The sequence below is a fragment of the Varanus komodoensis genome, unplaced genomic scaffold (assembly GCF_004798865.1).
Source record: "Varanus komodoensis strain SLA01 unplaced genomic scaffold, ASM479886v1 scaffold20_1, whole genome shotgun sequence".
In the NCBI taxonomy this organism is placed as follows: domain Eukaryota; kingdom Metazoa; phylum Chordata; class Lepidosauria; order Squamata; family Varanidae; genus Varanus; species Varanus komodoensis.
This window is the reverse complement of record NW_025335587.1, coordinates 6,411,910-6,483,998: the sequence shown is the minus strand read 5'-3', so window position 1 is coordinate 6,483,998 and position 72,089 is coordinate 6,411,910. Positions and strand designations below refer to the sequence as shown.

Genomic DNA, 72,089 nt, shown 5'->3' with positions numbered 1-72,089 from the left:
TCTCCCCAGACGCTGCTTGGTGCCTGCTTGGTGTGAACACGGTTAACTTCTCATTGGCAGGTTAAGACCTTCTTATATTCTCAGGCATTTGGCAGCGTATGATAAGGTTTTGAATTGGGTCTTGTGATCTCTTACTGTTGATTGCTAAAGTTGTGTGTGTATGTAATGAGAGAGAAAGCGAGTCTATATGTTTGTCTGTAAAAGCAATATTGTATTTTTTAAATTGTAATATTTGTAGACTACACAGAGAACTTTGACTACTGGAAATAATATAGAAATGGAATAGAATTAAATGAGTATTACAGCAGAAGAATGCTATAAAATCAAGAAAGCACATTTGGGAGAAATCCTATGCATCCTTGTGGGACGGGGAGGAATCATCCAACTCCCAACAACCTTCTTTTCCCTACGGCATGTAGGACCTCTGCTGTCTAAACATGCCTAGGATTGTACCTTAATAGACTGCAAGCTTTGTGGAACACTATTGCCTGTCCAGTTGATTAGCAAAAGGGGCAACACAGCCCCCCTGGGAAAGATGTTCTACAGCACAGAAGGGTCTCCACCAACTTCACCTTTGCAGGTGGTAGGACCCATAACAGGGCCCTAGAGGGTAAATTTAGGCTCTTGGTAGATTTATGTGCAAGGAGACAATATTTAAGATGCCCTACTCCCAAGCCATTTTCCTTATATTTCCCACTAGGTAGAAATGGGAGGCAGATGTGCCATTTTCAGTCCAAGGCCCAAGTTAACTCCTGGCTGAGATTCTCATGAGCTGCAACATCTAAAGTAAAGTAAATAAATGCCTACAAATATCTATTATAAAGTATGGGTACTACTTCAGCAGCCTGGCATGGGTTTGAGGAGTAGATTCTGCTGCTTGTAAAATGAGAGATTTTCCCATCTTAAGTATACTGAATTAACAAAAAGAAACCTCAGCTGAAGCATAGAAGACTAAAAATGATACCTTTAAAATATTGAAAACAGGGTTTCATACAAAATGTTTTTGCAAGCTAATGGATCTTTTGGCTATTTAAAAAAAATCTCAAGAAGGATATGAGATATTCCCTTCCTAATACAACCTTCACCACAGACATTCAAATATTTTCTCTTCACCAAGCCTAAGGCTAAACTGGAAGAAAACCTCACATGACTGCTATTTCTATTCAAGTTAATTAATGAAGCAAATTATACCTATTGTGTTTCACTGAGAATGGAAATAGATGATAGTTGTTGGGAGTTCTTCAGTGATATGGAAGAGCTGTGATTGCATCTGGACCCCGCAATAATGACATACCAGCCTGGGTTGTAAATGGGCCATTCTTTGTTGAATTAAAGGTTTAAAGGTTCTATAGAAAGTTAGAATGCCATCTCATAAATTCCATTCCTAATGGAGTAAATTATATGTTTAGAGGTTGTCTGTTCAGTGGACACATAGCCTTGTTGCTTTGAATTGGTGTGAGTCAGAAGAACTTCAAGCATGGTTCAAACCATCTCTTAGACTCTCAGCCTCAAATGATTGGTTTAGAAGCTGTAGCTGAAGAGAGGAGGCAGAGCCCAGCCTTATAGGCTTTTCTACCCCTGTGATTAGTGTCATGGGGTTTGCTTCCAACATCTGATCTCACTTATAGCGAGAGGCCATGTGCAAACTCTGCTCTCATGCCCAACCATTCTTCAAGGCTGAGGTAAGGCACACAATTCCGCATGGTGTGAATTCAAACACACTTTACAGGTTATTTCTAGCAATTCACAAACCTGCAAAAAGTGCTTGACCAGGACAAAAAGAACTGTGTGTTTGTGTTTATGTGTGCATGTGCCTACACCTCAGAAAGTGATGATACATCAGCTCTGTGAAAAATGTTGTCTGTCTACTGCTTGTGTGAATTTTCACAGCTTCCTAACATTGCTCAAAGTCCTGGATATGTACTTGGCATTCTCCTATACAGGGAGACCTTTGCTGTTTTGTGTGATAACTGCAGCTGCTGAAATCAAGGCGTTAATGAGAGACTCTCTGGTTTCAATAAAAAAAGAATAGCAGAGGTCTACATGGATGGTCATTTCAGTAACAAATGTACTGCAGGGCTCATGGAATAATGTTCTTCTTTTAAATGCCTTTGCTTGCTAGGTTTGCCAGGAACAAATGGTTAAGGGAAACTTGGAAAATAAAAGATCTTAGATGTGTTGAATTGTGGTGTATGTAGAGAGGTAAAGACTTTGTTAACCAACTTGCTGAAAAGACAAAAATAAAGCAAGCTTCTGAGCTGCTCACAGCTGCTCATGAAGCTAAAAATATTGGAAGGAAAGTACAAGTAAGTGCTGGTCTGTGCCCGGCTGGCTGGCTGAATGAGCATTCCAAATACTCTGAAACAAAGGAGCCCATTTCAGGGGGCGGGGACAGAGGAACAGCCTTTTCTTGCTATTATTTAGTCGGGAGTGTAGTGCCGTTGAACTAGGTTCCGCTTTGCACACAATCCAGTAACTGTCTCATCCCAAGCCATCTCCCTTGTCTTCGCAACCTTCGCCATACATTTAATGGAGCTCTTAGGGCAGATAGCAAAGCGAATTATTCCACCACGAAGGCCTGTGATTCCTCCATTGTGTATCTGTAGCAACGTTTCTTCCTTGGCTGCCCTGTTTTTGCTGTTCCGGTTCTGAACTTGTGCCCCCTCTCTTTCCCCTGAAGGTTATGTTGCAATGGGAGCTGTCCTGCCCTCCTTCTGGGGACAACAACCACTTGTTCCACAACAACTGGCCATGGGTGCTCAGCCTCCAATTGCTCAGGTGATGCAGGGAGGACAGTCAATTGCATGGGGGCAGCCTGGGATATTTTCTCCCACCCAGCAACCATGGCCATCTGCAGCTGGTCAGTTTCAGCCTGCTGCCTTCATGCCAACACAAACTGTTTTGCCTTTACAAGCAGCTGTGTTTCAAGGTACCGTGGCTCCCATTGCTCCTGTTGCACCTGCAAGCGATTCCGCCAGACCAAGTCCACAGGCAGATAGGCCTAGACAGCAAGCAGGAAAAGACATGTTCAAAGATTTCCAGATGGCTCAGCCTCCGCCAGTGCCATCACGAAAACCAGATCAGCCTTCCCTCAGTTGTACCTCAGAGGCCTTCTCCAGTTACTTTAACAAAGTTGGGATGGCACAGGAAGCAGATGATTGTGATGAATTTGACATCTCTCAGTTAAATTTGACTCCTGTGACTTCTACAACGCCATCGACGAACTCACGTGAGTATCCCCACACACGCTTTTTCTCCTGCAAGTTTCCACACGATGTTTCCCTGCTTGACTGCAGTGAAGCTATGAAAAATGTCCATGTGTTTAAGTTAAAAGTAAATAAGTTCATTGTCTTTGAGGCTGGGAAACATGACCATAAGGATAAGCACATCAAATCCTTGGACATGTATAATTAATTAACAGTATTACTTTATTTTTTATTTTCAAAAGACAGTATAGTCCCATGTCAAATAGGCATAGAAACTGGCTTGAATGATTGACTTCTGGGATTCTGATCACTGTTGTCAGTGAATCATTTTTCAGTGGTAACTGCGCTTAATGATTTTGCTTGCTGATTTTGGATATATAACTCTGAACCCTACCTGATAACCTCAATTACATGATTGCAAAAACATTTTGTGTGAATCAACCCTAAATTAAAAAAAAAATGTTGATGAGAGAATTTTCATTCAGGGGAGCAACCTTTTCCAGATATGAACTCATCGTGGATTTGGTTGGCACTTGTGGTGATTTGTGCTGGGTCACTGCTACACTGATACAATCACTGTATATTTCTGATGATTCCACATAATTTACTTTACATTTCAGTATACTATTACTATTTTTTGAGTTGATTTAATATCATAGCTTGTACAGAACAATATCTTAGTGGTTATCAGTAGATTATAAAGAACAATGTAGAATTCTATGTAGAATCCTATCAAGATTATATATTTATATAATTTATTTTAAAGGTTTTCAGATAAATGCATTGTTACTTCTGCAAAGATAAAAACCAAAATAGAACAAGGGCACGTTCTGCTGATATAGTTGTCATATGACTAATAAGTGGATAACTAAATTTTGCAAAAGACAAATAAAATTGAAAGTCCACATTTAAATCTTACTGTGTTGAGACTCATGAAACTCTTAAACTCAATGTCTCCAAAGCACTTTGGGAAATCCAAAAGGAATTTTGTCTTGCCAGAGTTTTGTCAAGTGCTGAACAATTTCCCTTCACCACACAGTCGCACCAGCTTTGCAGCTTGGGATGTCGGAAATCTCAAAGTCAGATGACTTGGACTTCTGTGAATCCCACCTGATTCAGCAGTAGACTAGCATCATCCCAGGTCACACGGTTTTGTGGGCTTGGGCCATAAAAAAAATACTTCCCAGGATTGTACACAAATTAGTTGTATGAGAGTTAGTAAAAAGTATGCTGATATACATGCCTTTTTAACTTGCCCCCCACCCCCCTTGAAGGTTTTATGCATCTTTGGTTACCTTACAGTCTCTGCTGTGCCGGTTTTATGAGATCTATGTGCAGCTACTAACAAAAATATGTCAAACAAAAGTTATGTAAATTGTTAGAGACTTTTAAAATGCTGTACTTTTCCTAAGAATAAAAGGAATCAATGAGTAGATGAACAGATGATCAAAGAAAGGAAATCCATCCCTATTTGCAGCCTTCCCAGACTGCTCATCAAAACATCCTCAGATGATGTTTAGGATTCAGTAGTGCATTCAATGCAAATCTTTCCTGTTGTCTTTCTTTAGCTCCAACTCCTGCTCCAAGGCAAAGTTCTCCATCCAAATCCTCAGCGTCTCATACCAGTGACCCTGCTACAGATGACCTCTTTGAAGAGGGCTTTGAAAGTCCAAGCAAAAGTGAAGAACAAGAAGCGGTAAGGCACAGCTCCAAATCATGCATTTGTAATTCTAATTTGTTTTGGCATTACTCTTCACACAGTTCACAGGTTCCAAAGTTAACATGCCCAGCTGATAAAATATTTTCTATAGCTCCCTTGAAATATAATATTAAATAGACTGTGAGATGTGTAGAAGAAGTAGAATTTCTTAGTCCTATTCTATACATCTTTGCCATTATTTACAGGGGTTAAGCAACTTGCTTGTACTATTAGTTGCCCTGATGTTGCCTACGTCTTACCAGACCTGCCTGCTCCCACCATACCTGCCACAAGGGCGGGCAGAGAGGATGAAGTTACAGGCAATGGCTAGAGTTCCAACCCAAATTGTAATTTGTCGAATTTACTGATACCTGCCTACTCCTTCTGCTTTCTCCAAATAAGCGTCTGGGCAAAGCAGGGAGAGGGACTGACTAGAAAGAGGGATCCAAGTACAGGACAATGACAAAATAATTAACAACAACAATGAAACAGGTTACTAGATTGTGGCCTGGGCAGACAGGGATATAGAGAAATGTAGCTGCACAGTTGAACCATATAGTTTAGTTTAGGACAACAGCACAAATAATGAACTCCACAGCTGAAGCATGACTCTGTGCCTGTCCCATTTGCAAGGAAACAGCAGAAGCATGACCTCACAAATGCTGGGGCAGCCCGATGCTGAATTTGTTATGGCCGTGTTAACATTTGCTTGTACTCGCAACAAGCTATGCACAGATCCAGATTGCTTCGCACATTGCTGCAAAATCATGTGTATGTGACTAGTCAGATGTGGTCGTAACAAGTGCTTCTCATGAACCGGAACTCCTAGTTCATCGGGCTTAAAGCAGAAACCAGCTGAAGGCATTCATCTGATCACGTCCAAGTCTAAAGCTATTGCTACCTTTGCAATGCACAGGAATATATTCCTGTGAATATATAGGAAGAGCCAGTGTGGTGCAGTGGTTAAGAGCATGGGACTCAGACAGTCTGGGTTCTAGTCCCCGCTCAGCCATGGAGCCAACTGGGTGACTTTAGGTCAGTCACAGACTCTCAGCCCAACCTACCTCACAGGGGATAAGATGGAGGAGGAGATGTAAGCTGCCGTGAGCCCTTTGTAGGAAAAAGGCAGGATATAAATTGAAAAATAAATAAAATAAATAAATATTTCTTTGGCCTCAAATCGGTCTGCTGTCTTACCCAGGACCTCTAAAATTTGCTGGCATTCTGACAGCAGATGGCCCTAGATGCCTTCTGTGGCCTTTTAATGATTTCCATAATGCTGAAACAAAAACACCAGCTAGAGTTTGGATTAATTTTTGGGAAGAGTTTGGGAATATTTCTAATATTTTTGGAGGGTGGTCTCACATTTAAATACAAGGTGGACACGTGGTTTGCGTTCTTTCTCTTTTACAATACACAGCAGCTTGGCACTGGTCCCCCATGGGAACAATATTGCATTGTGGTTCCCTTCTGCATTCTTGGAAAGAAAAGACGTGTGCCCCGGAATTCATCTACCCAGCCCAAAGCTCAATAAATATCCCACACACGCATGTGTGCACATGCTTTCATGGGGACAAATGGCTCCATAAAGGCAGGGATACATGGGCCAGTTGTGAGTTTTAATTCACAACAGGCACACATGGTGAAATGAATTCATAACATAAAAGTAACCTCTGGTTTTGTTTCCCTTTCTGTTCTTGAGAAAAAAAAGTGTTATGTTCTTGTGTTCTAGCCTGATGGATCTCAGGCCTCATCCAACAGTGATCCATTTGGTGAGCCCATTGGTGATACTGTAAGTCCACAGGGCGATAGCTAGATAGCGCAGGTTGGGGTAGGTATCTGTCCTTTTCTCTCTCACACTTTTCACTCAAGCTCCTCACTTTCACCATTGCCTGCCTCCATTTACATCAATGCTATATACACATCTTATTTTGTTACTTCTCGCACCATGTTTCACTGGTTGTTCCATTTTCTGGAAATGCACTTTTGTGTTGTCAAACTACAGGCTTGCTTTGAGATAACAATGCAATCCTAAGGGAAATATATATTGTAATGAACATATTATATATGAAGCAGGATGTTGTCAAAATTATTCAACCACCCTCCCCCCGAAAATCTGTTGTTGACCATTTCCGTTTCCACTATGCCTGGCTAACATTTCAAATATAAATATTTCCTCAATTTCTGATATAATCAATGGCATTGAAAGCAATTGTTTGGACTGAAATGGTATTGGTAGTGCACCATCTTTTCTAAGGGAATTAAATAATTATCAGGAAATTAAGATGTGGTTTCCCACTCTATGCCCACCTCACAGAGTGGTCATCAAAAAGCCTATTACGTACAAGTCTAATAAAAACTTAAAACTGACAGTGTTGATGTATGGGTTGTTAATTCAGACAGAAAACCTGTATCATTTTTAATATATATATTTTCCATTAAACTTGAGGCGACACAATTGCTTTAATCATTAGCTGTGCATGCAGCATGTGTGGGTGTTGATAGATGTTTTATGAAGGTGACTGTGGCTATTTTTATTCTGGCATATGTGTTTTGTCAGAAAGATTGTGATGCTACAGTGCTTGTGAGTGTTGAACATTCCCATCACATCTCAATATATTCCAATGCTGCCATATGAAAAATGTTTCTTTTGTTACACTCTGCTGTGATTTGAAATAGTTCAAGCACTATGTGATTTATTGCTCCTCTGTATATGGAACATCTGAAGCAAATTAATAAAAATGGTGGATTTATTTTTTAGTATATAATGCACAGTGATTTCCAGACTTTTAAGATTATACACTCTTTTGCTAACATGCTCCACCAATCACAGCTATGTGAATGCACCTGGCACCCACCTCATAATCCCTTTCACTTGAGACTCAAAACAGCTCTTGCCCTCCAGAAATGGCTGCAATCTTTGAAGCCTCCTTTCTGTAGCCCAGCTAGCAAAAAACACCTCTCACCTCCCACACTTCACATGGTCATGAACAGTCAAATAGCTCAACTCCACTATTTCAGACAGTAACATTTCTCTTTCCTCTGTGACCAGAATGCAACTGATTTTAAGTTGCCCATTTGAAATGGCCAAATTCATGAAGCTCCAGGTGGCCCTTTCTCCTACCCAGTTGTCATGACAACATCCACAGCAATCCTAGAAAAAGCATTATGTGACAGGGACCACTTCATCTTATTTAATTTTGCCCTAATCATGAGTTCCTCAAATTCTTAAGGAGTTGCAAGTCTTTCCCTTTCAAAAGATGTTGCACAGTTTCTGAAAAAAGTTATTTTGAAAGTGTGGGGGCTTGTCCTTGTTTTAATATTATTAGTGACTGAGTTTCTGATACGAGGTGCTTGAAAGAGAAGGTGGCAAAGTCTTAAATAGCTGTTTTAAAAGATAAGTGTTCTAGACCAGTGGTTTTCAACCTTTCCTCAGCTGGGGACCGGCAAAACCAGGAAAACCACCTGGGGGACCACTGAGGCAGAAACAAAAAGCACCATACATGTTTTACAGTATTCTGTGTATTAGTTTCCAAACACAATACCAAAAAATGCCAACAAAAGAACAAAATGCCCAAATCGGCACAGCATGGCTCCCAGCCAGCTCCCACCGAGGTGTCTCTCCTTTTCCTGGCAACTTCTTCCGACAAATGCAGTGTCAACCAAGGAAGAGTTGGGGGAGCACAGCCAGCCCCCACGCCTGTCCGTGACAAGTGGGATGCAAATCCTTCCCACTCCCCCAAAGTACTGACAAGAAATCTTCCGTGGACCAGTGCCTGAAAACCACTGCTCTAGACTACCCTCTCGGCATTATTTTGAATAGAACTAATGTTGTGTCTTATTTTTTAAATCTATAATCAGGAAGCAATCTTTAGAGATCCCTCCTTCCCCTTCTACCCTCTGGAAAACGAATTGGTGGGTTAAGTATTGTACTATATAGTGAGGTAGCATGGAAGGAATCTGCAAAGGGGGGAGATCTGAAAAAATCAAATCATCCAAGCTCCCCATCCTTCCACCAACAAAGGCCTTTGCTGGATCTCTGCCCTCGTGCAAAAAGAAACATGTAAGGAGGAACTCTGAATGCAGCCATCTGTTCTGTGTCATATCAGCCCTGTGCCACTTGAAAGGTAGAATGAGCAGCTCTGCTTTATTATGACTATACTTTTAGCTCTGCAGATGAGAAAACTTCATAAGCATACCTGGTTAAAGAACAGCTTGTCTGAACAAAGCAAACATTGCTGCAGCTTTTGGGTGGTATAGAAATGTAGTAAGTGACATAGAAGCAGAATGTGTTAGAAGGGGGTCTCCTGGGCCATCTAGTCTGACCCCTGGCTCTAACCATGACGTGTAACTAATTGCAAAGCATCTATACTCATTCCTTGATACTACCACTTATTTCTGGGGAAATAACCCAAGTTTAGTCTCTGTAGACAATCTCAGACAGCAGTTAAATACTGCCTCAGAACTGAATTCCTTTGGCCTTACTTTATTGATGATAACATCGTCTTTCAATTAAGAGAAAAAGACCAGTTTTCATAGTTATATAGGCCTTTTGAATTGTGATGGTAGAGAGATAAGTAGGAACACAGACAGCATTCTGTGGTACACAGTGATGGGTCTGAAAGCTGTCTATTTGTTTTGTTATCTTTACCATGGCTGGTTACAGTGATACTATTTCAGCTGTCTCTGTAGACTCAAGTTTACACTCCCACCTGATATCCTTTAATGTCTTTTTAACTTCAGTGTTGGTAGCACTTCTTTGCTGTACCTTACATTTCTTGTACTTGAAAAGCCAGAGCCTTATCAGTTGATATCTCCTGAACTGTATCGCTCTTTTCATCTTCCTGCAATCTGAAAAATAAAGTTTCAAACTGGGATTTCGCAACTAACCTTTAAAGAAATGACAACTGTGCTTTTGGTAGTCAAATCTGTAATCCAGTGATAACAGAAATCTTTACTTTGCTCTGATTTTCAAACCAAACACTGGATGAGCTCTCTTAACATATGCAACGAAATTGTGAAAATGCGTAGGGCTACACTTAGCATTGTAGATTTTCAATTCTGATTAGAGGAGAGAATGCAGATTTGTGGTACAGAACACAAAACAAAATAGTAATGCTTTTGTTGTTTTCTAGTTTGTCTTTTCTTTCTTCTAAAGCATAGCTAGCATTTCTAGTAGTAGTGAAGGAAAAATTGCACTTGATCAAAAGTTTCATTTCCTTATTTATTAAGTTACATCAGGACTTTTGACCACAACAGAGATCTTTATATAGCATTCATCAGAGCCCATAAAGAGGGTCAACATAAGGGGTTGATCCACAGTAGCAAAGGGCATCAACAAGCAACTTGCATCCTTTGATACCTTGTTGCCAAAAGGCTGTCACCTGGAAGGCAGACTCTTCAATCCAGGAAGAAGTGAGCTCAGCTAGCAGATTAAAAGATCTTATACTTAAGGCTTGTCACCTGTAGCTAGACTGCTCCCATTTAATCTACTTGGACCTGCTACTTTGTTAACTATAGATCATCTTACAAGCACACTCTCTGTCCTCAAACAATATGGAACCGCTAATCAAACATAGTTATGGTATAAACCTAACTGCCTTTTCCATCCTATTGAGGATGGTATTTTAAAATTGTATTTATTTGATTCACACCAAGACAACGATGTTCAAGGCCACATTTCCTTTCAGGCCCATTCTAATTTGTTTTGCTGATGCCTAAAAACTCTTTCGTTCTTTATGAAATGCCATTACAAGTCCTAAGCTGTTAGGCCAAATTGGCTCCTATTTGGTTGTCTGTTTTGTAAGATGCATCCCAAACTAATGGTGCACAGATAAAAATGTTTGCCGTCCACTTAACTGTACTTCAAAATATGTACACTAAACCTTAGCTTTATTGCTATTTTATCAGGAGTTTATAGAATACTGTAATCTAGATAGATAGCCAAAACTACTAATATTCAAGGTAAAGATTTGTGTTAGAAGTAGCATGTCCTGCAGTGTAAAGTGGATATATTTGACCTCAATATGGGCAATGGCTGCCTAAGCTAAGCACGATTGTAATTGCCACTCAGCATTAACTCCAGTGTGGTGGAGATATTCAGAAATATATCAGTAGGTATCTATAAAACTACTTTAACCAGTATGTAAAAACAGTCCGCCAACCCTCCCAGCTCCTACACTGGCAAATCAGGCACTTCACAGAAGTATGCCATGCAGTATAAAAGATACATTGCAATCTAGGCTGAGGTGCTATTCCCGCAGGTTTCCTTGACCTTCTTTCTCTACAGTGAAGTCTCAATGCCAGGCTTTCCTTCTGGCTGGATGATCAGGAAGCAGAAGACTTATTTTTTGAAATGCATCAGCTGAGATGCTACTTTCTGTGTTCAGCCAGCCAGAAGGAGGACCACAGACACACAGGCATACATAAGAACAAAGAGGTCAAAGAAGCCTTAGGAGAATTGCAACTTTAAGCTCATAATGCATCTTTTATGCCAGCCTTGCATACATCAGTAAGGAAAAAAGTCTGTTCTTCACGTTATCCAGCTTTTGTTCACCGCTTGAAATGTGCCTCCTTAAGTTAATAGGAAATGTAACTATGAGAAAAATGGATGTAAGCTGTCTAGTAGTAAATTTAAGTGAGACACTAGGGCCAAAATAGTAGATTTTCTGTAGACTTACTTATTTTTGCATTAATATGTCACCTCCTACTCCTGTGGAGTGTCTGGATGGCTTACAGTGCATATACATATACATTCACTAATAATAATGGAAGCAGTCAATCTCTTTTGTTTGAAAACCAAGCTGGATAAAGAGTATTATATATTTATTTTAAAATTTTCTATACTGACTATATTTCTATAGAAAATCTCTAGATCACAGTAATAAGAATATCAAAACAATTAACAGTACTTGATTAAAATAGAATTGAACCATATGTAAAAATTATCAAAATACTGGTTAAACAAAAAGGCCTTGGTCTGATGCCAGAAGGAATAAAGCATGGGTCCTCAAACTATGGCCCGTGGGCTGGATACGGCCTGTTATGGTCATTTACCCGGCCTGCCTCAGAGCTTTTGGACTCACTCAGAGAAAATGATCTCCAAACGAGTCTGAAAGCTCTGAGCCGGCACAGGCATTCTCTGAAACTCTTTCAGTTTTGGCAACTAGCAGAGAGCTGGCGCACACACCAAATTGTAACAGCTCCCTTCAACTGCGTGTGCACCGGCTCTTCCCCCTACTGCACGCATGTAGGTGGGCCCCTGAGGTTTGCCAGAACATGCATGTACAACATATAGTAACGAACTATTCATGTTGCAATGCAAAGTATTTTGGGTGGCCTGAACTTCAGTGAGCTATTAATACCCATTAGCTTTACAAAACACTTGCTCCTGTGGAGATGAACAATTCCTGGATGTAGATCCTTGTCGAATTCCTTGTCAACACAGCTGCCTGCATTTATGAATGTTCTTTTGGAGTGTGGGTATGAGGACTGTCATAGGTAACCCTTGGACTTCAACAGTTATCATTACACTACTGGTCAATATCAAAGGGGTTTTTCCTGTTATGGATATAGAAGTTGTTTCTCAAAAGGAGCAGTTCTTTGGACTTTTGTATGCATGTCAAAAGAGTGATGAAGTGAGACATGGGATGGTGAAATTTCCTGCATAATGGTCTCCTTTAATAAATTAATCTAAAGGAGTACCTGGCAGGGTACATGTGCTTCTTTGTCTTAGAGATCATGACAGTTGAAAGGATTGGGTTAGATGCAGTAAACACTTTTAAAATACATTCTTCTATCCTGATCAAAGATTGAAGGCATTTAATCTATTTAGGCTAAAGATGTCTGCCCAAACTGATGTCAATATGGAGGAGACTGGGTTCTTTTTTGAATTTCAGAATACTTACTCTAGGTGATAAAATGAACATGAGTAATCACATTAAGCAATGTTAATGTAATATTTTTCAAATATGAAGTATAACCTTGAATTAACATTAAGAATATCCATGATCCATGTAGAAACAATACCTGTAAGAAAAAATGTACAAAAGTTTAGATTCCTGCTTCCAACCTGTGAGAAATTTGCCTGGGCTTCTTATGTGCTTAGTCCAAGTTAGTTCTGAAGGGACTAACTTGGACTAAGGCATAACTGGCAGAACCTTTAGTTGGATTTTTAATCTACATTATGTTGATAGTCATCTTGAGTTCCACTTCTTGGTGGAAAGGTGTAAAATACGCACACACACTATATATATAATAAATAATCTAAATAAATAAAATCTAATAAATACATCCTGCCACCAAAAAGGCGCACAATGTAAGAAAAAAAAACCTTTCTTGTAAATTCCTCACTATTTCTGTGAATTCAGTCTTTTCTTTTGGCATGGGATTATTTGCTCAACATGTTTAAAATCAATCACTACAAACAAACACTCTTCTGGTTTCTCTTATGCTATCCACTGTAGATGAATTCCTTTTTATTCCATTGTAATTGTTTCAACATAGTGTAGTAATTCAGTTGTTTTTGTATTAACAAACATCTGTAATGCAGAATTACCAGACTGTTTTTCTTGAAAATTGTCCTTTAGATCACCATCTAACAGAAACTCTATTATTTAGCATTTTGGAGGTGCTGTTCCAAGTATGTTTAGAAATACTCGCTGTGGAATGTTGGACGTTATATCTGCTCATACATGCATAGGGTTATATCTTTATTCTATATTAGCTACTTCCCTTGGGTCTGCATTTTATATGCAAATGTCTGTAAATGTGTCTATTAATTTTCTCTCTGTTCTTCCCAGGAAAGAGAACCACTATATGCCCAGATCAACAGACCTAAGAAATAGCGTTGACCCGCACTTCTGGTGCTTCAAGATTCAAAAGGAAAATGACAGCCTTGGCAGGCCTTTGGCTCCCATATTTTCTTTCGGTTGATCCCATATAATCAAGGATAATCACTTTACTGGATTGGTTCAGCAAGCAAGATGATTTGGCAACCAGTAGCAACTCTCTGTGGCAGAACCTTGTGTTTTTTTGTTGTTGTTGTAGCTGTTAAAACAAAAATCGTACTTTTCACCCTCTTCCTGCAAGTTTCTGCAGTCATTTTTCCTCCTCATCAACTTTTGCCATTTCTAGAGCACTACACAATGAGAGTAGCCAATTCAAATCTAGTAAATAACAATTAATTGTTCAATAAGATAGAGAACATAAAGAAAGCAAATGTAGGTCAACAGCTATGTGGGTGCACATTTTGATGATAGTGACTTTTTTAAATCACCATAACAGACTGATTCTGCTGTATTTTCCCTCTTAAATCACTACATAATGGCATATTTGAAGGGGGGATATGAGTATTTCATCTTCTTTTTTTCTTTTTCTTAAAAACTGGTGACAGACTTAGCAGCAAAATGCCTCCTGAAACCCTGGAATGCCATACTGCTGATTATCCATCTTGATTGGAAAATGTTGCCAAATGGACCTTTTAATTTCCAGAACATCAAAGAGATGAAATGCTGTTTTTCTGTTTTGAATGCTCCTGCTGTGGGTAAAAAGGACATCAAATCTTTTGATGACAAAAAAGACAATGTGTTATTTCCTAGGGAACTCTTGAAACAAAGACCAGTAAAGGAATATTTTTTATTTCTTTGATATCTTGCTGCTGTAATGCTATGCAGACAAGTGTTTTCTTCTGTGTGCCATTTTTGAAGAGGAAAAAAGTTTGCCAAATAGTTCCAGTGAGCTTCTGGAATTGATTGAGATGAACTTTATTAACACGATGGAGGTGGCATGAATTTTGAAATAATGAACTGATTCTGTGATCAAATTGTTCATCTTTATCACTTTTTGTACATCAGAAAAATTCAGATGGGATTTTTATTTTATAACTTGAAATTTAAAAAATCTTACTGTTAAACTCTTTAAATGTTTAAGGGGAAATGGCTTTAAGGAGTTTGAATGAAATTTGCCAGGTTTTTTGTAAATATAAGTGTTATGAGGATTCCATTAATAATGCCATGATGCTGTAGAGAAGGTAACAAATGGCAGTACTGTGGAAGTGTGGAAACCCCCAGTTTGTGGTTCTTGCATCATATATTTTCACATGCTTTTTACGAGAATGGACTGAAACTTGAGGCTGCAATCCTGTGTGCATTTAGACAGAAAAAGCCTTACAGTTCCCAGCATTTTCCAGTGAGCCGACTGGGACTTGTAGGCTGTTTCCCATTTAAACATGCATAAGATTGCACCCCAAGTGTGTTTGCCAGCTGTTTTTAAGCTGACAGCAACTAGTACATGTGATGGGGAACACATAATGTTACAATCTTGCTTTGATCATGCAAATATTACAGGCTCTGCATTTTAAAGGAAAAAGAAAAGATTACATTTCATAGCCATTTCATAATTCAAAGCAACAAATACAAACTGTTTATACAGAAAACAGAAACATCTTTTTTTTAAAAAATACCCTTTGCTTTTTATCATTTATGTAAGAAAAGTGCAGTGTTCGGTTCCCATCCTTACCATATTATTTGCATAAAGAATCTATATATTTTTGCCCTACAGAAATTGTTATACAGGTCAAATGTGTTTTCCTGATATTCCTATGCAGATTACAATATACTGAATTTTAGTGGTTTAGCACTGAAACAAATGAGGAATTATTTTAACATTTATGCAGATTTTGATTTTAAATCAAAACACCAAGATTTCTGTATATTTTTCATTGATTTCTGTAGGATTCAAGTTGTATATTTCCATAAGTTTGAATACTTTTGATAGAAGTATTTTAAGATGAAAGCTTAAGTGAAATGGTAATTTGGTGATTTCAACTAAACTTTGTAATTTCAGCCAGTTATTTTAAAGTAGGTAATGAAGAGAACAGTGTGTTTGACAGTGAGTGATAGAAGCACGAGATGTGAATATTCTCTAATATTATTGCAGAATAACTAACTCACTAACTCTTACAATAACTTCTCTCCAGTCATTGTCAGAATCTCAATGGCAAACTCTTGTCAAGAAAGATGGGGAAAAATCCAGAAACAAAAAAAACCACTCCTCTGTCCAATTTAAAAATGGTGGAATTGTATGTTTTTCCTTCAACCAAGATGAAAGCATTCCACATAGTTTTGCTTTTAGATTTTTTCAAATATTGCTTTCAATAAGAAAGGCTATGTTCTTCCTTAACTGAACTCTTTACAGTTTTTGTCTTGGAATATTTTACATAAACAGATGGAATCCCAATTCTCCATAAACATGTGCAGTATAGTAATGTCACTAGCTTTTCAGTTACTGAGCAGAGCATTTATATCACAGTTCAACTGATTTCATTGACGGTATCTGTAATTATAGGGCTTTGGAGGACCTACCTAGGATGGGAAAAAGTTCATGGAACCGTAATTATCAAAATCAGATTTCACATGGAAATTTGCTCCTTTGGCTTTGTTCTTGAAACAAGAAAGTCCATAGCTATCCTGTCTCACTGTTGGGCAATTCCCTCTTTCCATAGTCTAGAAGCCAGAGAATATGGGAGCCTGCACTGTGCCAGTATTGTAGATAAGTAATAGGTCCAGGGGAACCACCAAGCCTTTCCTTCCCTGTTCTTCACTAGCACTAAATTTGTCACTTTAAATTTTAAACCAGGGAACCCCACCCACTGTCCTGTACTGTCTCCAGTAGTTTCTTCATTCCTACCATGTCATAAATATTTTGATAGATTGTAGTCATTCAGTTGTCTGATGAAACCTATGACTGGATAATGTACTGGGCACCTTCTTTGCAAAGATGTTTATCCTCTACTTTGATTCATTTTGATTTCTACATTCTGACACATATTTTTTTAATAAAAAATGAAAGATAAAAGTGACTGTTTTGCAGTACATTTCTAAATCTACTTTAACTTTACCTCAGAGGAAAACCATTTGTTAACATTTGTTCAACACCTTTCTTTTCCCTTAACTTTATGTAAATTGCATTCAACAGAACAACAACAAATTTTTAGAAATTTTCCATTAATTTCTGTAACACACCATGTAATACTGTTACAAATAAAACATTTAAAACATAAGTATTATTTGCTTTCATTCTTTTATAAGTTGCATGTTATAGGTAAAATATGAAGTTGATCATCTAAGTGTTCACAACTATCACCCCATATGCAGTGTGCCTTTTAAAATCCCAGTTTGATCCATGTGGCAAGCTGCCTTAATGCAATATCCCACCCCCTGGATTTTGGCATATTTAAATATTTATATAATTTATTACATTTTAGTCAACCGCATGTTCATCAGAAATCCAAGTTGATCACAGCCTTCTGTGAAAGCAATAAATTGAAACAAAATCAGGTATGCTAAATACCATGCAAAGGATACTTTGGGCACAGCTAACAAGTCCTTTTGATTTTGTATAGAACTAATACTTTTCTTTGCTCATAAGAGTAAGATCGCAAAATTTACAATTCTTAACTTCTATCTTGGGGGCCTCTGGGCTTAGAAAACATGTATGTTCAATAAAATAAAATTTACCCACCTTCATTATGTGTAGAAAGTGTATTATATACTTCCTATGGCTTCCCTATCTTACCCATAAGACAGTGAAAAATAAGGCAACTTACGAGTACTGTGCTGAGATGCTCTAATTAGCAGGAGCATTACCTGCCTCTCTTTAAAATGATCCTGCTGGAGGAAAAGGCTATCGGGCTCATTAATGAAACAATTGTCTAGCAATTCATTTCCCACTCTCCCTCTACTTTTCCCAGTTCAGAATTGTCTTATCTCTGTAGTAAAGTTTCTTTGCACCCCAAAATGAGAAAGTCTTATGAGAAAACCCCTAAAATAAATGATAGACTGACCAGCTCTGTGGATTTGAGGCATCTCGTAGCAATGGAAGCCAGTGCATCCTTTATATTTCTATTTCATAATTCCTTTAAATGTGACAGAATACCATGGTATTTATGTTTCAGAAAGAATGGTTGTAAATTATAAGTTGAAAGGGGATTGCAAGCAGCTGAGAAGAACATCACTCATACTTATTTCCTGATATTGATCATGATTTAGGAAATGTGGCACATGCTGCTTTGAACAACCCCCTTCTCAGAGTTGGATTTGTTACGTAGCTTTGAGTAAGTCCTTTATCTAAGTTTCAGGCTGTCAAGTAGAAATCACAGAAACCTGCTTTGCATGATTCACAGCAAGGCTGTGAGCCAAAGCATTGTGTCCAAGATAGATGGTGGGCTTCTCTCCATGAGGAAATTATTGTGTGCTCATGATCTCTCACAGAAGTTTTCAGAGTTTCTTATGATGCTGCCACCCTCCAGAATCTCTTGTGGGTTTTCCAGGTATTTTCACCACTTTTTAGAGCAAGAATAGTGAGGTATTTTCTAGATGGTGCCATTGTTCACTACAGAACCTGAATGTATTTTCACAGTTCCGCTCTACCACAGCACCAGCTTGTGTTGTGAAATGGTACATATAGAAAGGTAGAGGGACGCTTTCATCTTCCTGCAAAGAAACAGAAGAAGCGGTCTTGGTAAAGGTCAGGATCTATGCCTCATGGAAAGGTGGCCTTAAATTTAAATAGGCTTAATCACTGATGAATCTCTGCTAGATTGCATCTCTAAATGTTTATGATATAACCTGCTCCTTGATTTACTAAACAAAGTAATAAATACTATTTCTCTTTTCCCAACCATTTGCTTAACTCAGAATTTGGCAGTAATGATAAACATGTATTCCAATCAATATTCACGGTGTGGCTACAGCTCGCATATGTACAAAAGTGGATCTGGTTGTCTGGCAACTGTCAGCCACTTCTGCAACCTTCACATTGGAACATGTAACACTATTTGTTACGTTCTGTGTTCTTTTTCCTTAAAACTTACACTTCGGTATGATAAAATTGAATGTTTTGATAAAGCAGCAGATTTTAAACTAAGTTTCTGTCCCTATAATTTTGGCTGTGGTTGCTTCTTTGCAACTAGCAAACCGCACACTTTTCAGTAAATGGCATTTACCTGTGCTCTAATGATTAACAGTGAAATCGATCACATCAAAGGTCAAGCCACAGTTAGAAACATCTTTGTTAGTCCCAGGACCAATGGGACTTGAAACAGACAAAACCTTTGGACAGCCCTGGCCATTTCTCTTAATTATTAGTCTTTCTTGAATAGAGATGAAGGGAAAAGGTTATCGGTGAGGCTGTCTGCTGAGAAACTGCTTGGCAGATCTCAGGCTTGCCCGAACACTTCCCATAATGAGCCAGCTGACGTGGCACATGTTGTCTGCTAAATGATTGGTGCAATTGTTGCAAAGGGCCAAAAAACTGCTTTATTTTGCAGTTTCATGTCCACATGGGACAATTTATACTCACTGCAGTTTAAGAGAGTAACTTGTATAAGGAAAGTGTTGCAGTTCAGCACTTCCAATAGCTTTATTTTAGTTTTCATTACAGCTTAGAAATCTATTCCTTTTACCAAGTTCACTAGCATTCACAATTTATTCCATTTACAGTGGTACCTATTCTTATGCATTGTTCTTACTATTATCATGATTAAAATTAGCAATGCTAAGGAAGGTCACCAGCACAATATCCTTCAGCTACTATGCAAAAGGCCTTTACATCTTTGTAAATGAAGAAGACAATATGGATACAAAAGAGGATTTTGAGAAGCATATTGTTAATAACAGCAGAACAAGCAATTAAAATATCTGAATATCTTAGAAACAAGAAATCAGCTTCTGGAGGACAAGAAAAGTAAAGGAGTACTAAAGGAGGATAAGGACTTACCAGAAAAGTTTAATGTATTTTATGGATGGCTTCTAAAGACCTACTACTACTACTTACACTGCATTGTATTACTTATACATTACACTTATACACCATTGGGCAGGAAACTAGTGCAGAAATATTCTGTCCCACAGAAGTACTCTCTCCCACCTTTAAATGAAGTAAACTATTGGAATTTAAACAAAATTCAAGCCCAGCTTCTTGTGTGGTTTCCAATCAACCAATGACACTTTTCCAGTCCAACCCTCCAAATTCTCTTTGTAGTATTATTTATTTATTTATTTATCGATTTATATCCTGCCTTTTTCCTGCAAAGGGCTCAAGGCAGCTTACATCATTCTCCTCCATCTTATCCCCACAACAACAACCCTGTGAGGTAGGTTGGGCTGAGAGTCTGTGACTGGCCCAAAGTCACATTATTATTTCTAAAGAAAAATAATTTATTTAATGGTGATTAGAAGATTTTCCAAGCACTGCATTAAGGAAGGCATTTACCTGCTTACGTTTTCAAATCTTACCTTCAGCAAATGCTGGAAGGAGGAATTGTAGTATCCCTGTGGAACAGCACCTCTGCTCCGGTTGGCCTTATCTAATGTACATTGTGTATGTCTGAATTCTGATTTTCTTGTGACACGCGATTACAACAATAGAATATTTTACTTACTTTTATACTGCGTCCTTTTTCTTCTTGCAAGGAACTCAAGACAACTTACAGGGTTATCCTCCTCTCCATTATATTGTTCCAACAACAGCCCTGTAAGGAGGGTCAGTGACCAATCTAGTCACCCAGTGAGCTTCATGTCTGAGTGGGGATTGCAACCCTGATCTTCAGTCCCAGTCTAGCCCTCTAACCACTACACCACACCAAGGTAGTCAGATTTGATGTTTTTAAATGTACTGCCTTTTTTAAAACATATTACTATTCCCAATTTTATTATGCTTTTATATTGTACCTTAAAACTCTTTAAAAGTTTTATATTTTCTTTTACCTTGCTGTGTCTTATGGTTGTAATTGTTGTGATCCACCCAGCCAGTAAGTAGAATAAGGATGCAATAAATGTATCTTTGTGTCAGGTAACATACTTCCTTTGTGTGATGCCTAAAAGGGTACTTCCAGGGAGGCAAGCTAAGGTAGGGGTGTGTGAGGAATCTGTTGGGGATGGGAATCCATTGGATGTCCTGGACTTGGCTCCCCCGGTTCTTGTCTCCTGTCTTGTGGCTGTGAGTATGAGCTCCTGGTGGGCGTGCCAAGCACTGGCACAGCGCTTGCCAGGAATTATGCCCTGCATGGCCGCCACACCAGCGGCATCCCTCTTCCACATCATGTGCAGTAGTATTTGCTGGTGGAGCATATGACACGGAAGGAGGAGACCAGCAGCATGACCTTCATTCTGAGAGCAAGCGCTGCCCCCCTTTTGCCATGCCTTGCTTTCTCAGACAGGATCAGGCATGACAGGAAGCCTGCGAACTCCAGAGGGGTGGATTTCATGGAACTTCATCACAACCCTAATCTAAGTTGCTGAGACGTACTGACAAAGGATGAGGTCCTAGACCTTATTGCCAAACTGAAACAAATCACCAAGTCCAGATGGTATGTATCCTAGAGTTGTTAAAGGATTCGGATGGGAAGTTGTTGAATAAGAACATGTAACATATTTTGGCCCATAAATGAAGGCTGTTAGAAAGTCAAATCTCGTAGTGGGGACTGTTTGTAAAGTAATTGAAAGTAAAATTGCTACCTGCATAATGCCTTATTTAAATTGAAGATGCAACCACACCTGGAATGGAGCATCATTCCTCATCACATCACCTGCATGAATGGCTGGTGAAGGTGCAGAAAAGAGCACTCAAAATGATCAAGGGTAGGGGAGAACTCCTCTGTGGGGAAAACTAACAAAGTCTGGGGCTCTTTAGGTCAGAAAAAGGTAAGAGTGACCATTACAGAGGTGTAAAAAATTATGCTTCACATAAAAAATTATGCTTTACGTGAAGAAAGTGGGCAGGGAGAGCTTTCCAATGGGAAATTTAGAACAGATGAAAGGAAGTACCACTTCACATACCACGTAATGCATTGTTAGAGTTACTGAATTTGCTGCTGCATGCTGTATCTATGGGCACTAAACTGGATGGCTTTAAAAGGGAATTAAACAAATGATAAAAGATGGCCACTAGCCATAATGGTTCTGTATTACCTCCAATATCAAAGGCAATATGCCTCTCCATCTGGTTGCTGTGTTGCAACAGAGTCCTAGACTAAATGAGCCAATCATTTGATCCAGCATGACTAACCTTGTCTTCCTAAGAGGAAATAAACAGAATTATCTCTCTCCATTTACATAGCTCAAGCTAAGATGTGGGGGCCACATCTTCCCCCAAAATCAATTGCTACATGAGATGGCTCACATGTGACAAGTCTAGCCACAGAGAGAGGACTGGCATGGAGTTGTGTCAAAAAGAGACAGCTGGAGTTAAAAATGTGCTATTTCAGAATGCAGCTGATGCAAGGTGTTGATCTTAGCTTTTACATTCTTTGGCAGGGGCTGGTTTTTATTTCCTTTTAAATTGTATTCCTATTTTACTGTTCCTAGCCACCTGGAGTGTGCAGTGGGCTTAGGAAAGGGCATACAGTAGAATAATAAAAGTAAATATCTGAAGAACCACATTTTTTCCCATGAACTTGCATGTCATGATCTTCATGGGAAGCCCTCTTCTGGGTGATCTCATTTTCTGAGGTTAGTCGAGGCAAATGACCGGTGGGACTCAAATTAGGCAATTGTGTCCCAAAATATTTCCTTCAGCTGTTATCTTTTAGGCACCAGGAAAACTCTTTCCCATCCTCTTGGGCTTTGTGTTTGGCTTTTTAAAAAAATGGTTATTCATCCTGCTAGTCTGCTGGTTTTTTAAAACTATTTTGTTACATCTAATTTATATCTGTTACCATCAAGGAAAAGAATTCTTTTTCCTCATCCTGCCACTTGCTTCTATGGTCTGTTCCCCACCCCAACAATGGTTTCTTCCCAAAGAGCCACAATTTACCTATACCAGCGCCAGGACTGGTTTAACTTTCCCCTTTCCAGAGGTGTATTGGAGTGAATGGGAAGGTGTTGGCTAGAGCATATCCCAAGATTACCCTGATCTGCTCCTGGCATACCCTTTCCTGTTGCCAGCACCACTACCAAGCACTGGTGATGGAGAGGCAAGGCGGGAGGAGACTTGTGTCCAGATCAGGGAGGCTTGTGAGGGCAGCCTTCTCCTCTGTTTCTGCTTCTTCCTGTCAGTGAGTGGATAGGCAGTTTGCTGTGGCCAGTGGCCCTTGAGACCATAACATGCCACATAAGTTGATTTGTAGTTGATTTGAATGGCTAAATCTACAGATGCTGTGACAGTAAATATAAACAGTAAGTAAATATACATAAAATATGCATATTCTCGAGCATTATTGATCAGTGACCAGGATCTTCTATCCAGTTATGGTACTGCAGTTTTACCACTGAATCAAGGAAGTTTCTTTTTACTACTTCTGATGGATCATTTTGGAATTAAATAACAAAATAAGGCACAGGGAATCAAGTTCTATAGTGATTTTCTATTAGAAAGTTTTCTGAATTAAATCTTCAAGTACTTTGCTAGTGAAAACATTGAACCTGCATTCTGGAGACCCTTGGCTCCTGGAGGTGAGTTGGCCTTAATCCCAAGTGGTTGTACATGGTGCTTAAACCTTCTGTGCATTAGGACTTTACCATTTCACACATCTCTACAGGAACCCTGCAAATTAGCATCTTTTAAAACCCAAGCCAGTAAAGAGCTCATCAGCTGTCATTCATTTTTCGAACTTCATTGAACAGTTTTCCAGTGGCCCAGTAGAAGGCTCTGCGCTATCAGTAAAATGTGTTGCAGTGTGTCAGAAGATGGTTTATCTATTGTTTGCCTGTTGGAAAAGCTAGCTATTAATCTAGCTTGTCTACCCTGCTGCTTTCAAATGCTGTAGCTAAATGAATTAGGAAAGATGCTACTATAGACTACACACAGTGCTTTAAACCATGAGAAGATCTGTGCTGTTTCTTCTTTGCCCAGAAAGAGTTTTTCTCATCTGTGCAATCACAAGCTCCCTTTATTTGCATTGCTCCAGGTAAGTGAATCTTATTTTCCAAACAAATAAAAGTGCAGTGACATTGCTAGATAATACTTAATGATAATGTTCTCTTTGTATGTTTGTATGCTAGACAAAAAGTGTATTTTGAGCTGCTTTTGTATTAGTAGACAAGTTACCAAAACAGCACCATGTTGAAATAAACTTGCTCTAAACTGACTTGCATTTTAATAAGCCTGATAGCTTGGAGATACCGAAGTATGTGAAATGGTGGCTTAATATTCAGTGAAATGTCTTCCTGTCACTGATATATCTAAAGTTTGAGACACAAAAGAGGGAAATGTGAATACAATATGAATTTTTAGCTTGCTAGCAACAAGCAGTCCTGCCAAAGGGATAGGCTATAACATATAATAGGATTAACCTTATTTTCCCCCAGTGGTATCTGGAGTCGGTATTGCTTCCAAGTTACCACAGCTATAGGCACAGGTACAGTTAATTTGGTGGTAGTTTCAGTCCTTTGCATTGTTTGCTCAACATTATAAAAACAACTGGGACCTGCAACAAACCATTTAGTGTGGAGGGCTCCTGTTCGGTATTTCAAGCAGCCAATACTGCTTTGCTTTGCTTTGCTTTGCTTTGCTTTGCTTTGCTTCGGGATACAGTATCCTTAGTTTTACAGCTGCCCATCTCTCTGCCCCATCTTGCTCAGTCCTCCATTTGCAAATTCCCTGTCCATTTTCTGTTTGCATATTGCATAATCTGCTGAATTGCACTAGGCTGGCAATGGACATTCCTCTCTTATGAGCCACATTATGATATCCTTAGAAAAGCAGTTTATATTCCTTTTCAATATAAACATGTTTTTCCACAAGAGGAAAAATCTTTCCACAATCAATTCATATCTTTTCTCAATTCAGCATTTCTCCAAACTTTTATTTGTATATTTGTCATTGTATTTTTAAACCACCCAATAACCCTCCCAATAATGTTTTCTGGCTAGTATGCAGTATGTGAAATGCACAATATAAACATTAAGACAAAAAGTAAACACAACACAGAATAAAATTAGGGTAAAATCAGCAGCAGAGGATAAAATAATTCCAGAGTATAAAACAAGTCAAAAGCAACAACAGAATAAAGTGTTGAATACAGTAATGCTTGGGATACCATGAAGTAGATACCAGGTGAACCCCTCAGGGGAGAGCATTCCACAAGAAGGGCACCGACATCAAAAAGGTTCCCCCCTCTCAGAGCTGCCTACCTTAACTCACTTAAGTGCGAGCATCTGAAGGAGGGGATCACACAATTATCTTAATGGCCAGGTAAGTATAAATGGAGAGTAACCTGCCCCCAAGATATTTAGGGCTTTAATGCTCAAAACCAGTACTCTGAATAGGGCCCAGATCAGAGCCTGGCAGCCAGGCCAGGCATGATATGATAACATCAACCAGTCTCAGCAGTGGAGCTGCCTTGTTTTGGACTCACTGAAGACTGCAAACTATGTCCAATGGCATGCCCACATTGCAAACAAGAAGATATCCAAGTGTGGTTACCAGACAGTACCAAGGCTGTGTCCATCCAGAATTGGCCATATGTGGGATAGCAGGCCAAACTGATAAAGGTGCTCTGAACCACAGAGAACTCATGTACGTCTATGCACTCCCAAACTATGAACCTGCTCCTTTAGAGATTATGCAACCATCTTGAATAGGAACAGGCAAATAAGTATCTTGGTCTCGTCTGGAGTGTTGTCACATGCTCTCAAGTCACCTCCAATTTATGGTGATCCTATGAATGAATGCCCCCTCCCCCCTGCCACAACTGTCCTGTCCTTGACAGCCCTACTTAGCTCTTGCAAACTCATGTCTGTGGCTTCTTTTATGGAATCTGGAGTGACTACATTATATCTGAAGTTATCCTTAGTTTATTGGCCATTACTCTGCCAAAGCACTGATTTTGAACATCATCTGCCTCAACAGTATTAATGGAAAAGGTGAGACAGAGCTGAATGTCACCCACATGCTCATGATGACAACCTACATCCTCAGATAGTCTCTTCCAGTAAAAATAAAATAAGGGAACCCCATAACACAGTGGTGGCGAACCCATGGCACGCGTGCCACAGCGGGTACACAGAGCCCTCTCTGTCGGCACGCGAGCCAAGTCGCCTCAGCATCGCCAGTGCAGCCAAGCATCGGATAACAGCGCACATAGGGGCCCTTGTGCATGCTCAGAAAGGAGTAGCAGTGCTAGGCGATGATGTCACAAGCCGCAACTCATCAGGCACAACTCGTCTAAGCTTTCGCATGGCTGGTCAGTGTGCTGCCAAGGATATACATATATTGCTTGGAGTGGGTGCAAGTTGTTTTTTCTAAACTAAAACCTCGGTATTCAGATTTTATTGCAGTGTTGGCACTTTGCGACAAATAAGTGGGTTTTGGGTTGCAGTTTGGGCACTCAGTTTCTAAAAGGTTTGCCATCACTGCTATAACACATATGTCATAGGGAAGAGTAATAATTCCCCAGCATCACCTTCTGGAATCAGCCATCAAGTAGGAATTGAACCATTCAATACAACACCCTCACATCCCAGACAGCCTGTGTAGAAGGATACCATTACTGATGGTACCGAAAGCCCCTGAGAGGTCCAGGAGAACAATCCAAGTTAGACTCCCCATGTCTCTTCCCAGTCAAACATGTCTGCGTATGTGCATACACACTTCTCTCTCTTTCAGTGTCCACATAGCTCAAGTAATTTTTAGCTGTTGAACAATTTTTCCCTTTGAATAATTATTCTCTTGTCTCTAGTACTGAATAAATTTATCCAATTCATTGAAAGGACCTTTCCGTAGGTTGATTTTCCCATATTTTGTCATAGATATGAGATCTTAAGTATTAATGCTTTATGGCAAATGTTATTCTTCCATTCTCTTAGAGTTAGTACTCCTTGTTTTTCCCTGTGCTTTGATCTTAGAATCTGAGCAGAAATATATCATTTCCTTAAATAAGCAGACAATTGGAATCTTTAGTGGTAATGTAAAAAATATTCTTCTATTCTCCCTAAATAATTACATTGATTTAAATCTAATTGTGGGATGGATTCTTCTTTGAAAGATCTGGAATTGGTACGTGTCATATTTTTCAGATGATAGACTGCAGACAGAGCTGGGGATTCTTGAGCAGCAGCAGAACTAAGGATGAGCTTGGCTTCTGCCTTGGATCCTGCACCACACTAGTGAATCCTGGGGAAGTCTCCTTGCCATCAGACCCCAAGAAATGTCAGACTCCCCCAAGACGCAGGAAGGCCCTGGGGAGCATTTCCCAACTTAGTCAGGGTCTCTGGATCTGCACCTGCACCTCCTATCTGGTCCATGTCCTGACCATGATCCTTTTCTAGGTTGGCTGCAATTGATAGCCTTGCCTACTTTCAACACTCAGGAACTGTCACTTGCCCCTAGCCGTTGAATTCATGATGCTGGAAGAGAGCAACAAAGCTGTGAAGCGGGTGGCATTTCAGTCCGCATGATCTGTGCATTGATTTGTCTGTCCATCTTTCTAAAAAAAATAGCATTTCCCTTATTTTTCTAAGTAGTGTTTTTACAGTCACTTCTCAAAGCTAGTTATATACCCTAGTCTGGCTGTCGAACTCAACCTAATTGAGTGATGTTCCCATAAAGTAAATGTGGACTTTTAATTAACTGCCAGTAAGCAATTTTAATTTGCTTTGCAATTAAAGTTTGTATCTATCCCTAAGACTTTCCAAAAATTGATCATAGAGCTGCTATTATAAGCATGTCTAGTCATCAGGTTAAGCTGTAGGCTAGGAATTTTGTTTAAGGAAGGTATAAGTATTGCATATTCATAAACATATAGAATGATACCTATTGGGAGTAAGAAAGATGCGGGTCTGGGCAGTCATTCTAGATGGTTCGGCATTGGACAGGGAAGCACGTTTGAGTGAAGGCTCGGTCAAGTTCCTGAGATGCAGCAGGAGGTGATTATCTCAAGGTGGGGCAATTCACTGAACCAGGCAGTCCTGGGAAGGGCTGAGCTGTGAAGTCAGTGGGAAGGGTCTCTGAGAAGGAGCAATGTGGGGATGCAGACCAGCCAGCAGAATGCAGAGGGGAGGTGTGCTCTTTCCAGAGAGCCCCTCCAGGCATGTTCATGAGGAGAGTTGCTAGACTGGGTTTAACAATCTGCTCTGTGTGTGCTCAGAGATCCATTCATGTGCACTTAGAAACATAGTGATGTGCACTTAGAAACATAGAAACAGAGCGAGTCAGAAGGGACCTCCCGGGCCATCTAGTCTGACCTCCGGCACCAGCCGGCTCCACTCACGACATGCCCACCATGTGGACGTCCAGCCTATCCTTGAACACCTGCACCGATGGGGCCTCAACGACCTCTCGTGGAAGCCCATTCCACACCCTCGGGGTCCTGACTGTCAGGAAGTGCTGCCTGGCATCCAAATGGAACCTTGGCTCCCTGAGCTTTGCTCCATTGGAGCGTGTCCTGCCTTCCTCTGCAGGGGAGAACAGGTCTCTACCCATCTCCATGTGACATCCCCTCACATACCTGTATGTCGCCAACAGATCCCCTCTGAGTCTCCTCCAGGCTGAAGAGACCCAGTTCCCTCAGTCTTGCCTCATACGGCATCCCCTGCAAACCGGCCACCAACCTTGTGGCCCTACGCTGCACTGACTCCAACCTGGCTATACCCTTTCTGTAATGAGGGACCCAAAACTGAACACAATACTCCAGTTGCGGGCACACCAGAGTTGTGTAGAGTGGTAGTAATACCTCTCTTGATCTAGAAGCCACACTTCTGGCTATGCAACCAAGGGTGGCGTTCGCCCTCTTGACCACCACATCACACTGCTGACTCATGTTTAGCCTGCAATCAACCAGCACCCCGAGGTCCCTTTCACAAGTGCTGCTCTCCAGCCACTTGTCACCTAACCTGTACCTATGACAGCTATTCCTATGCCCCAAGTGCAAGACTTTGCACTTATCCACATTGAACGCCATCCTGTTGTCCCCTGCCCACTTCCATAGTCTGTCCAGATCCTTTTGGATCTGGAGTACCTGCTCCTCAGTTGTGGCCACTGCTCCAGTTTTAGTGTTGTCTGCGAATTTGATCAGCAGACTGTTCACCCCTTCTTCCATGTCATTGATGAAAAGATTAAACAGGATCGGCCCCAGGACAGAGCCCTGGGGGACCCCGCTTGTCACTGGCCGCCATCCCGATGGTTCCCCGCTAATGGTTACCTTCTGCTTTCAGTCGGTCAACCATGCCCTAATCCACTGGACAGTGCTTTGGTGTATCCCAAAACTCCTCAATTTCTCCTCAGGATATCATGGGGCACTTTGTCAAAGGCCTTGCTGAAATCCAGGTATACCACATCCCCTCCATCCCCTCCATCTAGCCATCTCGAAACCTTGTCATAGAATTCCACAAGGTTTGTCTGGCAGGACCTGTTTTTGCGGAAGCCGTGTTGTGTGGCTGTCAGCCTCCCTTCCCTATCTAGCATCACTAGATCTCTCTCTATTATGAGCCTTTCCATTGTTTTTCCTACAATGGACATAAGGCTAACTGGTCTATAATTCCCCATGTCCTTTCTACTACCCTTTTTGAAAATTGGGACCACTGATGCCACCCTCTAGTCCTCTGGAACTTCACCTGTTCTCCACGAGGTCTCAAAAATGGAGGCCAGCGGGCATGAGAGAACTCCTGCCAACTCTCTAAGTACTCTCAGGTGTAACCCGTCAGGGTCTGGCACCTTTGTAATGTCCAATGCCCTGAGGAGCCCCTCGAGTTCAAGGGGGGTGACTCTAATCTGTGCCCCTAAGTCCCCAGCCTCATCTAATCTCCTATGCAGATATCCCCCGTCCTGCTTTGGGGAGAACACAGAGGCAAAATAGTCATTTAGCATCTGTGCCTGTTCCCTCATATCATTCACTGGATCTCCTTCCTCCTTATTTAGTGGTCCCACCACTTGTCTCCCCTTCCTCTTCCTATTTACATGCTGAAAGAAGCCCTTTTTGTTGCTCTTGATATTCTTGGCAAGTCTCAGCTCGTAATCAGCCTTAGCCTTGCGAAGAATCCTTCCGCAACGGGCCTCCTCCTCCCGGTATACCCTTTTGTCTATTTCCCCCAGTACCCATTTCCTACGGAGGTTCCTCTTTCGTCTAATCCCTCTAACCACCTCCTTTCGCATCCATGGCGGCACTCTCCTCTTCCTCCCCACCTTACTGACTAGAGGTATCGTCAAGGCTTGCACCTCCAAAACCTCCCTTTTGAGTGCTATCCACCCCTATCCACCCCTCCTCCTCACCCCTTCCAGTAACCTATCCCAGGAGACTTTCCCCAGTCTGGCCTTCAGTTGGCCAAAGTTGGCCCTCTTGAAGTCCCAGCTTCTAGTGCTCGACCTGCTGCACGTCCCCAGTCCCCTGATCTCAAGGCAAAGGATGGAGTGATCACTTGCATCCAGAGCTCCCCTAATCTGTACTTCATCTATCAGCTCCTCCCTATTGGTCAAGCCCAAGTCAAGGATGTTCCCCTCCCTCGTTGCCTCTCGGACCCTCTGTGTGAAAAACCCTCCCTCTATAGCTTCTAGGAAGCAACATGACCTGGCTGTCACCGCCGAGTGAGTCTCCCAAGTAATATCCGGTGATTGAAATCTCCCATAATTACTGTGTCTCTCCCCCGAGATATCCTTAGAATCTGGCCTGTCAGGACATCATCCAGGGTCTCAAGTTGACCTGGAGGGTGATAACATACCCCCACTGTCAGGTCTCTTTCCCTGTCAAAACCCCTAAGTTGTTCACCCAGACTGCCTCTACCGAATCCCCATCTGTGCTGCATTCTATCTCACTGCATCCTATCCCTTCCCTGACATATAAAGCCATGCCCCCACCTCTCTTTCCCTTCCTGTCCTTTCTAAAAAGGTGATACCCTTCTATGTTCACATTCCAGTCTTGCCTTTCATCCCACCATGTTTCTGTGATTCCCACCAGATCATACCCTCCTATTCCCAGGAGAGCGTCAAGCTCTTCCTGCTTACTACCCATGCTCCTAGCACTGGTGTACATGCACCTCAACTCCTTCCCACCGCTTCCTTTCCTTGGAGTTCGCAGCCTCCTCCTTCCTCCCATCCTCCCTGATATCTGGCCCCTCTCTGTAGGAGTCCTGTCAGTCCCTGCAGTACCTCTAAAACCCTGCTCCCAGAGCCCTGATCCTCCCCCCACACTTGTCCAGTGCAGACACGTTACTGGGGGGCCTGACCCCCCCCCCCGGCTCAGTTTAAAGTCTTCCAGACGAAGCTCGCTAGAGCATCTCCAAAGGACCTTTTCCCCATCCTCGTGAGGTGTAACCCGTCCCTTGCCAGAAGTCCATTGGCAAGAAAATGAGTGCCGTGGTCAAGGAACCCAAAGCGTTCCTTCTGGCACCACACCCTAAGCCAGTCGTTTACCTTGGAGGCCCTCCTGTCCCTTCCTGGCCCAAATCCCCGGACAGGTAAGATTGATGAGAAGGCCACTTGGGCCTTCAGCTCCCTGAGTTTCTTCCCCAAGGCCTCAAAGTCGCTGGTGGTCCCAACCACACCCTGCCTGGCCACATCGTTTGTGCCCACATGGATCACCAGGAGCGGCTGGTGACCCCCAGAGCAAACAAGATGCTCCACTCTGTCCATGACATGCCGGATGCGTGCGCCCGGCAGGCAGCAAGCCTCCCTTGTCTCCAGGTTGGGAAGGCACACCGCCGCCTCAGTGCCCCTCAGCAGGGAGTCCCCAACAATAATCACCTGCCACCGTACCTTCCCGGTGCTGGTGGGCGGCCGTGCCCTGGCCCTCCCCTCTCCCGCAGCGGCCCCATTGCCGCCTGACATCCCAGGCTGGGGGTCCTGCTGGTCCCCCGAGGCCTCATCAGCCCCAGCCTCCGCAAATGGAGAGAACCTGTTTCCCAGCTCCAGATTGGTGCCAGGAGAAGGAGGAGGCAGTGCTGGCCTCCTCCTCCTGTGGGTGACATGCCTCTGTTGTAACCCCCCCTCATAATCAAGCACGTAGCCAGGGCATGGCTCATCATGAGTAGCACGTAGCCAGGGCATAGCTCATCACGAGTATCAGGGTGTCCTGTTCGCATGAGAACAAGTACACGAACACGGATGTGCACGCTACGCAAAGCAGGCTACGCTCCAGCATTACCAGTATCACCGCAGACGTTATGCCCTTGTACCCACGCTTGCTTGCTTTTGCATGATAAATGTGCAAAATGTGCTCTCCCCTATTGTTTCTCTGTTGTTCCCCTATTGTTCGCTGTCATTCAAGCATAAGTGTAAAAGAGTATAAAAATCAAATGTCTCTCCTCTGCCTGCTACCGCACTCTAACGAGTGATGGTCCCTGCCGGCAGGTAAATAAATCTCTCTCGATAATTCCAACCAGTCTCTGGTCTCGTCCGTAAAATCTCGCCATACAACAGCCTCCATGTTTCCGCAGCTGCTCCTCCCGTGGTCTCTCCCTCAACCCTCTGTCCAGAGGGAGGCTGCTCCAGGGGGCCTGGAGAGCTCTCTCGGCCCTCAGGCACCCCACCTCCTCTTCTAGCAGGGTTACCAACTTGCACCGGGGGCAAGTGTATCCCTGCCTCTCCTGGGGGAGAAGGGTGAACATGTTGCAGCTCTCGCAGCGGACAGCAACACCCGTGACTCCCGCCAAGGCCATCTCCTGGTCTGCCATCGGTATCCCTCCCGAGACCTTACCTTGGTCCCCTGCCTTGTCTGTCCTGCAGTTCCTCTCACTCGCCCAGTTCTCCCAGACAAAAACCCACTCGCACACACACACAAGGATAAAATAAACTTAAATTTAAATTGGAAAAACAAAGCACAGCACAGCACAGCACAAACAAAACAAAACAAACAAACAAACCTCTGTGTCTCAGGGAAGGGAGTCTCCGGACAGCCCGGGCCGCAGCTAAGGGACGGAGACAAGGGATGATGCCTTATCAGTCCCTCCGGCCGGTGGCCCCGCCTGTCCGCTTCCTCCTGGCCCCTCTAGCCTCTCTGGCCCCGCCCCCTTCCTCTCCGCTGCTCCTTCCCTCCACTCCCCTGCCCAGCTCCTACCTTACCTTCGCCAGTCCCCTGGCCACTCAGCGCTCTCTCCCAGCCTGTGCCTCTGCTGCTCTGCCAAGAGGCCAGAGCCAATAAAGATGTTTTGGCGAGGATTGGTTGCTGGTAGTTGTTCGAAGTATTGGCTCACGACACCTATTTAAAGATGTCTCTAGAGCAGTGGCGGAGAACCTACAGCATGCATGCCGCAGCGGGCACGCAGAGTCCTCTCTTTCGGCACACAAGGCAAGTCGCCCCAGCAGCCAAGCATCGGATAACAGCACACATAGGAACCACGCACATGCTTGGAAAGGAGTAGCAGCACTAGGCGATGATGTCACAAGCCGCGACTCATTAGCTGCGACTCATCTAAGCTTTCGCATGGCCATCAGTGCACTGCCAAGGATATACATATATTTGCTTGGGTGGGCTGTGAGTTTTAATACATTCATTTTATTAACACAAGTTTTTAGCTTTGAGTTTTCTTATGAAAAATTGAAATTTAATATCTAAGATTTAGCAAAGAGATGTTCTAATTGATGTTGTGCTGGCATATTTGAATCTGCAGCATCATATTCAGGTTTTATTGCAGTGTTGGCACTTTGTGATAAATAAGTGGGTTTTGAGTTGCAGTTTGGGCACTTGGTCTCTAAAAGGTTCGCCATCACTGCTCTAGAGTAGTCAAACATTTCCCCTTTGGTCCTGAGGAATTTCATGAACACCAGCTGCAAGATTTGTGGGTCCTGAAACCAGGCCCAGACTCCTGGGCAAAGTAGCACTCTCATGCCAAGCACTTGGCCACCCCCACTTCGATTTTTTCAGGCAGCAGTAAAACAGCTTAGCAAGCTTCTGGCTTGAATTTGCTTTGATGGGCCTCATGTTTTGCAAGCAGGCATTAGAATATTTCTTCTCTGCCATGCATAAGGAACTGACCAAGGCCTGGTTTCTTTCTGCTTCTCAGAACTATTTCAGCCCATTTGTGCAATTATAGGATTTACTGACCTGTTCCCAACCCTGAAGCGCACACCCCAGACTTTTACTGATAGCCTTGCCCAAAAAGAGAGAGCCTTACATGACTGGCAATGTTTTACATGCAGGTAACGCCCCAATCTCCATCATGTCAAATTGAAATATTAAGGATTCTGTCTGTTTCAAGGGAAACTGTGATTGGCTATGTGCCAGGAATATTCAGAAAAGAGATTCCGATCAGATGTCCTATTAGTAGCAGAAAATGAATAGCTTCTTTCTGCATTCCTCATTGCATATTGGAATGTGGAGCCAGGAACCAGTCAGAACTTGTGCGTTTTGAAGAAAGACTTATCCCCTAAATGCAAGATCTCTACTTTCCAGTATTATTACTATTATTGCATTGTATTTATATCCCACCTTTTTCCTCTTATGAATAACCCATAGCTGTATTTTATGCTCACAACAACCCTGCGAGGCAGGCTAGGCTGAGAATTAGTACCAACCTAAAGTCACCCAGTAAGTCTCGTGGCTGAGTAGGGACCAGAACTTGGGTGTCCCAGATCCCCAGAAAAGGATCTCAGCGGTCCTGGCTGGAATATATTCTTTCCAATTTGTACAATGAGCTGTTTCATCCCTTCATATGACTATGTCAACTGAGCAGGAACAAACATAGGGTGCAAGGGAATGACTTCTGCTCTGAAATGTGGTACATGGTATATGTAAAGCTGCAGTAATGTCTCCCTGGAGAAAGGATGCAACAGTCACCTGCATTCACACTGTCTCCCCTTCCCATCATTTCCTGGGACAGTGCCAGCTTAGACACCCATTGATATTGTAAATTAATTTCATAACCAACAATATCGACTTATCTCACTCACTGCTAGTTTCTAAATGACTCAGTGTATGTTTGTTTGAGATCAATACCATTGTTAATTTTAACAAAAGACCTATTAATATGGTGGGTAGATGTGGATAGACGCATGACGATGGCTAAGTGCATTGTTTCCCAGCATTGTTTCTCAGCTGCAGCATTTCATTTTTTCCATACAGGGCTAACTTAAATAGAAGAAAATACAAGGGTACAACCAGGAATATCATTAGAGCATAGGAATAAATCCAGTCCCCACACAACCACCAGTTGATGTGACTTCTGCCACCTGATTACTTGTCAGAGTTAGTGCTCTTTCCAATCACCAATGCTGCAAAAATTCATATACAATGATAGATCATCCAGAATGCTTTTGCCAGGGAAGATTGCTTCTTGGATTTACCTTCCCATCCAGCCACCTCCTTGATTTTCTTCAATCTTTTTATTTCATGGGATGCTGGCAGAACTACCACATGTGTCTTCCTACCTGTGTCAGCATGACACATTCCTTCACCTTTCCAGTCTCCAGTTATGCTTTAACTGGGCATGTTTGTTGCAAGCTACACATGATGGACAACAATCTCAGTCTGAATTTTAAGGCCCTGTGACAGCATGGCAACTTGGCTAGTGGCTTAGAGTGGCTTTCAAACTGAAAGCAGCATCCAGAGTAGGTTTTGCTGTGTTCTTGTTAATTTTTCTCACTGAATTTATAGAGTTTCAGTGATAATTTTTTTTGGCCAAATAGCATTAATTTCAAGCTTAGTGGTGTCACATCTACTAAGACAACAGAAGGATGCTGCACTCCAGTAGTCATGAGATGTTTAACCATGCATGGCACTGCAGCCAGATCCTTCTCTGTGCTATGTAGAAAGCATGTATGTGCAGAGTTCTGCATGCATACTTGGCATACGTAACCGTTTGACTGACATGTACTTTAACTTGATGTTTCTTTTATTTCTTGTGAATGGGAGGCACTCTAAAGCACAAAAGAACTGAAAAAGGCCTTGGAATTATTGCAGACAACAGGCTAAATATAAGCCAACAGTGCAATGCAGTTATAAAAAGGACAAATGCTATTTTGGGATGCATGTATAGAGTACCTCTATACTCCTCACTGGTCAGATCTCACTTGAAAAACTGTCCAGTTCTGGGCACCAAGATTTAAGAAAGATGCAGGAAAATTAGAAGGGTTCAAAAGAGGGCAACAAAAATGATCCAGGGTTTGGAAACAATGCCCTGTGAGGGCAGACTGAGAGAACTGGGCATGTTCAGCCTTCAGAAGATAAGACTGAGGGGGGACATGATATCCCTGTATAAGTCCCTCAGAGGCTGTCACAAAGAGGAAAGTCCAGATCTCTTCTTGCTGATGTCAGAGTGTAGGCCACAGAATAATCAACTCAAGTTGCGACAACCCAGGTTCAGGCTGGACATCAGAAAAGTTTCCTCACTGTCAGAGCAACATGACAACGGAACCAGTTGCCTAGAGAGATCCCAGGATCTCCCACAGGAGAGAGATTCAGAAAGAAACTGAACCTGGTACCTTTTATCACATGTGGAGGACCTGTGATAAAGCAAAAAAATACGGAGTTAAGATACATAGATGGCTTGGGAAAATGTTGCAAAGATCTGTAATGTTTAAACCAGAAATATTTTTGTTAGGCATTCTCCCCGATGTTCTCGATAAACAAAGTATATATTTGACTTTGCATGTAATAACAGCAACAAGGATCGCATATGCGCAATGTTGGAGAAATGAAGAGCTACCAGCTGAAGATTTGATCTTGAAGAAGAGATTGGACTGTGCAGAAATGGATAGACTGACTTTATCACTTAAGGAAAAAGAAGATACAGTTTATTACCAAACATGGGACTTTTTTTATCAATGGCTACAGAATCGGAACTCTAGTATGGGCTAAGATACATAGCATTTGTAGAGAAATAAGACTTTATACACAGTATGTTTGAAGTCTTCAGAATAATTATTTGTTTAGTGATTAGAGAACAATAGAAATAGAAGAAAGAAACTGGACAGCCATCTGATGGGATGGTGTAAATGGGTATCTTGTAATATCGGGGGATTGAACTTAAAGGCCTTCATGGCCCCTTCCAACTCTACTATTCTATGAATCTAAAGCATTTTCTCATGAATGTCAGAGATAAGACATACGACACAGATTGACCTGTGTCCTGATGGAAAATAGCTTTTCCCTTATTTTAAATATAGTGGAGAAAGGGATAATTTCCTTCAACTAAATGGAGGTGATGCCAATGTGACCAAGGGCAGATGGCGTCGATCTTCAAGCAATCCACCACAACCCATTGACTGTGTGCTTTCCAGTTGGTCCTCATGGAGCATTTGTGATCCTTGCCAGAAGAAAAGGGTAAGTCTATTTGTGATATATGTATCTTATATTTTGTATGTCATGTTTTCTTTTATACTTTCAGAGCATTAAAAGTAGAAGCTTTTGACCAAAGAATTGGTAGCTAGTTCTGACTTTGGTCGAACTCCTTGCCCTTACCACTCATGGATCCAGTTCGCACAGTCAGCCCGTGGTTGTGGCATGTGCTGGAAGCCATTTTGAACAGTGAGCAGTAGCTGTCATGCCGTGTGCCATCTGCACCAGGTCGCCAGTGAGGTGACAGCCTGTCCACAACCCTAAACAGCCCACCTGTTGTGAGTGCATTCTTAACTACACAAACAACACACCCTCCTCAGGTCTGACAGGCATAATCAACCCCTGCAATTTTAGGGATAGCATATTGTCTAGTAGAAGAAAACAACCATGCCTAACTTTCTAACCATGTATAGATGGGACTCAGTGAAGCTCACCTGTGCTTTTCCTGAGCTGTAGCTGACTTTAGCATAGTCAATGAAGCAGAAGTAGATGTTTTTCTGGAACTCCCTAGCTTTCTCCATGCTCCAGTGTATGTTGGCAATTTGATCTCTAGTTCCTCTCCCTCTTCGAAATCCTGCCTGTACTTCTGGTAGTTCTCGGTCCACATACTGCTGGAGCCTAGCTTGTAGGATTTTGAGCATAACTTTGCTAGCTTGTGAAATGAGTGCAATGGTGCGGTAGTTTGAACATTCTTTGGCATTGCCCTTCTTTGGGATCGGAATGTAAACTGACCTTTTCCAATCCTGTGGCCACTGTTGAGTTTTCCAACAGTGAGTTTTCCAGTTTCATCCCAATATCATCTTATAGCCAAAGCTTTTCTTGGACTAAATCCTACTAGTCACTTAAGTGCTTTGAATGAATGAAGAGCAGGTCCTTCCTTCACCTCCCATGCATGGCACATGTTTGGGAATCTCTGCTCTTTCCATGATAGAACTCTCCTGATGTCCCCCCCGCCCACCTTATGTTGAGTGGTTTCAATATCCCTGTTTTTGACTGGGAGATTATGGCTTGCAGCTGCTCATTTTTCGTCCTTCAGCATTTTCCACTGGCAAACTGCCTTCAGACAAAACCTTTGATTGTTACAGGCAGTCATAGTAAAATTTCCATTATCTTTGAAAGTGGAGGATAATATTGCCTTGTCACCTTGCTAAGACAATCATTTTGGGAGTACTCATTCTTGGCCTTTCTCAGAGTGACAGCTTGCATACTATTGCTTTTCATTATTACTCTTGTTACTAAAATAGCAGCTGAAGCCCTGGCCCCATGGCTTCTGACATTATCTGTATTTGTTCCAAGCATATGCTAAGAAAAGTAGATATTACAAACTAAGGAAAGCACACACAACATTAAACTAAAACCTGAGGAAGTTCTGTGATCCACATATTAGTTGTATCTGGTGATATAAAGCTTCTTGCATTTTCCTGTTAGCATATTAGCATATGGCTGAATGTATGGAACACAATTCTGAATAAGTGTGTGCCTGTTCTTCAAGGCATCTTCATGCCATTACGGTAATGCTGGAAATACTGATGACAGAATGTGCAAACAGGTCCCATAGTCACCTGGTCTACAGAGAGGGGTCAGTATAGATTGAGGTCCGCAAGAGAGATGAACCCTAGGAAAGAGTTGCATGGCCATATCTGACCCATGATATATGCCCAAAAGGTGTGTCAAAGAAATACAATGTAGCTATACCTGTGTGGCATTTAGGTATACATCTCTCCTTGAGTAATACACAGCAACCTGGTGCTGAGTAAACCGAGGAGGAGGAGGAAGAGGAGGAGGAGGAGGAAATGATGATTGTTAGTATTATTTCTATACCATCCCACGCCAAACCTCTTGGGACAGCAGATACAAACAGCAGATAAATGCAAATAAAAATGCAAGACAAATGGAAAAAATATATAACAATTAAAACATTAAAATAAAGTACAATATTTAAAAGCCAGATCAAAAACCAAACCAAAAAGCTAGAATAACTTACACAAACTAAATAGCAAAATCTTTTAAGCAGCCAACAGAATGCACCAATCTAATATTATAATATAATATAATATCATGGCATGATTAAATGCCATGTCAAAAGCTAGTACCAAAAAGATATCAGAGTTGGCACCAGGAAGTCCTCAGTAGTGAACTTGTTCCATGACTGGGGTCCAGCACTAAGAAAGAAGAAAGAGCTTCTTGTTGCCACCAAGCAAGCCTCCCTCAGAGGTGACAATTGGAGGCAGGGCCCAAATCCTGCCCACAGTGTCCAGGTAGATTCAGCTGGGAGAGATATCCTATCAGCTATTGTGGCCCCAAACTGCTTAGGCTTTCATAGATTAAACCAGTGCCTTGATTTAGCCTCAGGAGGATATAGGCAGCCAAGACAAATGGGCCAGAATTGGTTTTACTTGTTCAGATCTTCTGGCCCCTGTTATTAATCTGGCTTCAGCATTTTGCACAAGAAGAAGCTTCTGAGCAAATGCACTCCCACACCAGAATGCATTGCAGTAGTCTAATTTGGAGTGTATCCATGTGTAGATTACTGGAATAGGCTATCCCTGTCCAGAGAGGGGCATAGCTAAGCCTCTAGTGGAAGGCTATAAAGCCAGTTCTGAAAATAAGTATCTGGGTGTATTTGCATTAATAGATACACCAGATACTGGGGGATACTTTACTAGTGGCAGAACATCTACACTGTAGATGCCTGGTAGATTTTTAAAGGGAGGTCATGCCACAACATGGCATTATCAGACCAGTCCTCTGAAAAGTCTGATTGTTGACTACCACAAACATCTTCAGTGAGCTTGCAAACTCTTTGCCTATGAATGCAATAGCTATTCCCCCAGAAAACATGCCAAAGAGCATGGAAGTTACTCATACAAGATCTTCTGAGGTGCTCCTTCTCTTTCCAGCATTTCTAGTTATGCCAGGTTATGCACCTAAAGTGTAAGCCATTGTGTCACCAGATTCTTCCCCAGACAACACACATGGGCACACTGAAAAATCACTGTAGCTTAGGAAGGTAGCTTGTCTTCATGTCCACAGTGATGCTTGGCTGATTCAGCTGCTCTACCTTGGCTAGTGATACTCTGAGGTTTCATTCTTTCTTGTCCTTCAGCCATGCACCATCTAGTCTGAATCTAGCCAGACCACTGTTCAGTGGACCTGAGCAGCATTTGGGGCTTTAATCAGTATCCCCTCTCCCTGAGTTATGCTGTTGAGGATACCATTCCCCCTCCAGGCAAGGGCTAGATAAATTTAGGATCACCCACCCTACCCTGTGAAAGAAGATTAAATAGCCCTTTTGGTAACAGCATTCATTATGCTGTAATGAATTACATGTTAGATGCAAGAAGGAAGAGACAAACACTGTTGTTTCTCATAGATGCCTAACATTGTCACTGCTGGAGATCTATTCCAATCTGGGCTACATGCCTTTTAATTTAGGAGAGCTGGGATTCATAATATCTATTCTCTTACAGTACAGATTTGTCCATGTGGAACGGCCTTCTCAGTTTGGTGGTGACCCGTGTGATTACGCTGACAAAGAAAGTGAAGATTGTGTTACCAACAGGCCTTGCAGAAAAACAGTTAGATGTGAAGGATTTGTATGTGCCACAGGTTAGTGAAGAAGAGGTGACTTCCATAAATTGAAACCAGTGGCTAAACCCAACAAATTGAATTTGATTTCAACATAATAGAGAGAATACACAATGAATGAAGTTTGGCCTTTTAAGTTATACAGCAACAGTTCACATGGTTTGGTCTGAAATATCCATGGAAGTCTGTTGTTGTTTGCACCTTTGAGATCCCTGAAAGACATGGTAATAAAACCTGTAAGAAAAACAATTACTAAGACAAGCATTGTTCTCATGTGGTCATGATGCTGTTATAATTCTACAATTGCAACCAATATGTTCTCTGTTGGGTTAGGGTGTGTGTATGGGGAGGGGGAGTAGTAAAAGAATAGAGTTCTTAGTTCCCATTGTGTGTTCACTGTAAAGTAGAGATCACAATTTATCTCACACATCAACTGCGACATTGGATTAAGTTAGACTGAGTCTACTTGTTAAAAATATCTGCATTAATGCTTTCCAGCATCCATGGCAATGTGTTTAAGATGAATACTTTAAATAGACTGCAAAGAATTTCTGACTTGGCTTAAAAACTGTAGAAAAGAGAAGCAGAGAACTGTTTTTCCACCCACTTGTAAATCAGTGCATTCTTATCAGTATACTTTAACCACAGACATAAATCTTTACAAACTATCTTGAGAATCACTGTACCACATTCTTCACCAGACTTCTAGTGAGGATTTCTTAAGAACAGTATCTCTATGCAGATGTCTACAGCCAGAAAAACGTCAGTTTTTCTATGTTCATGCAATGGCAGCACTTTGAATGTTACAGAAATTTCACCTTGTTTGGCTGTTATTTTGGGTGCTGAAGGCACATAATGGAGCAACAAGTTGGTAATTCATCTGGAATGTCTAGGGAAAGAGAGCTGGTCTTAGGGCATTACATGACCTTGACAGGAAGCTGCTTTCCAAAAGTTTATGTTAGCATCTTCTTCAAGTCACGGAAATTACTAAGAATGAAAGCACATCTCTTAGCAGTTCAGAGCTAGAGAAAACAGGCTGGATGATCTAGATAGGTAGAAGGGAAGGGGCCATTTTGGAGCAGACTAGGGTCCGAGTTCCTGCTGTGTGCTTCCAGCATTTTCAGAGCTCAAGGCCCGTGTGCTATGCATACAGTGCTCTCTTCTACATCCACTGCCACCGCAAGCAGCACTGGGTGGGAAGAAGGTGAGTTGCCAGGAATGCCTGCAGCCACTGGGAAGGTTGCCAGTTGCGCAGCTGGTAGTCCATGGTGTTGCTTTTGGCTCAGTTCATTGTTCAAGACTAGGCAATCACGAGAAGACATCCACCAATGCTGGAGGGATGTATTCCAAAAAGGATCATCCCAGTCCTAGTTATAGCATCTAGGATTATTCAGCCTAGGGGAAAGGTGAGCAAGGGGAGATACAGTAGAAGTATGCAATAAATGGAGAAAGTAAAGAGGGAGGCATTTTCCCCTCCCTCGTAATAGTAGACCCTGGAGAGGACTGGTGGAGATTCAGGACAGAAACAGGAAGTGCTTCTCCATTGCAGTTCATAGTTCAACTATGGAAATCGTTTCCATGAAGGGTGATTATGGGTGACTTCAACAGGGAATTGATTGGAGGATAAAGCTATCAATGGCTACTGGTCCTGATGGTTTTATGCTGCTTCCAATATCAGAAACAGAATGCCTATATGCAACAGTTGCAGGACAGCACGAGAGGGAAGTTGTTGTGACACTAATTCTGCTTATGGTTGTTATGAGCAGAATTTCTGCTTTCTGCCCTCTCCTCCTTTTGCTTTCCCAGAAGACTTAGATGAAATCTTAGATGCACGGTCCTTTACAGGTTGCAAAACGGGATAAATTTATATTGTGTTTATTTATTTATGATTGTGAGCCGCCCCGAGGCTTCGGCAAATGGGGAGGCATAGAAGTTCTCTAAATAAATAAATAAATAAATAAATAAATAATTCAGCTGGTGCTCTCTGAGGTGTATGAGAAACATCTGCCCATGTGAAGAATTGAATCCAAACTGAAACATCCTCTCCTATCCTCCCTTTCAGAAAAGATTCTGATCCCATCCTCAGGGTGGCTCCTGCTGCTTGAGGGAGAGATGGCAGGAGCACCAGACACTTGGAAACTTGTCTACTCACCTCACCTGTTGCCTCCTTACAGGGTCACTCTCCCTCTCCAGCTCTGAAATGTTCCTTTATTTTCCAAGGTGGGCTGGTTCTCACACTATACCTAAGAGTCTTCACTCGGCAGCCTTGCAACTGCCAAGTCCTCTGTTCATCTCTGCCGCCCGCCTTCTCCTCAGAATCAGATGATGCTATCTGAGCAGACATGTGAGAGATGGGCCCCTTCACTACAATGGGTTGCATGTAGGCCGCAGTCTGCCCACTGTATGAACAGAATGCTGGACTAGATGTGGGCCAATCCGTCATGGCTCTTCTTATGTCCTTACTCTGCTTAGCCCCAGCTCACAGGGTTGTTAGGAGCATAAAAAGAAGCGGAGGAGGATCAGGTATGCCTGGGTTCCATGGAAGAAATGTGGGATATAAAGGGGCAAGTGGCTATTTGTTCACACAGCACAAAGCTAAATATTAGAACCAATTAATATAACATAGTGATGGCTACCAACTTACATGTTTTTTTAAAAGGGAATTGTGCAAACTCGTGCAAGATAATTCCATCAGTGACTACTAATCAAGATAGTTGCAATTTACCTCCAGGATCTGAGGCAGCTTGTCTATGTGAACGAATTGCTGGGGAATGTTACACTCATTTCCTGCCCGCGTGCTTCCATTAACCTCTGGCTCGTTGAGGGAATGAGGTGCTGGACCTGAGGGGCTCTGCTCCGATTGGTCACAGCTCTTCAGATGTTCTCATGAGCATATTTCTGGATTGTTATTTAAAATAAACATTTGGATCTTCCACATTAAGAGGAGACATCTAGATTCCATCTGCACAGTTAGATAATATGCTTGCTCCATATTGTATTCACAACAACACAACATTTCTCAATTTATTTTTCTGTGGACAATTTCCTGCTAGTCTCACCTAAGAAATGCAATATATTTTAATTAAGCAATGTTTATACTCCACCATAGCCATTGCTCTCTTACTTTGCTTCTAATTGACTTGTGACTTGTAAATCCTGAATGTGATTAAAATTACCAAAACTATGTTAATCTCTGTAGATTCTTTCTAAGGAATCATTAAACCAATTTGTACTAAGTCTGCAAGTTTTAAGGAGAGACAGAGATATAATATTGCACTTACTAACCTAAATGGTAATATCAGATTAACAAATCATTAATGTCCTTCCATTTCTGCGTTGTAGGAAGGTGCATTCATCGGAGGCTGCTTTGTAATGGAGATGATGATTGTGGAGATCGATCGGATGAAAGGAATTGTAAGAAAATATATAGGAAGTGCACTCGGGACCTAGAACAATATTGGGCAATACAGAACCTGGCTACCGGGTAAGTCGCCCTGCAGTTTGTGACCATCCCCAGAAATGAAAAGACAGCAGACAATGGGGTCGCATTATGGGGGAGCCTCCTTGTTACTCTTATTAGCATCACACAAGCTCTGCAACAGTGATAAACACTTAAAAGTGAGCTTGAATGGCTCCAGGGTATTCCTGCCCCTTTGCCACACACTGAAATTTTGGGAGATGCCCTCCTGGCTACCATCCATTAAAGTTTGACTCAATCCTGAAGCAGTGGGTTATTTCCCTATCCCAAGTAGGGGACAATCCCCAAGCAGCAGGTCCTTGCAGTCCCCCTTTCACATTCATGAAAACTCCAGACGCTTACCAACTACTCCCCCAGGATTTTCCAACACAAGCTGCCTGCCTGAATGCGCACACTGATCTGTGCTTGATCTGTATTGCCATCTTTATACAGCCAACTGCATCTCTGGAATGGGGAAGGCTCTTAGGCAAGCATTTCCTACGGTTAGCAAACATTGCTTCACCCATTCTGATCTCAGTCCAGGAATGGTCCAACTAGATAACTAGTTCAAGGAGGCCCGGGCAGGGCAGACATATAGTTCTTCTTTTCCTGTCCCTTTGCATTGACACACCAGTGTTACATGTTGACACACTCTGGTCATATGTGTCACTAAACCTCCAACACTGACCGCAAAGGCTGATTCCAGTGTGACTTTCAAGAAATGTATGTTAGGCAAAATTGCCTGCAAAATGCCAGCGTCAGGAAAAATGTGCTCCAAGTTTGGCATAATTGTACCTAATACTGGAAAATGCTCAAAATTTGGGATGCAGTAAAAAATAGCAAAATAAGAAACGGGGAGAAATCAAAAATGACAGAACTGTCCATTTCCAGTTTTGACTTTCCCTGAAAAGCAATTGATTAACAGTTTGACAAGTCTGGAAGGGGCAACACTCATAGGAAGAGATGATATTCAGGACTTTCTACCAATACCTTTCTATATTATAGTGGATTGTTTTAACATAAAAGAGAATCAAGACTGCCAGCTTTAATACATTTCTAGTCTTCTCTAATCTTCATGTATAAGCTCACATGTACGGGATGAGACCAACTTACTTTTCTGTACAGCCCACAGGGAACACTGAGAATAATCACTGACTGGATATAATTCAGTTTCAAGTAAATAAGCTTTGGGTGATGGACGGGTCAATAAAATGTTCTACACATGTGCAGCATGTGGAAATGTAGTCTACTCTTCTTGCTATAATCATCACAAGCTATTTTGTTCTCCCAGTAATCTTTGAGGGGGAGGGAAAATGTTCTTTGAAGTTGTCATGGCTTTTATATGCTGTCATTAACTCTGTAACACTGGAAAGTTAGAATTAAAAAAATAGTGCTGATCAATTACAGGATCATCCTTCATATATGAAAATGTAGTTGTTTACTGTTCTAAGTTTAATGGACCCCTCTGCTCTAACACTGAGGCTTTGTAATTTCTCTAACATTTATTAAAATTCCAGTGAAAAAATTATCAAAATCAATTATCAGCTGTTGCTTGATCATGTCAAGGACAAAAGCCAGGCTGGGGTGGTGGGGAGAAATTAAATACACTTATTTATCGATTTATAACCCACCTGATATTTATATTTCCAGTGACAAGGATTCTAGGTGGCTTACCATATTAGAATTCATGCAATTAAAACATAAAAATATACAAAAGTTTAAAGTGATTAAATATTAACATTAAAAAACTACCCAGATCCCCCCTCCAGAAAAACACCTAAAAAATATAAACAGTAACACTAATCTAGCACACACTCACAGGCCAGTCCTGCACGCCTGCTGGAACAAAAAGGTTTTACCTGTTTTTGGAAACCCAGCAGAGAAAGCAACAATTTAGCCTCTCTAGGAAGAGAATTCAGAGCCGGGGCAGCCACAGAGCAGGCCCTCCCCATGTTCCAACCAACCATGCCTTTTGGGGGGGGGGGAACGAAGAGACCCCCCCCCCAGAAGATCTGAGAGCCTGGGCAGGTTCAGACAAGAGTACATGGTTTTTCAGACAGACTGGACCCAAGCTGTACAGGGTGTTACAGGCCAACACCAGCACTTTGAATGCTGCCCATAAAAGAGCCAGCGCAACGGGGGAGTCCAGTGGTCCCTGCAGCCGGCCTCAGTCGACAGTCCGGCAGCTGCTCTCTGAACCGGCTGAGGCTTCCAAGCACCCTGCAGAGGCAGCCCCATGTAGAGCACCTTGCAGTAATCCACACGGGCTGTAACAATGGCGTGTGTCCCCATGGCCGAATCAGATCACTTGCCGGAACACAATTTTATCCAGGCTGATTTTCAGGGCCAAAGGAGACATTAATTTAAGGATACTGCAAGAGATATCTATTTGACTTTATAAATTGCAAGTTGTTGTTAGTCGTGAAGTCGTGTCCGACCCATCGCGACCCCATGGACAACATTCCTCCAGGCCTTCCTGTCCTCCACCATCTCCCAGACTCCATCGAGGCTCACACTAACTGCTTCAGTGACTCCATCTAGCCACCTCATGCTCTGCCGTCCCCTTCTTCTTTTGCTATCTATTGTTCCCAGCATTAGGCTCTTCTCCAGGGAGTCCTTCTTTCTCATTAGGTGGTCAAAGTATTTGAGTTTCATCTTCAGTATCTGGCCTTCAAAAGAGCAGTCAGGGTTGATCTCCTCTAGGACTGACAGGTTTGATCATCTTGCAGTCCAAGGGACTCGCAGGAGTCCTCGCCAGCACCACAATTCAAAAGCCTCAATCCTTTGGCGCTCAGCCTTCCTTATGGTCCAGCTTTCACAGCCATACATTGCAACTGGAAAACCATTGCCTTGACTATATGCACTTTTGTTGGCAGGGTGATGTCGCTGCTTTTCAGTGTGCTGTCTGGATTTGCCATAGCTTTCCTGCCCAGGAGCAAGCGTCTTTTAATTTCTTGGCTGCAGTTCCCATCTGCGGTGATCTTGGAGCCCAGGAAAATAAAATCTGTCACTGCCTCCATTTCTTCCCCATCTATTTGCCAGGAAGTGAGAGGACCGGATGCCATGATCTTAGTTTTCCTAATGTTGAGTTTCAAGCGAACTTTTGTGCTCTCCTCCTTCACCCGCATCAAGAGGCTCTTTAGTTCCTCTTCACTTTCTGCCATGAGAGTGCTATCATCTGCATATCTGAGGTTGTTGATATTTCTCCCAGCAATCTTAATTCCAACTGGTGATTCATCTAGCCCCGCCTTGCTCATGATGTGCTCTGCATATAAGTTAAATAGGCAGGGCGACAGTATACAGCCTTGCCGAACCCTTTTCTCAATGTTGAACCAATCAGTGGTTCCGTGTCCAGTTCTCACTGTTGCTTCTTGACCTGCATATAGGTTTCTCAAGAGACAGATAAGATGGTCTGGTACTCCCATCTCTTTAAGAACTTGTCACAATTTATTGTGATCCACACAATCAAAGGCTTTAGCATACTCGATGAAGCAGAAGTAGATGTGTTTCTGGAACTCCCTAGCTTTCTCCATGATCCAGCGTATGTCGGCAATTTGATCTCTAGTTCCTCTCCTTTGAAAACCTGCCTGTACTTCTGGTACTTCTCGGTCCACATACTGCTGGAACTTAGCTTGTAGGATTTTGAGCATAATTTTGCTAGCATGTGAAATGAGTGCAATGGTGTGGTAGTTTGAACATTCTTTGGCATTGCCCTTCTTTGGGATCAGAATGTAAACTGACCTTTTCCAATCTGGTGGCCACTGCTGAGTTTTCCAAATTTGCTGGCATATTGAGTGTAGCACATTTACTGCATCACCTTTTAGGATTTTGAATAGCTCAACTGGAATACTGTAACCTCCACTGACTTTGTTGTTGCTCAGAATTCCTAAGGCCCATGTAAGTTCACATTCCAGGATGTCTGGCTCAAGGTCAGTGACCACCCCATCGTGGTTATCAGGGACGTTAAGCTCTTTCTTGTATAGTTCTTATGTGTAATCTTGCCACCTCTTCTTAATCTCTTCTGCCTCTGATGGGTCCCTGCCATTTTGGTCCTTTATCATGCCTGTCTTTGCATGAAAGATTCCCTTCATATCTCCAATTTTCTTCTATTTCTTTGCACTGTTCATTTAAGAAGGCATTTTTATCTCTTCTAGCTGTTCTCTGGAATTCTGCATTCAGTTGGGTGTATCTTTCTCTTTCTTCCTTACCTTTCGCTTCCCTTCTTTCCTCTGCTATTTGTAAAGCTTCCTCAGACAGCCATTTTGCTTTCTTGCATCTCTTTTTCTTTGGGATGGTTTAAGTTGCTGCCTCTTGTACAATGTTGCGAACCTCCATCCATAATTCTTCTGGCACTCTGTTCATCAGATCTAATTCCTTAAATCTATTTGTCACCTCTACTGTATATTCATTGAGGATATGATTTAGGTCATACCTGAATGGCCTAGTGCTTTTCCCTACTTTCTTCACTTTAAGCCTAAATTTTGCAATGAGAAGCTCATGATCTGAGCCACAGTCAGCTCCTGGTCTAGTTTTTACTGACTGTATAGAGCTTCTCCAGCTTTGGCTGCAGAGCACAGTCAATCTGATTTCTGTGTTGACCATCTGGTGATATCCTTGTGTACAGTCATCTCTTGGGTTGTTGGAAAAGAGTGTTTGCTATGATCATCGTATTCTCTTGACAAAATTCTACCAGCCTGTGCCCTGCTTCATTTTGTACTCCAAGACCAAACTTGCCTGTTAATCTGTTTATCTTTTGGCTTCCTACTTTAGCATTCCAATCCCCCATGATGATAAGGACATCATTTTTTGGAGTTAATTCTAGAAGGTGTTGTAGGCCTTCATAGAACTGGTCAACTTCAGCCTGTTCAGCACCAGTGGTTGGGGCATAGACTTGGACTATTGTGATGTTGAATGGTTTGCCTTGGATTCGAACTGAGATCATTCTGTCATTTTGGAGATTGTATCCCAGTACTGCTTTTCCTACTCTTTTATTGACTATGAAGGCTACTCCATTTCTTCTGAGGGATTCTTGCCCGCAGTAGTATGGGGCAAGTAGTAGTAATTCAGATGGTCATCTGAATTAAATTCATCCATTCCTGTCCATTTTAGTTCACTGATTCCTAAGATGTTGATGTTCAGTCTTGTGATCTCATGTTTGACCACATCCAGCTTACCCTGATTCATGGATCTTACATTCCAGGTTCCTATGGAGTATAGATTTTTGCAGCATCGGACTCTCCTTTCACCACCAGATACATCAGCAACTGAGTGTCCTTTCGGCTTTGACCCAGTCGCTTCATTCTTTCTGGCGCTACTAGTACTAGCCCTCCGCTCTTCCCCAGTAGCATATTGGACACCTTCCGACCTGAGGGGCTCATCTTCCGGCGTCATATCATTTTGCCTTTTGGTACTGTCCAGGGGGTTTTCATGGCAAAGATAGTGGAGTGGGTTGCCATTTCCTTCTCCAGTTGGTCACGTTTTGTCAGAGCTCTCTGCTATGACCTGTCCATCTTGGGTGGCCCTGCCAGGCATAGCTCATAGCTTCACTGAGCTACGCAAACCCCTTCGCCACAACAAGGCAGTGATCCATGAAGGAGATAAATTGCAAGAGGGCCCCCCAAACTAGAATGAGACCACAGTGGGTTTGACACCCCTACTCCTTCCCACACAATAGAGATCCAATCCAGATTTGGACTCTACCACACATACTCTAAATGAAAGCAGGAAAAAAAACCCAGGCATAGCTACTCATTATGTCTTTAATGCAAAGTTTCAGCATAGTTAAGTGCTTCCTCTGAAGCCAGTTTAGCCTGCTGATTTGAATGAGCCTAACAGCAGGTTTGCAAGACTTATTCCCCTTTGGCCACAAAGTGTTGTTGCCCCCGTGAGCCTGAGCAAACTGGGAGGGAGCGCAAACACTTGACTCAGATCCTTTGATTGGGAAACCCAGTCAGGTCTCCGGGCACCTGCTTCTCACAGAGCTGCAGCTGGGGCCACACATCTGCACCCAGTTGCTCAGGTGCTTCCAAGTATAAGGTGACAACAGAGAAGCTTTTTCATTCTCTGTATCAGTCCAGGGCAATGGAAAGAAATTGCAGACACTATTTTGATTTTTTAAAAAATACTCAGTTTCACAACTTTTTGATATCTATTGCACCAAAGAATAGTTGGCTAATCTATTATTTATTTAGAGCCCAGGCAGTGTTTTCTTAGCTGAGCAGAAGATGGAATACACTGACTGCAGGAGTAAAAATTTATAGTCACAAAGAACAAAAAGGGGGAAAAGGTGGGTGGGGAGGAAGGAAAGGTATAATTTCCTTTTTGTAGAACTGATAACTCCTGTGTAAACTTGATCTTTCTTCCCAGATTAAACATTTTCACCAACAGTCTGGAAGGATTGGTTCTTGACCATAAATACTATGCTGGAGCATGTTCACCACAGTATATTGCAGACACTGGTTTTCGAAAGCCGTACAATGTAGAGAGCTATTTGGCAGAGGTACGTCTCAACTGTTTGTGCAGTTAAAATTCACTGCATTGAGGCTGATACATCACCTCATTTATTAAGGTGAAAAGGTTGTTCAGCCAGACAATTTTATTTAATGCTTTACCTGTTTTAAATGGATTTCAAAATGCTTGCATATTCTTAGCTTCTCTGTATATGAAACAACGCAGAAGGCGTGTTCATAGACTCTGGGTGGGCTTGCACAGAATGGCATAGTGGCAAATCACTAAGGTGGGTTGCAGTTAAGTGCCACGCCACCACAAGGAGTTGGTTCAGGCTTGTTGTGGTTGCTGCCCTCCCCGCAAGCCCAACCCAACCCTTTCCCAGGGGACATCACAGGAAGGAATAAGACTCAGCAGAAAATGAGGTGCCAATAGGGTGCCAAGGGGGCACCACTGCTTCCTGCTCCAGAAGAGACCTCTGAATCTGTTCCATGCTGCGGCCCTTCTCAGGCCTGCCCAGCTGGCTCCTGCTAAGTAGGAAAAGGTAAGAGGGGGGTCTGGAGTCAGCTGTGAACAGGCATCCTAGCTGAACCCATGACCCACCCTTACCACTCCTGCCTGACCACCTTTCTCCAAGCAGAAGTAGGGAAGGGGACATGGGGTCAGTGGAAGTGCTCTGTACTTGGAGCATCCCCCCAACCCCTAGCCCCACCCCTTGCTCTTACCTGGGAGTAAGCTACGCCAGGCAAGAACTGCAGTGGGAAGCAGCAAATAGCCAAAATGGCTGCCCTGACCCCTTCCTCCAGAGTGAACAAAACTCTGTTGAACACAGGTCTGGATCCAACCCATTATCTAGTATGGGTTCCTTCATAGATAATTTTTTTCAACCAATCCATTAAGCGTTCAATTTTATATGAATGGAACTGTTTCTGAAATAACTGTGTTATTAAAAAAAATATTTTTTTGCACTGAACCAAGTATTTTTTTTTTTTTGCATCTTCACTGGAGCATGCTAGCTTGACCACAACCATTTATGTGAAATAAACCTTCACAAACCATAATACAGTACATTTTAAAGTGAAACCCACCTGCACATAAACCAGAGAACTTTACCTTAAGCAAATAATGTATAATCTTGAATAAATCAGCTGCAAGAATCCATCAAAATTCAACAGGAACTAGATTTTCAGCAGATTTCATCCATGTCTAATTTTAATTATGCTGTGTTCTTTTTTAATGTATGTTTTCAAATTGTTTGTTTGTCTTTCATGCATTTCCCAACAATGATGATGGTGGTGGTGGTGATGAGTATTTAGCCAATTACACCTTCAGACCCAATCCCTGTTCCCTCCTAAACAGCAGACATGAAATTGTAATACACAGAAACTAGCATGTTGCTTATTCTTCCATTTTGTTTAGACCAGGGGCAAATACGAATTTGAATTGACTGAATACCAGTCTTATTCAAGTTTTGAGGAAAATGTCTCCAGTGCAAAAATGAAACAAAAGAGCTTCAGCATTGGAATATCAATACCAAGTCTATTTGAATTTAATTATAATCAGAATGACCAGAGGTACAAGAAGTTCGTCCGGAGGACAAAACAATTTTCTTCAACGGTAAACATGTTTCTGCTTAATTTTAGGCATATTTTAAGGAGAAAACTTGTGCAAAAACTCTTACATCTATCATCCTCAAACTGTAGTATGTATTTGCAGAAAACTGTCATTTTTTTTTCAAAACTAAGATGGGCAAATGCCTTTGCTCAAAAGTTCATCCTATTACAGGCAAACAGTGTCCGATCTCTACACGGAAAACTAAGTGTGCATTCATGTCATCCTAAGGTCTTGAAAAGGTGCTGCATGAGGATGAAGGAACTTGATTCAAGTATCTAGGGATGTGTGTGCCATGCTATATGGGGAGGGACATAATGCGGTGGTAGAGGATATGCTTTGCAGACAAAAGGTCTCAGGTTCAGTCGCTGTCATCTCTTGGTGAGACACAAAATGACTTCTGTCTGTCACCCTGGAGAGCCACCACAGTCGGTGAGTAAGCAGTATTGAGGGTCTGACTCCAAATGAGGCAGTCCTTACTTGCAGTGCCTTTACACAAGACACACTCTTGCTAGGGTAGACCTATTCTGTGATCCACCAAGCTGAATATAGCCATGAACTGGGACCATCTCTTACCCCCCATTTCTGCCAAACTAGCCACAAAAGGAAAAGGTGCAGTGTGCCCCTCCTGGCTAGGACTGAGGGATGAATTAGATTGGTTTGCATGGTAATGTGTACCTACATAGCTCACACCTTCAGAGCAATTCTCAGTCCAATTATCCTTTGAAAATGGTATTTCTCTGGATTTTATCAAGTCCCCCAATTAAAAAATGCACACAAAACTGTGAAAGTTAACGGAAAGTACAGACTTAAATGTATGTATTGGTGAAAATAATATTCACAAACATGTTGTGTTAGGAAAACTGCATACAAAAGTTGTAAATTAGGCAAAATCATGTATGATACTTGCATTAGGAAAAACACACATCCAAATGTTGTCAAAGTTTTGTGCTTTTTTTTTTTTTTTTTTTGGAGGGGCATTTAAAAAAATCAAGCTTCAGGATGAACTGAATTTACAGTTAGAAAATAGGGCCAAGCTGAAATTAATCCATTACTACTTGTGGGCCACAACATGTGGCCTGTAGGCTACATTTCATGAAAAAACAGCTTTTCTGACCAAATATGCATCTAGTCCAAAATTCTATTTCCAACTGGTCAACCGGATGCAGGCAGGAAAATTCCAAGCAAAGCATATAGGGAACAACTCTGCCTCATGTTTCTGATATCTGAAGTACTGCATATCTAGATTTCACAAATCCAGTCAGCTATCATAACTGATAAGTACAGAGGGGTATATCATCAGTTGCCCTCTTTGTAAAGCCATTGCCACATCTATAGCAGTGAACTGTGTAAGTTTGTGCTGAGTTGAAAGTACATGTTTCTCTTCTGATCCAGCTGCCAAACAGATTCATCATCCCTGAATATTGTTATCACAAAGACTTATAATCACTTGTACCAAATAGAAATTTAATTTAAATGGTTCGAACCAGGACAGTACTTCTCAACTGAACTCATAGTTCTTCTCTGGTCTGTATTAGTCTATCCTGTCATCTCCCCTCCTGCAGACTGAAAGTCTTTAGCCTCATTTGGAAGTTCCTCCAACCCCTTCCTTATGCTGGTAGCCTTTTTAGTACTGTTTCCAATGCAATTATGTCCTTTTCAAGATGAGGAAACTAGAACTGTATACAATATTCCAAATATGGCTGCCATAATTTGTGTAACAGCATGCTGATAGTGGTATTTTAATTTCTAGTCCTTTTCCTGGTCATTCTGAACTACCTTTGGAACCCTGAGAGCTGAAACTTGGAGGAAATCTTTAGAAGGTGTCTTTCCTATCTCCTCCTATGTTCTGTGTTGACTGACAGCTCTGGAAAGTCAAGTACCCTGCTGAATGGGTCTGAGATGGAGTATAGGGATGCTGAGTGGAAGTGACCAAAACTGGGCACAAACTCCACACAGCAGTGACAAAAGAATGGGAGACCTTCCTGTCAACATACGTCATGACCTAGACTCTTCTCTCCTTTCCTTCAGGCTCCAAAATGCAAAACAATCTTTTACAGTGCGGATCTTTATTGAAACCAAATAGCTAACAAGACCGTGCGACCCTAAATAGCCTTCTGTCGCACTAAAAAGATAAGCTTCTGCTCAGTTGAAGAGCTGAGTCCAAAGTAAAAACTTCTTCTAGTGCCTCCCTTTCAATAACATTGTGACTCCCCCCTTAGGGTAGTTCTCATTAGTGGAGAACCAGCCAGCAAGTTCTCTGCAAGCCTTCCAGATGGGTAGCTTGCCTCTCCTGGTGCCTCTCCAAGTAATGGACCCTGCACATGCTCTCCCTCCTCTTCTGAAACCCGTTCCTGTCTCTTTCAAAACATGCTTGCTCTCATGATTGGCCTGGGAAACTGCAGTCACCTTGAAGGAGCTTCAAAAGCTTCTCTCCCTGCAGTGGCCATCTCCTCCTCTCCAGAATCCAATGACTACCCACTTGGAAAATCAGCAGACAGCAAGTACCTGGCCCACCCACAGCAGTTGGGGTGTGAACACATCAGTGTGTTCCTACATTCAGCTCTTTAACAGATGCATCAGGCTATGGTTTTGCATGTATAGAGAAAGAGCTAGGATGGATGCAAAAAGAACTAGAGGAATTAGCTGTACAAATTTGCAGGTGTATGTAAGGACGTCCTTCAGACAGTGTGCCAGGACTGTGAGGGAAAGGGCCCACATCTCACCATCCATTGCTGCCTAAGCATCTGCATTTCCAAGAGCAGTCTCTTAGAAGGCTGCTTTCCCGGTCCTTGGAATTTCCAGGGGGATGTCAGTATAAACATAAAAGGCCATGCTAATGTTAGACTGGTGAAATAAGACAGGTGCTGTCAGTTCAGAATATGGCAACAGAAGCAAAGACACCAAGCTATTCAACTGCAGGGCAGTCATGACATTAATATATAATGAAAATGGCTTGCAGGCCTTCCATAGTTTAATTATAGACTGCAACAAACCATTTCACCTTGAGAAAGTTGAAGTATCCGCTGAATTCTTTATTCAGGCGAACAGTGTATATTGCATGAAATACTTGCAGAATGGATTGTATTAGGTTATACCAATCCATAAAAATAAAGAATTCAGTCTGATGCAAAGCACAGTCAACTTAATACTGAAAACTGGGGATAGATTTTTGTATTAAAGTTTTTAGCTCTTAGAACTACAAAGCTCTTTTTTCCAGAGCTGAAATGAATAGTGCTTTTCAAATTCCACAGTCAAATCTAAAGTTTAATTTCAGTGTGAAACCATGTAACTATTTTCAGTTCAGTCATATAAGCTGAGCTAAGTGTCTGAATATCTTGGAGCAAATGTAATGTGTAATAAGTATTACATCTAATGTTTAATGTGTATAGTATATTGTTCCTTTTAAAGTTTTGTTTGAAATACAAGGTAAAATGAGGTTGTCCTGTATGTTTAATTTCCATTGACTTTGGAAATCATCTCTGTTTTAAGCTTATTTATGTATAAAAGTGGTCAGATTTTTTGAAACATTTTCCAAGTGCCTTTAAAAAAGAGTAGAATAAATTTTGTTTTGTTGTTTTAGAAACTGTTTTCATAGCTAAACACAGTAACGTTGGTGTTGTTTTTCCCCCAATTCTAACCATACTTCTGATTTCCATTGTATACCAAACAGTGGTAAAGGCATTCTGTGCTCTATATTAATCCTGAGTATGGTTCTGTACACTAGACATTTATTTTATAATTGTGTTGGATTCAAAAATTAATCTTATGGCAGGTCTTCTGGTGAATTCTGTAAATTAAAGGGCAGTATTCTCTCTCTCTCTCTCTCTCTCTCTCTCTCTCTCTCTCTCTCTCTGTGTGTGTGTGTGTGTGTGTGTGTGTGTGTGTGTGTGTGTAGTAACAGCCAGAAACTATTGATATTCTATTAGTTATGCATTACTGTTGTAAACCAGCCAGAGAGCTTTGACTATGGAGTGGTATAGAAATGAAACAAATAAATAAATGTATTTCCGGACAGACAAACCAATAGATGCACATGTATGGAATATGCAATCCTAAAGTGCAAAGATTGCACTTGGCTAAGATTCTGGCTCTCATTTGATGCATTTGTTTTAATGCAGTCTAGCAAATTTATCCATGCACACACAGAGCTGCAAGTTGCCCAGTATAAACTGAAGAGTCGAGAGTTGATGCTTCACAATGAGTTCTTCCAGAGAATCCTCCACTTGCCTATTGAATACAGCTATGGGGAATATCGAGATCTCTACAGGGATTATGGAACACATTATGTCACGGAAGCAATCCTTGGTGGCACCTATGAATATACTTTAGTTCTGAATAGTGAAGAGCTGCAGAAAGCAGGTATGTGAGCAGAGCTGGCTGCAGACGAACCACATCTTGTGAGGTTAATCAGTCTATGTGGGGACTTCTCAGGGGCTGTAGGAGCAACTGCTGAGGTGAGGAAAACCTGGAAAACTTTGATCTCAGTCAAAACGTGTTCTCATTTATTCCATAGCAAAAGGACATGGCATTTCAGCTTCTTTTCACCGCAGTCTATATGTACTTTTAGATGTTGAACCAGAATAGTATTGTCTTAACGCCCTAAAGAGAAATGAGCTGCCATGTGGTAATTGCTTGTTTGTTCCTGTCCTAGTAGGATGTGATAGAAAATGCTGCAGCATGGAGTGTTCCTATTGAGCATCCCAACCCATTAGCTATGTCTTTTTGGATACTCCATCCTATTCTTACTTCTTGGTTTTGCATTTCCCCGCTTCCAACAGAAAATCATTCTGTGATCACCGTGCATGTTCAGCCCTCTTTGACTTGCCATGGCTTCATCTTCATTCTGTTGCCAAAAACCAAACCTCCCTGCAGTAAGAGGTCTGGGTTTAGATGACAACAACTCACAAGGGCGTGTTGTGTCATGCAAACTCACTTATAGAATCATATCCAGTCATCTACTGCATAGTTTTGAAAGTATACCAGAACAGCTATGTTTAATAAATACAGTAACTTTTTGCAATTGTTGTACTATATTTTCCTTTTAAAGTTCTTTAGAAATAATGAAAGTAGCTTCAGAGAAAGTTGATTTTTTTTAATTTCAGAGCAAGACTTTTCCAGCTGAAACTGTGCTCATTTTTTATGGAAAACATACTTCTAAGCTTTTACTTACAGTTGTACTAGTTTGCAAATATTTCTGACCATTTTCTTTAAAAAAATAACTGTTTCAAAGGGCAGACAGAGAAAAAAGAGTGCCACCTGTGGTTTTTACATCCCAACATGCAGACCAGAGAGTCACCTTATAAGGCTCTGGTTTTCAAAGCTAGAATAACCACAGCAGTTACTGGTCAGAACAGGAGACACAAAAAGAGCGGAGTCAGTATCTACACTTTCTGATCTAGCTCGGCATTGGAGGATATTAACCTCATGGGGGATACTCAGAAGTGTGAGATCAACATTTAAATAAAGAGAATTACATCACAATCATCTTATTTTGTCACTTCTTCAACTTTTCCTATGCTTTTCAGTTGACAATTTGGCAATTGGAACCCCCTTAAAAGTGTGTAAATTAGACTATATGCATTCTCATCTTGTCAGTGTCTATGTATGTTCCACTTTGCTGGTTCTTTTATAGCTGAAACATACAAGAAAATTGACCAGACAAGTCAACACAAGGAGTATAAAACTGCTGGGATTGGTTGAAAGGGGTTCATAATGGATCTGTGAATCCCTTTCTTCAGCTGAAGGAACTAGGGTTGTGGTGAAATTGTGGGAGTTGGGTATCACATGAAATAGAACTTATATTCCAAGCCTAATTGCCAAATAGGAGGCATTTTCAGGGAAATAACAGCAGGAGAAAGAAGGGCTAACTCTCCTGGGTACTGAGTCCTTTTGTAAATTCCTCCTGAGTGGCAACTAGGCATGGGGGGGGGGGGGGGGCAGTGACGGGAGATGCTTCCATTGGATAAATGCTTTTATTTTTCCTAATATGATGCTGTTGGTGAAAAAAAAATATTCGTGTTTACTGTTGTTATCTAATTGCAGGTCCATATAGAAAATGCATGGAAACATCAATTAAAAAACAAAGATAGGAAGAGCAACAAAGAAAAGCTACCAGAATCAGCATACTAGAGAATCAGCACATTAGCCTAGATATTCTGATGAGTTTTCAACAGAAACCTAAATATCAGTTTTCAGTCTCATCTGCAGTCACCTGCAAATAGCTCAGACAGTCAGACACTGGGCAGGATATGTGTACAAGAATACACACTTGCAAGTAGGGCTGAATTATGAGAAGAAATCGCATGCTTCATTTTATAAATACTTTGCATTCAACTCTATGTTTCCTTTAGTAAACATTCCTCTTCCTTCTTCAAGGTTACTCTCTTAGTGATGTTCAGTCTTGTACACAGAAAGGGGTTAAAGTTGGTGCAACTATTTATGAAGTCCGTCTGTCAGTTGGTATAACAGTTGGAGGTTGTGGAGCCATTTTAAAAGAAATTGGAGGTAAGCATACAATGATCAAGTAACGTGACAAATGCTTTGGCGCTTAGCTTTATCAATGTTCTTGATACACATCTTTGAAAAAAGAAAAGGTTTTTACTAAAGATGATTTAGGAAATGTAATTATTGATAAAATACTAATTGTAAAGATTATAGTTTTGCAAAATGAAGCACAGATTTGAAATGTACCAATCTAATTTCCAGCGAAAAAAACCAGTGAACTACTGCAATTAAAAATATTTGTTATGACAGGAGAAAATAGATGAAGGAAATACGATTTTTTCTATCTTTCTGAAAATTATAAAAGAAGAATTGGAAAAAAGTTAAAGAGATTACCAACACACTAAATAAATCAGTTTAAAATGGTATGACCAATCTTTGACATTATTATATGACAGTGAACAATGCTTGGAAGAACTAAAAGTAAATACACAGTTACTTGAAATAAGCCTCAGTTAATATAATTGGCTTGATTTCTGAGTAGACACATAAAATTCCACACTAAAAGCTTCATCCTTTTTGTCTCCATCACTTTCTTTAACATCACACAGTGCAGTCCTACCCATATTCACTCAGATCACTGGGAGTTACATCCTGGCAAGTATGTGTGTACTAGTAATGTTAGTATTATTAATACCAACAACTATGGAGGGAAAACCCGTTCCTAAGAAATAGGGAAACTAGGGACTGTAAATAGAGGAAAATATGCTACGAGACAACTGTTTTCCAGTTCTGCTCAAGGAACAGTAGTAGGCAATGGGCAGACTTGGGTATTTCTAGGCATATTTCCATACTGAATATTATAAACAGAGAGTTCCTGTCTCCTCCTGAAGGAATCTCTCTTTGCGAAGCATCTCCTAAAACCCGTATGATCAAAAGAGTAGTCTTCCTCCTTTTGCTCTTCCAATTTGCCTTTCTGTGTGATCTCTTCTAAATGTTTCCGGAGGAAATGCAGTAGCATTGCTCTTGATCATCTGGTTATTCATCAATTAGAATTGCTGCTGATCCACACTGGTGGCATCATGTGTGGGCATCATTAGATAAGTGGACATCAAATGTTGACTTCCCTGCATGAATGGGTCATCTCAGACACCCTACTTCACACAGCTAGAGTTTTCATATTGCCACTATTTTCACAAACACAATACTTTTTCAGTGGAATCAGTCCGGCCATTTACAAGAAATCAGTTGGAGTATGTACATCTCTGGCTCTATATTTTATCCAATATATGTGTGGGAGTGGGATAGGGAGAAGAAATATGTTCATGCACAGCAGACCAGACTCAATTGTGCACCTTACCAGAGGCACAAGTTCTGGATAATGGGAATGAAAAGAGACATCCTTTGTTCTTTTCTTTCTTTCTTTCTGAAACATGTTGAGCTACTTGAGAGAATGATGGAATTCTCTCTGTGATGTTATGTCTTCAGGTGATTCACTGCTTGATGATACAGACATCAAATGGTAAACATGCATGTGTAAAACCACACAAAATTTGAACTGATGTCTTGTCAATCTCTTACAGACAGCAGATCAAAGAAGAAATTTGTGGAGGATTTTATTGCTCTTGTTCGTGGAGGAGCGAGTGAACATATTACAACTCTTGCTAACAAAGACCTACCAACAGCAGAACTGATGCAAGAGTGGGGAGATGCTGTTCAGTACAACCCTGAAATCATCCAGATGAAGGTTGTGTAAAGGAATTGCAATTACAATGTTGTATTAACTGCAAGACTATTTAGCAACAACGTCAGCTAAAATTTCAGGATATGGCTTTCACATTGGATTTGGGTGTAAAGATGGGATGAGAATCAAGAAGAGAAAATAATTCTTTACTGGTCTATTGAAAGCAAGGGCACATGATACATTAAATTTCCTGATCCTGAGCAGTGCCAGTGGAAGCCACAGAAACTGTCCTTGGGACCAGAAGATACTGATGGTGGGACCTGTAATGCAGAGAGCTGAGCAGGAATGGTTTAATTGTCAAGAATTAGAATTTCTTTCCTGGGGAGCTTGGTTCACGGAAGTGGCCACCCACTTACTTTTTTGATGATTTCCCCATTCTTTTTAACAGAATGCGCACCCCATTCAGGATGGACTTCACCTCTCAGGAATGGCTTTTGAGGGGACTTCAAGGGGCAGTAAAGAACAAGAAATTGATTTCCCCCTGACTCCGTTCTGTTGCTGCTTCTCTGAGTACAAGCCCCAATGTTTAGAAGCAAGGATAGATAATTTGTTCCCTACCCTCAATGTTTAGTAGCTACAAATTCCATTAACCCTAGTTAGCCAATGGTGATGAACCATGGGAAATGTGGCCAAAACATCCGGAATTTTGCAAGTTGATCAGTTTTGGTCTCAACAACGACCCTGAAAAGTTGAATAAGGATGCTTTTCAAATATTAAGCCTGAAATTAGTTCCGGAATTTGGAAATGATAATCCTGCCCTACTGCAATTATAAATCCCATGTTGAATAGGGATTAGGATTTTGTTTTGCCTTTTTAAGGAAATGATCTTAAATCTTTATTATTGTTATTTTTTAAATGAGATACCTCTGAACTTTACTGGGTTGAACTAACAGAAGCCGATCTTATCCTGAACTTGATTATGAAACATTTGAAGCACTTTACACAATGAGGCTAACAACACAGCAATCCATGAAGCAACAGAAACCCAAATGATGCAGCAATGATCCCTAGTCTGGGATATGTTGCGTGCATGTGCCCAGTATAAGTCAGCCTCCTAGGCCTGGTCTCTCCTATTCAGAAATATGTATGTGATTTTATACAGAACATGATATAGCCTTTTCTCTCATTCTCCACTGTAGGTGGCACCACTCTATGAATTAGTGACTGCAACCACCTTTGCAAATGCAATTGCACTGAAACAAAATATGAGGCGTGCCCTGGCTGAATTTCAGCAGGAAACGGACAGCTGTCGTTGTGCCCAGTGCGAGGCCAATGGAACGCCTTTCATGAATGGTGAGATCTGAACTCTTTCCTTTCTTGCCTGATAAGCAGGATCACATGATAACTGTGAGTCAGTTTTTGCCTCAACTCTCCTCACTTTCCTGTTGTTTCCATGAAATATTATGAGGAATATACCATAAGTGAACGATCCATCAAATATCACTACGTTTTGTGGAAATCACAGCAATATAAGGGATTTCACTGCTTGGCCAAGTGGAATCTCATCTTAATCATTTACATTTAAGAAGGCTTTCCCAACTTAATTATGCATAAAACACAAAGTTGCAATCTGCTTAAAATCTCTTGCAGAAATAGCTTTGCTAAGCTTTGCAAGCTGACTAGCTCTCTGGCCATTAATTAGTGTTTCTCCCAGCTCTTGGAAGATGGAATGCCATCTGCAACTGCTAAAGATTGTTATCATTATCATCACCGGAAAGCCACACTGGGCGTGTTTCCCTGCTCCCATTTTGGACTGCTCTTGTTTTGAAGACGATGCTAGCTTAATTGCATGGGGGAAATCATTTTTAATTGTAATAAGTGTAACTTGGACATATGAAGCTGCCTTAAGGGCCACAGCAGATGTTCTTTAAATATGTAGCCTAAAGCTACATATCTGGTTGTGCCTTGATTGATTACATGTGCAGACAGCTAAAACACTGAGAAAGATAACAACGCAGTGGCACCAAGCTAGTTCATAGTCAGACTATTGGCACATCAAGCCCAAAGCTGATCATAAAAGTCTAATAAACTCTCCTTGCTCTTGGTGCAAGGCTAAAGGGACATAGGAACCTGTCTTATACCAGCTTAGCCTGTCTGAGTTCAGGCAAAATGATAACCCAGTCCTCACTGAACAGTGCTGAAACTCAGGTGGTCATGTTGCTTGAGAGGACAATCCATGGTGAACAGCTGACAGTTCACAACCAAAAACCAACATGGTTCTCTTCATTGGTTGTTTGTGGTTATTGAGCCATGCTTGGATATATTGGCAGAGTTCAGACAACACAATAGCCACATTTCAAAAACAAACCATGCATCAGCATCTACCTATACTGAATTCTGGAGTGTGAGGGACTGTGTTGCCCAAAGCAGTCGTTGTCTAGCCCACTGCTGCTTCCATTCCTGCTACCTAGTTCTGGCTAGAGGCAGGGCGGGCTGAATAGAGAACAAGGCTTTGCTGATGCACAGGATGTTCTTCCTTGAACAAATATAGTAGGGGATGAGCTTCATTATACAAAGTAATCTCAGTTTGCATTTGCAAGAAGTCTACTAAAGTGAGCTTGCTAAGAGTTTGTCCATCTAAGGCAGGGGCTCCCAACCTGGGGTGTCTGCACCCCCAAGGAATGCCAGTTGGGATTTCAGGGGGTGCAACAAAGAGGAAGGCTGTGATGCAGTTCTGCCAAGATCGGTGAATCATGACATTTATGGCCAACAATTATCTCAGTAATAAAATTATGTATTATTATTTGTTTGTATTTGCAGTCAGTTATCTTTTGTCAGTGAGGGCAAAAGAGAGAGTTCAGCTAGAGAGTTCCATGTTTTGACATAATAAAGAAGTCATTAAATTTTATGTCCACAATTGGGATTGATTTTACTGTTTACAGTTTTTTCTAATTGCTCAATTTTTATTTAGACATATGACTTCTTCATCTCCAAATGTTATATTACTTTTGTAGGTGGTGCAAACTTTAAGCAAACATTTTCTGGGGTGTGGGGCATAGAAAAGGTTGGGAACAGCTGATGCATAGTGGTTTACATCTGCCCTGTTTTTGCTTTGGTCAGGGCCTACACATCCCGAAGCAGGTTGAGGAGACACCTCAGCTGGCTGATCCGAGGGAACAGTGAATTGCACCTCTCTGCCCAATCAGGACTGCCCCCAGCCTCCAGTAATTGCTGTAGGAAGCCTGTCAGCTGATCTCCCTTTATGGCATTTGTCACCGCGAAGGGGAGAGGCGGTGGGTGGGTTCTCTTGCAGGCCCTCTCTGCCGTGTTGCCATATACCTAGCTACAGTAATGTCTAAGGGGCTTAGGCAACAGCAGGGGTCTTTGATTCTGACAGCTTCCATCTCCCACATCCAGCTGTTTTTCAGATCTCAAGTTCTTTCTCTCCTGAATATGAAGAGCTTTGTGCATCCTGGAAAATTTGAACTTTTGAATAGAATTCTCACTCATCTCCACCAGCCAGATTCAACATGTGCCTGAAATTTTCACCCATTCTTACAAGCACCTGCATTCTGGAAAACTGCTCTGTCTGGATTCCCAGTCATGGGAACCTGGTTACAGACTGTTTGTGGCACTCAGTGCACAGGGGTGTTTTAAGCCAGCCAGTCAAGTAGCAACAAGGCGGGCAGGGCAGCTTACACACAGGTCCTTGTTCAGGTGTCCTTGTGTTGCATAATTTTGTCATAATTTTGTGTATGTGAAAACTGGATTTAAAGGTATTTCTGACTTCCTAATGCTTTTTAGGGATGCGCTGTGAGTGCCTTTGCCCACTAGGACATCGAGGGCTTGCCTGTGAGGAGACACTAAGAACAGGTGAGAGAGCAAGCAGGGAGGGTGGGATTTTTGGGAATGGAAGCACATGAAAATGACCATCAAAAGGTTGCAGTTAATATTTGTGTACTGGCCATCCTTCTTTTGCTACACATCTAAAATGTTTGTTGAAGTTAATTCATTTGCAATGCTTTTCTTCCCACTTTGACATGGGCTACGAGAATCCAGCAGTTTCCTGGAAATGTGTATTCTTAGTTTGATTGGTCTTCCCCCTTCTTGCTCTATGAAAACATGAGCATAGGTACCATTACTCTAGTGGTAGTTCAAAGGAGTCTTCACAAAACTAAGGATAGCTACATAATTGGTTCTGCTCGGTCATGCAATGAAAAGCCAGGTCTCTTCTGAGATAGTTTGGTCAGAGTATCATTTGTTTTTCTGGAATAACTAAAGGAACTGATCTTATCCAAGTTTCTCTGACTGAAAGCAAGCCATGCTTGAATATTTGCATAGTGATTGTGTAACACCAGTAAGTTCTATGGGACTGTTTGGTTACTAATGAACATTGCAATACAACCTTACATACAAAATGAACCTCTTAGCATCAACAGTTATATAACAAACAGCATGAACAATTATAATAATAACAAAATACTACAACCTGTGCACCCAACTCTCTGGCAACAGGACCAATGCAAAGAATGTCTGTAGAGCCACAAAGTTCAGGTGTCCTTGTGAACCCAACTCAAATACAACTCAGTTGTATATACATGAATTCACTATGTGGATTCATCCTTCCAGCACAACAGCAGCTCCTGCCTCTTCAGTTTTCCTGCTCTTTTGGATTTGAATGTTTTACTGCCCTGTTCTTTCTTAGCCCCACTTATTATTTCATAGGGGTTACAATGGCATGAAGCCACTCTGAGTTCATGGGGATCTTTCGTTTGCTTATTGCTTTGTTTTTCACCTTGCTTTTTCTCATCCCATGAATTGCGGGTGGAGAACATGACGCTTGCCAGAATGCCCTCCCTTCCCCCTTTGCACACCCACATGCACAGTCTGGCAGCTGCAAACACATCCGAGCAAAGTGAAGGCCTGCAGCCCTCTCCCTTTCCCATTATTGCCCCTGGAAAGCCAAGGCTTTCCTCTGCAGTGACCGACCACCAAGCAAACGAGAGCTTCAGCTGTCGGGTAGTATAGAACTGTATCGATACATGTTGTGTGTGCAGAGGGAGAAAAACAATGTCTTCTAACTTCTATATGAAAAGCTTTTAAGTGGGCTAAAAAAATGGGGAGGGGTGGGGTGGTGCTGGAAAGGATAGCAGGGGGCAGGAGTCAAGGAAAGTCAGTGGGGGCTGAGAGTAGCTTGTGCATTAGGGACAGCTCTATGTTTGTCCATGGGAACTGTGTGTGTGCATGAGAAAGTGAAGGGTTTTTGTGGGGTGGGGGAACATTCTGTAAGGATCCAGAAAAGAAAGTGTGTGATTTTAATGTGCTTGCATTGTGAAGGAGAAGGGAGGGCTGTATATGTATGCAAGCATGTATGTGGGATGGATGCGCGCAGTGCTTGGCTCTACAAGTGTCCCCTGTGCATGGAAAAGTGAGAAAGCGTGGTGGGCAGGAGTGGGGTGGCAGGGAGGGGATTCAGCATGAGAGCCAGAGAAGCAATGGGGGAAATGAGTTGGTGGACTGGAGGAGAGAAATTGTTTTCCTTTTATGAAAAAGGTTTCTGTTGACCGAAAAGTGTGGAAGGAGGTGTTCCATGCACTGGGGTTCAGCCCCATCTCTGCCTTTTATACAGTCTTTTTGGCAGGTTACTTATTCTTTGTGACTAGACACACCTCTGACAGTAACAATGTTTCAAATTGCCTAATGGGTCCACAGGCCCAGAACAGTTTTGTAGAATCCTTTTGTTCTAGCTTAAATAAGATGTTACCCACCTGTAGACCAGAAAGGAGTCACATTAAGTACTATTGAGTTAATCCTCATGCCATTTCATTTTGCTTCATTTCATTTCATTGCTGTATTGTTATTATTCTAGGTTTTCCTATAGATGGGAATTGGAGCTGCTGGTCCAACTGGGCTGCAAGTTCTGGAGGGCAACGGACAAGAAGACGGGAGTGTAACAATCCAGCTGCTCAAAATGGTGGCAAGCCATGTTCAGGGCTAAGCATTGAAACAGCTTAATAAAATATTTGAAAAAATGTTTGGCAGAGACACGGAATGACATTTTCATAATATTCTAGAGGCCATAGATATTGTTCAATAGTTCCCAGGCCATTTCCCCCCATCTTATTTAGATGATCAGTTGACACTTGAAGTGGGTGTGTCTTAATACAAAATCCTCTTTTGGATGTAGAGACTCAGATAAATGTACGGACAAATGCTTGCCCACCTCGGCTCAGTTCCTTTATGCACCATCTTGCTGCTCCCTCCCACACACGCTTGTGCAGGAAATGAGTGTGCCTATTTCAGTGAATATGATTTCTTGGATCTCGTTTGCTCAAAAAATAAAGTCAACACACATATATTATGAACAAAGAGTATGTGTGCTTTAAACAACTGGCAGGGTTTTTTTTTTAAATTGTTTTGCATACATACCTTTTAATATTAATGGTCACATCTGGCCTAGTGTTAAAAAAAGCAAACAAACTTGACAAACTTGACAGTTAAATAAAGCAAAATCTACTTGTATTATTTGGTTGTGTTTCAATGTATTATTTGCCGAGGAGATCAAATATCCATACTTTTTCTAACCAACAGTCTTATTCATGTGAAGTCAAAAGTAAGACGCAATATGTTCTATGGACCTTACTCCCAAGGAGCAGGACCTGGGTCTGCAGCATAATAGCCATCAAAGGCGCTTTATCCATTATCAATTGTGAAACCTGAACCAGACATGGTAGTGATATAACCAGTTTCTCATTTAGTGCATCAAATGTAAATCGTTTAACCAATTGGATACTGCCTTAAAGGGGAATAAGTGAACTGTAAGTCCTCTCAAATATCTCTGTGACACCCAATAATTTCAAAGCTGTATAATCATTTGATGATTTCCCTCTGTAGAATTACTCTGTAGAAGGACTATATTCATAAGCTTTCTGGAATTTTACGTAAGAATGAAATGGAATAAACTCATACAGATCATGGCCAAGTCTTGTTAATGTGCTGAAATAAGGATTAACTATTACATTGTACACTGAGAATGAGCATCTTGCATCTAGAGTGATGTTTATTGCAAAGAAGAATAGGATTGCTGTTACATGCTTTTAATCAGGATTTGGCTAGGTGCAGCTATTACCTAGAGCCATACCTGGTGAATTTGTCGGTAGCTGTGATGTACAACTATAATTCTAGAGAAGCTAATTCACTAGTTAATAGACATAGTGTGGGAGACCCTTCAACAGCTTCTCACATTACTCCAATAATATTAGGCTTCTAGCACTACATAGATAGGGCCAATTAGATGGTTCCTTACCACCCTAATATTGTTTCCCTTCCGAGATTCAGCTTCATGCTACCAATATAGTAACTATCAGCTATTATTAGCACCACTGAAACCACTGCAATCAAAACATTCAATTAAGCACTTAGGAGGTATTGGATTGGGCCTCAGACAGGCAATTGACTGAATCTAGTTAGGGTGTGCATGTGTCTCCCATCTTACCGCAATTTTGCCGATTACCAGGCCCTTTGTGAGCAATATCTGAAGTGGTGCTTAAGGCCTACAAAGTCCTGAAAAAGAACAGAGAACTGCTCCTCCACAATACCATGTTATCTCATGCAGGCCCACCTGCATTTTCAGCTCTTTGGGTTAGAGCTTCACTTTTTCTGTTGCACCGACATCTGAGCTCGGTTAGGTTAGGCTGAGAGGCACTGATGCCGTCAGCAGTCAAAGCTGCCCTGTGAGCTTCATGATCACATGGAGACGTTTAAGTCCCAGTCCAACATTCTAATCTCTGCACTGCACAGTTGCACTTAGACTGGCCAAGCCTGAGCTGATATGGACAATCTTTTCCACTGAACTGAAGACAGCAGAGTAACTTAGGAGACACGGTGCATGCAGCACAGCACACAGCTTTCTCCAACACCTGCCTGCTGCCTTCCTGCATCTGCCACCTGGGTGGCTGTACTTCTCTGCCTAACGAGGCAGTGTCCTTTGGTGCAAGGATGGCAGGCAAATGTAAGCAAGAAAACAACAGATATATTACTTTAAGCAACACACATAGCCAGCGTAACCCGCATTAGTGCCAGCCTTACTCTAGAAGCACCCATTTCATGCAGCCAGGTGCACAAGTCTGCAAGGTGTAAGCATCAAACTGGTATCACCACAGAATCTGCTGCCTGGATTTTCCAGTGCTTTGAATTACTTTTGATAGGGGTGTGTGTGGAAAGAGTGAGATGCCACCCGATCAGCTTCGTTCTGTTTCAAAATACTCATCATTTTTTGAGGCAAGCAAAGAATGAAAGCTGAATGGGTTGCTTGCTAGACAAGAGAAAATACTCTTATGTAAATTTCTTCATCTTTCCTGAGCATAAAAATATGAAGCAAAGCTGCTGAGATCCCAGAAGCTCGCCCTGCATTTATCAATTGCATTGGGTGTTTCAAACATGCACCGCATCATAATGCTGAATGTCTCAGTGTGCTCCAATCAATCAGGGCTCCTGACAGCTGCTAGCACTGGAAAGTCAGGACAGAATGAGTGGCACACAGAGACTTTTCAAAAACCCAGCAAAGCGTTATCTCCTTATGCACTTTTCTGGACCTCCCACCCCAGCAAGTATTGAGCATAATCAAAACATTTTACAGAGCTTCCCACTCCCTAACATGTAGAGATCTTTGTGGCTCTTTCTAGGTCACAATATTGAACTGATTAATTAGCTAAAATAAGCAACTTTTAATTGGCTTAAAAGATAACTCTGATTAAAACTCACCCACATTCACCCCCACATGATACCATTGATCTTGGTCTCAGTCTCAGTCTTGATCTCTGTATCTGAAATACAAGTCCTTAGAAATATGGTGAATGATACACTCGATCTTTTTTCTTTGCCTAACTGTTTCTCAGAATCAGTCCAATGAATTATCAGCACATATTTTTTCTAGATCATTACATGCATATGTTGAGCAATGTGTTTTAGGATTACAGCAAGCATCCACATGTTGATCTATAAATCACATACACACAAAGCACACTATTTTTTATACATGTAGCACACCGATAGAGATCAGTTTCCACCTGCAGGTATCTCTCCCACATGTATTCTTCACACTTGAAGTGCCTTATTCTCTCTTCGGTGTCTGTATGGCTGTTTCACTTTTCCTCTGGCACACACACACAACTTTTTAGTTCCACACATGCTCTAGCTTGCACCTTCATTCTCTGGGTTAATTTTGATTAGAATGTGAAAACATTTGCAATGGAAAATATGCTGCCCATTCTTTTTATTTAGCTTTGTGTGACAAATTCAAAAATATTAGAATAAATTTAGCTTAAACCTCTTGTAGCTATTAACTAGGCCTAGGAGATGCATCACAGCCTTTTCAAATGGGCGAGAACTGCATAAATGTTGGGAAACCACCAGATTGGTGGCCAGTGGAGTTTGTGTGTGTGTGTGTGTGGGGGGGGGTACTATTTGAGTAACCCAGAAACGCAAATTGAGGCTTGAGGTTATACCTGGGTGGGTGGGTGGGTGGGTGTGTGAGAGAGGGAGGTAACAAAAAGAAGTCCATAAAGCTCTTACTGCTACACAAGAGCATATTTTCTTGCCAACATTTACAATGCATAATATTACTATCCGTATATTTATTTATGCATTCTTGCTTGCTGTAAAAAGTAAATACTTTTAAGAAAATCTGAAAGCCAGTCAGAGTGGGAAATCTAAAGTTCCCTTTCAAGAGAAACACCTCCTTTTCTCCTCTGCTATCATTCACTGCACCCTTATAGCCTAGTGAGGATGCTAGAGAAAACTCCAGTGGATTGAAATGAGTTTGGAATGTTATGAATTTGACCAACAGAAAAGTCCCATGATCTGAAAATGTGCATTGTTCCCATATGCCAAAGTCTCTGTGTGTGGGGGGTACATTGTGCCGTTTTGAAAGTACAAATGTGTGCAGGTGCAAAAAAAATGTAAGTTCAAGAAAAGTGGAAAATATCTAGTACAAGCAAGGAGAGGACAATGGAATGAAAGGTCCCTGACAACCTTCAAACATGGACAGACCGGAGTTAACAAAATCTGTACATCCCAATTGCCTGGTTATCTTGAGTCTGCACCTTGAAAACCTGAGGTGCTTTGCCATCAATCATTTACTATTTTAGGCTGTATGCTACCTAACCAGTGCATTCAGACCCATACAAATATCTGAATCTGATAGCTTTCAACCAAAGCACCACCTATCCATTGCAAGAAGAGAGGAAAAAATAATGCCTCAGAGAAGATAGTCTTTGCAAAATATGTAAGGGTGAGCAACTGCCTTGAATGTGTATGGTGGCAGGAATTCCTTCATTACAAGCAGACAGCAACTCCAGGGTTCCTTTTTTGTTTTTTTTTTCCTTGACTCCCATTATGAGCTTTTAATTTAGTCCAGAAAATGGCTCTGCCTTATCTCATCTGGTATGGCTCACATGCTGGGCCCTTCAGCACAGCTTATATTAGTTTCTTTGACTAGTACTGTAAATGTGTAATTGCTCATAATCTTTTACAGGCCTGGCAGGCAGGTTAGCCTTTTTTCTCTGCGCTTCAGCTTCATTGCACACTCCCATTTCTCATTGTTGAGGGTTTGTGAGCCTCGGATGAAGTGGGAGAAGCCTGGGGCTCGAGGAGAGCTCTCTTTGACATTTGAAGAGCACCTCGAAAGGGGACCTTTTGCTGCCATTTGTTAAGTGGCCAGCGGTGCCCTGGTTTCGATACATTTTCTTGTCTTTATGCCTGTGCTCAAACATATTCTACTCTTCAGGAAGGCTAAAGGAAAGATAAGCTGACTTCCACTGACTTAACTGAACAGACACCCCACCTGATTCCTGGTAATACACCCAGACATTCCATTTTCATGGCACTACTGTATCTCCCCCCCCCCCCACTTTTTCACTAATTATTTCCTTCTTTATGTTTATGAGTTCTGTCCTCATTTCAAAAACAATGGAAAAAGTAAGGATCGATGTCTCAATTATGGACAAGCAAATCAGCCTCTTTTCAGTCTGTAGCACTTTTGCATGTGTTCATTAGTCATTCCATTCTTTCAATTTTCACATTAATCTCATTTTAAAAGAAAATGCGCAAAACCCTCCACATAATATTTAATTTTGAGCATATTTTATCTCCAAACCCACATATCTAAATGCATTTTAGAATAGCATTAGGATAAATCCCTAATCTTCCGCAATGTTTGAGTCAATACTTTCACCAAATATGGAAATTCACCAAGATCTGAAAAGTCTGTAAGCTGATGGATAACTCATTGCACATGTTGTTGTTGTTGTTAGTCGCGAAGTCGTCTCCAACCCATCGCGACCCCATGGACAACATTCCTCCAGGCCTTCCTGTCCTCCACCATCCCCCAGAGTCCACTCAAGCTCACACCAACTGCTTCAGTGACTCCATCCAGCCACCTCATCCTCTGCCATCCCCTTCTTTTGCCATCAATTGTTCCAGCACTGGGCTCTTCTCCAGGGAGTCCTTCCTTCTCATTAGGTGGCCAAAGTATTTGAGTTTCATCTTCAGGATCTGGCCTTCTAAAGAGCAGTCAGGGTTGATCTCCTCTAGGACTGACCGGTTTGATCCCCTTGCGGCCCAAGGGACTCGCAGGCGTCTCCTCCAGCACCACAATTCAAAAGCCTCAATCCTTTGGCACTCAGCCTTCCTTATGGTCCAACTTTCACAGCCATACATTGCAACTGGGAAAACCATAGCCTTGACTATCC

General features: G+C 41.7%; 2 protein-coding genes across 5 annotated transcripts in view; both read left to right on the top strand.

Moving 5' to 3' along the window:
• The window catches only part of DAB1 (DAB adaptor protein 1), a 204,385-nt gene extending 197,664 nt beyond the window's left edge, over nucleotides 1-6,721 (top strand). For all 4 annotated transcript variants that reach the window (XM_044430243.1, XM_044430242.1, XM_044430241.1 and 1 more), the window contains 3 exons: nucleotides 2,681-3,229; nucleotides 4,775-4,902; nucleotides 6,638-6,721. In XM_044430243.1, coding sequence (XP_044286178.1) covers nucleotides 2,681-3,229; nucleotides 4,775-4,902; nucleotides 6,638-6,721 — 761 coding nt within the window. The remainder of the gene's footprint in view (nucleotides 1-2,680; nucleotides 3,230-4,774; nucleotides 4,903-6,637) is intronic.
• A 16,927-nt stretch (nucleotides 6,722-23,648) lies between these two features.
• On the top strand, nucleotides 23,649-67,316 carry C8B (complement C8 beta chain). The gene is made up of 12 exons (XM_044430207.1): nucleotides 23,649-23,812; nucleotides 36,937-37,093; nucleotides 40,579-40,717; nucleotides 44,039-44,180; nucleotides 50,520-50,652; nucleotides 52,020-52,217; nucleotides 56,333-56,573; nucleotides 58,590-58,718; nucleotides 60,239-60,402; nucleotides 61,539-61,692; nucleotides 64,144-64,212; nucleotides 66,209-67,316. The coding sequence occupies exons 1-12, from the start codon at nucleotides 23,724-23,726 to the stop codon at nucleotides 66,352-66,354; spliced, it is 1,761 nt and encodes a 586-aa protein (XP_044286142.1). The 5' UTR covers nucleotides 23,649-23,723; the 3' UTR covers nucleotides 66,355-67,316.
• Nucleotides 67,317-72,089: the final 4,773 nt, after the last annotated feature.

Coding starts and splice junctions, on each gene's coding strand:
- C8B (XM_044430207.1), top strand. CDS start 23,724: ATGAGAAGATCTGTGCTGTTTCTTCTTTGCCCAGAAAGAGTTTTTCTC. Junction 44,181..50,519: donor ATACAGAACCTGGCTACCGG/GTAAGTCGCCCT, acceptor CTTTCTTCCCAG/ATTAAACATTTTCACCAACA. Junction 52,218..56,332: donor CAAAACAATTTTCTTCAACG/GTAAACATGTTT, acceptor GTTTTAATGCAG/TCTAGCAAATTTATCCATGC.